This window comes from Lotus japonicus, chromosome 6, assembly GCF_012489685.1.
Source record: "Lotus japonicus ecotype B-129 chromosome 6, LjGifu_v1.2".
Taxonomy (NCBI): Eukaryota; Viridiplantae; Streptophyta; class Magnoliopsida; order Fabales; family Fabaceae; genus Lotus; species Lotus japonicus.
In genome coordinates this window covers 59,377,956-59,438,903 of record NC_080046.1, presented here as the reverse complement: position 1 = coordinate 59,438,903, position 60,948 = coordinate 59,377,956, and the positions used below count along the sequence as shown (strand labels likewise).

Here is a 60,948-nt window from a genome sequence, read left to right as displayed (position 1 = left end):
CCAGGCCCTCAGCAAGCTTTTGAAGCCCTCAAGCAAGCTCTCACTGAATTACCCACCCTAGCTGTTCCTGATTTTTCAAAGGTTTTTGTATTAGAAACAGATGCTTCTGGTACAGGGTTGGGAGCAGTGTTGTCTCAGGAAGGAAAGCCCTTGGCATTTTGGAGTGCTACACTCTCAGATAGGAGCCAAGCTAAGTCAGTATATGAGAGAGAATTAATGGCATTGGTTAGAGCCGTCCAAAGATGGAGACATTACCTTATGGGGAGGCACTTCATCATTAGGACAGATCAGAAAAGTTTGAAATTTTTGACTGAGCAGAAGGTCTTGGGAGCAGAACAGTTCAAGTGGATTTCTAAGCTCTCAGGTTATGATTTTGAAATACAATACAAACCTGGAAAGGACAACTCTGCAGCTGATGCCATGTCTAGGAGAAGTTCTTACTGTGCACTCTCAGTCCTCAAGGTTAATGACTATGAGGAATGGCAAACTGAAATGTTACAGGATCCTAAATTGCAAGCAATAGTGCAGGATCTGATTCTGGATCCAGAAGCTCACAAAGGCTACTCTCTAAGAGACCACAAGCTGTTCTACAAAGGGAAGCTGGTGCTGTCCAAGCAATCCTCTAGGATTCCCATTTTGTGTAAGGAATTCCATGCTACCTTGTTGGGGGGGCATTCTGGTTTTTTCAGAACTTATAGGCGGTTGGCTGCAGTGGTCTATTGGGAGGGCATGAAGAAAGACATTAAGGACTATGTAGCTGGCTGTGACACTTGCCAGAGGAATAAATTTGACAATTTATCCCCAGCAGGTCTCCTTCAGCCATTGCCAATTCCTACACAAGTATGGACCGATGTGTCTATGGATTTTATTGGTGGTCTACCTAAATCCAAGGGCAAGGATACAATCCTAGTGGTGGTGGACAGGTTGACTAAATATGCCCATTTTATTCCATTAAGCCATCCCTTCACAGCTCCTGAGGTAGCAGCTTTGTTTTTGCAAGAAATTGTGAGACTACATGGGTTCCCTGCAACAATAGTCTCAGATAGGGATTCTCTGTTTCTCAGCAGCTTTTGGAAAGAATTATTTCGAGTTTCTGGTACCCAGTTGAGGTTCAGTACTGCCTACCATCCTCAAACTGATGGTCAGACTGAAGTGGTAAATAGATGCTTAGAGGTCTACTTGAGGTGTCTTACTGGTTCCAGACCAAAGAAATGGGTCACTTGTCTACCTTGGGCTGAGTTATGGTTCAACAGCAATTATAATAGGTCTACTAAGATGTCTCCTTTTCAAGCCCTTTATGGTAGGGAACCACCACTGCTACTACAGGGCACTACAATTCCCTCCAACATTGCTGCAGTGAATGAATTGCAGGAGGGTAGGGATGAGTTGATAGCTGATCTCAGGGCTAACCTTCTGAAGTCCCAAGATCTGATGAGAACCTATGCTAATAAGCATCGAAGGGATGTGGAATACCAGATTGGGGACTTGGTTTACCTTAAGTTGCAGCCTTATAGAAGAAGGTCTTTGGCTAGGAAACTGAATGAAAAGCTGAGTCCTAGATATTATGGTCCTTATCCTATTGCAGCTAAAATTGGAGCAGTAGCTTACAAATTGGACTTACCAGCCCATAGTAGGGTGCACCCTGTCTTTCATGTCTCTCTCTTAAAGAAGGCCATAGGGACTGATTTTCAAGCTCAACCTTTACCTGAGGTTTTGAATGAGGACCATGAGCTGCTCGCTGAACCTGAAGCTGTAGTGGCTGTTCGGGAGGATACTATGGGGCACATTGAGGTGTTGATTCAGTGGACTTCTCTACCTGCTTGTGAGAATAGTTGGGAATCTGCTGCTCAGCTCCATGAAGCTTTTCCCACTTTTCCCCTTGAGGACAAGGTGAAGCTTTTAGGGGGGGTATTGATGAGTATAGGCCTCCAATCAAGAAGGTGTATGAGAGAAAGAACAAGGGGAAAGCCACAGCTTAATGTGTTTGTTATAGTTAGTTAGTATCCAGCTGGCAAGTTAGTTGTTTCTGTTAGTGGCCAGCTGGCAATTTCTGTTAGAGATGCATTCTGTTAGCATCTGGGAGATAGTATAAATAAAGGGAAGGGGGTAGTTAACGAGTAGTTATTCAGTTAGTAGGTAATTGTGGAGAGACTGGTCTCTCGAACAACCAGAGGAAGAACTAGGGTTCATTCCACCATTTCTGTACCTTGAGCTTGGTTCTCATTGAGAATCTGAGTCTCTATTTTCATTCAAATTCAATCTAGTTTCAGTTCAGAGTTCTACAGTGTTCATCATTGAGTTATATCAGGCGCAAACCTTCATGTTCCACCAAGGTTTTTCGAACAAGACAATCGTGTTTATTTCTCGCTTTATCAACTCATGAAACCTGATATTGGGGTCTTCTTTTTAAAGGAAAAGACAATTCAACCATTAGAGATTGATCGTTCCTCAGAAACCCCTGGTCAGCATTGGTGGTTCACTCCATGTCCTTGGTAGAATACCTGGTTATCAAAAAATAATGTGGTTTATGAAGAGGTTCTTAACATTCCCAGTTGAATATCTATTTAAGAAAAGATTTATTGACAAATTATGTATATTTTATTTCAAATACTGCTTTCTAGCTCCATTATCTTTTTATCTATTGTTGTTTTTACATGGACATCATATGGACTGACACTAATTGAGATTGATTGACATGTTTGCAAGTGAACTTTCCTGATCGAACTGCTGTTATCACTACTAAAAAAAGTACTTTTCACATCGGTTATTTTTGAGTTTTCACATCGGTTTTCGTCCGATGTGAACAAAGGTGATGTGATAAGTCCTCACTTTTCACATCGGTTATACAACCGATGTGAAAAGTACTTTTTCACATCGGACGTCTAATATAACTGATGTGGAATCTATCACTTAAAACTGAACGTACATGATTTCACATCGGTTATTTTGCCAACCGATGTGAAATGTATATATTTCACATCGGTTATTTTGCCAACCGATGTGAAATATATACATTTCACATCGGTTATGTTGCCAACTGATGTGTAATATATACATTTCACATCGGTTATTTTGTCAACCGATGTGAAATCTTTTTTTCTTTTTTTTCTTATTTACATATTTTTGCGCTTTTTTCACACTAATTTGAGCCGAATATTTTGACATCACCAATCTTACCTTAGTTTTTTTTGAAAGGAGAAATAGATATATTGATAAAAAAACCTTGGGAACAAACTCTCCCAAGTAAGGATAAAAATCATAGCATCTCTTAAAAGAAAAGAGCAGCATAAAAAAGAAACAAATAAAACAAGAAGCTACAACTTATAACTAACTGATAACAAAAAACAACAAACTGCAGCTGCATAACAACAACATAACACATATCAACATATATTTTTGTTGTCTAAGATCAGATATAGGCACCCCTCAAAAAGCCGTAAAGCACCTTTGCCTTCTGCCATACAATCAAACGCACATCAACAAGGATCCAGGTAGATATCACTGGAGTAAATCGCAGCACCCTTTTAGAGTCCTAGCAGCAAGTAACCACCCCTCAAAGGCCATAAAAGACTAAAATTTCTGCATTAACCATCATCTCACAGTACAATAGTTGAAATCACGACAGCAGCTTGCTTGTACACCAAATTCTGAAAACACCGGCATGGACCACAATGGACTAGGAAGCACAACACACCAAGCAATCATATATCAGCAGCAGCAAGCATCAGACATCTTCCACTCACTCACACAATGAAAGCAAAGGTATATCAGTAGCAAAAGCGAACCAGATCAGATGCATCAATTCAGTGCAGAAACAGAAAACCTCCGGTAGCAGAATTGATAAATAAACCTCTGCAGTCCAACCACCTTTAGCACGTCTTATAGGGCCAGTGGTCCTCCGGTACATAAAATTATTCACATGAGAAAAATCAATATATGAACATCACACTGAAGATTTGTCAAAATAGATAAATTTTCCACTAGTATAATGGGAGTTAGCTACTATTGAAGAATGGGAAATTAAGCCAATGCCAGATAGGCATAAAACATGCAGTCGAGCAAGCTTCCCTCAAGGTTCAATAGGATGATCACATTTCTAAGTTGAGGCTCCATAGCACTGATGCAAATTCACATCACTCCACAAAATTGACCTGAGAGAAGCTTGATTTGCAGGAGCTCATATATATAGAAAAGAATCACAGATAGATTAGTTTTAAAGATATTACCATGTTTTCCATCCTATGCACCTTAAAATCCTTAAGCTTGATTTCCAAATCCAGCAAGTGACTGCTAAAAAATAGAATACTCCTTCCTCTCCAAATCCCTTCTTAATCCTTGCTGCCACATTTTAGAGTGAACTTTGTTATTAAAATAGTGAAACATATAATCTTTCAAAAACTAAGTTTGATTAATAATAAAATTCATTGAACAAACAGCACCCCTTACCTCAAGTTCTAAATTAGAATCTACTTCCCTCGTGTAAGTTATAGGCATCATAATTGGTTGTAATAATTTCAGAACCATTTTCCTCCATGATAACATCAGAATTGTTACCGCCACAGCCAAAAAGGTCAGGTGATTTCCTGATATGTTTGTTCCTTCTTATAGATGCATTCTAGATTGCATAAGATGATGTGTTGCCACCATTACTTGCACCATCGTTACAAGTACAACAAAGTTTTTGGACCCGTTCTGCAGAGCAATAAAGGCCAGAATTTGGATCACAATAATAGCCCAAACTGCTGCTGTAATAGTACCTGGACCATTATATTGATGTCAGATCAAGTTTTCAACAAAGCTTTTTGATAAAAAGATTCATTTAAAGAAAGAAGAATCGAGTACTAAACTAATTTTTTATGGCACTGCAATATAGGTGACCTAATGTCACATTTGTCAGATTATTTCCAAAAAAGAAGAGGGAAGAGAAGAGTCATACCCAGAAGATTCATCATATACATAATCATTTTGCAATGCTTCACCTGGAAAGAAAAGTAGAACCATGTCAAATAAAAAACTTGTCAGATAAAAATCAGCAACAAAATTTCCAATTCAGATGTCAATTTGTTGTGGTAATATATTTACCCTCTTTACCAGAATTTATGGCATCTGATGATGGTTGACTAATAGTACTATTTTCATCAGTAGATGGCTTAGTGATAGCAGGCTCATCATTGTCAGCAAACATATCAACGTGGATTTGAAGTCCCTATGGCAGTAGTCAATATAGAGGCCACACCAGAATCCCGACCATCAGAAAGGAATTTTTCCTCCCCATTCAGATAAAAATTCCCTTCACCTAAGTGCAGAGATGTGCCTTTTCCTTTTGCCCGGGCAACCTTCTCATATCCTTCTGAAAAAGGAAGATTATAAAAGGCATAGGCTTTGAGCAATTAGTTACCCTTCTTTTCTGCTCATAAACATATGTCAGTATCATCATCGAAGGAAAGAGAAGAGACAAAGAAAATGTTGAAATTAAATCCAGTTGAGGACCAACTTCCCAAAATCCAAAGCTTAAGATGGAGGCTCGAAAAATGGTTTCTCTGATACTTAGAATTGACAAACACTATGATATAGAGAAGCTAATTTCATCTCATATCATGACCATATTTGTAGCAATCTCTTTTAATAACTAACATGACAAACTAAAATTTCAGATTTCAAATGAGAAATACTATCAAACCAAACCAAATTTCAGAATAATGACTTTCAGCGAGATAAAATACCAAATAACTTGTATATTATCAAACCTATCCAAAATTACATTTAAGCATAATCAAATGAACCAAAACCAGAGGTAATGAGGACAAACATGTTCTTGGTGAACTCTTGAATTTGCCTTCCAATTCTCTGCCAACTTAAATGAAGCTAAACCAAAACTTTCATTGATGTACAATGTCACCAACTTATCATCATCCATTTAGAAGAAAAATAATCAATAACTTCAGAATCAAACTAATATGCATTTGGTATGCAAGCGAGGGAAACTCTCAGCTGGTAGGATCTTCACTTCAAACACATCTCCTAAACCCACAAGAATTTTCACAAAAGACCCAAAAGCTATGTCCACAATGTTAAAAGTGTCTCCTCCAAAGAATTTCACAAAACTGAACAAGAGCAGTCTGGAACACAAATTGATTACCTTGATAGTGTCGAAGCAGGAGCGGCGGCGAGTCACAGAGCAAGAGCGGCGGCGAGTCACAGCAGGAGCGGCGTCGATTCAAAGCAGGAACGGAAACTGAACAAGAGCAGTCTGGAACACAAATCGATTCGAAGCAGGAACACAAAACCAACGGCGCCACCACCAACGGAAGAGTCGAAGGGGGTTTAAGATTAGGGTTTTGATTCACATCTCAAGAATAGAATCCCAGGAACGGAAACTGAATTACAGTAACAGAATCGAATTGAGAAGAAGCAAATATACGTCGATAAAAAAAGAAGCAAAAACACCATTGTACCTGAGCGAGCTTCTCGAAGCCAAACGCACAGCAATCGGTAGGAGGGCGTAGAGCGTAACTGAGGGAAGGCGCAGCGGATTCGGAGGGCGAGTGGTGGGGCTGGGAGTCGGAGGAGAGGAATGAGAGGTCGAGGTGATTGACGTGGCGGAAGGAGGTCGGGAAACGGTGGAGGAAGCTCCGGCGTTAGAATCTCACGAGAGGTGATGGTTGTGACTTGTGAGCGAGTTCTCGAAGAAGAAGAGAGGGACTTAGGTTTTTTCGTGAATGGATGAAGTACTTTTCACATCGGTTATATTAGTTATAATATAACCGATGTGAAAACTAAAGAAAAGATTGGCTTTTTACATCGCTTATATTATAACCGATGTAAAAAGTACTTCATTAAAATTTCAAAAATGCCACCGCATTTAGCTTTCACATCGCTTATTCTAACAACCGTTGTAAAAAGAGTTTCCTAATTACTTTTCACATCAGACATATTCCTAACTGATGTGAAAACTATCATAAAAGTTCACCATAATTTCAATATTGTCACCGCGTCATCTTTTACATCAGGTAATTGCTTAACCGATGTGAAAACCCTGATGTGAAAAGTCTTTTTTCTAGTAGTGTATTTTCAGCCTCATTGGTCTCAAACATACAACTGCATGCCGATATTAGACAAGTCTAAAGCCTTATCTAGTTTTTGTCTCATATTCCTTCTAAATGATAATAGACAGCAAACAACTTATAAACACAACAACAAATTTCAAATGATACCCAAGCTGTTTGTTCTAGTAGGTATATATGCTCAAAAAAAGAAACCAAACAAAATTGAACTCACATTTGGAGAGGACTTCCTCATTGGCACTTTCAGGTTGCTCTTTTCTCTTACTTGGGCTTTTACCAGCGCTTCTCGTATTAGCAGCAGTTATAAGTTTATATTCAGAAGAGTGCATTTCGGTCATCTTCCCAAACATCCTTTCGTAGAAGTCCCATATTTCAGACCTGATCAAAGTTAGAATTGAGTGAGCTAGGAAACTCACATTCATTGATGAGATTTTGTATAAAATCTCAAGACAGTTCTTGAGAACATAAAGGTAGTTTGTAGATTTGGCTACATAGTTACGTACCAGTAGGCCAGGAACTGACAGGGCTCATACTTTCCATAAATTTCTTCCACATCTCTCTCAATTGTTCTAGAGGTCGAATTTCTTGAATGAACCTGCATTAACTCATCTCATGCGTATCAAATATGTTTATAAATAAAGGGACGACAAAATTAGACAGGAAAATCAAGAACACAGCCCCTGTTTTAAATGTCTAATAGTTTCAGAATCAGTTGGAGTGAATGGTAATATCCCATGCACATAAGTACATTGGCACGAGTATAAGGGCCAAGTCCCTTAATTAATTTGCTTCAGCTGATCATCAAGCTGTTTATAAATTAATAAGCTTGCAACCTTTGGAAACTTCTTTAAGTTGTCTTAATTGAATTTTTCCTTCCACAATGGCATCAAGATAAGAAATTTTCGGGTTCAATTATTATTTCAGCTGTAGTTAATACTTTTTAAATATAAAAAAAACACCATGCTTAGGCATTATGTCAAACACAAAGTGAACATGACTCACTGGCAGTTGCAGAGGAGAATGCACTTCACCATATTTTCAAACAATATGCTTCCTTGCAGGTGCAATTTAAACGAACATTCATTCTCATTCATAAGAAGAGTTTTATTTACTTTTTGAGTCGAAGTGAGAAGTGAGTGGCGACATCTATTTATACTCGTGACAACAAGTATCCAAACATAGGCCTAGATTTTTTCTAGTAAATCGATAAGAGTGAAATTCCCAATCAAGCAAAATCTTAGCTAGAACTAATAAGAAAAAGACTAAGTAAACTAGGAATAAAGTAATAAGAGCTAAAGCTCAATGTGGGTCGTCACATGAATTTACCTAAAAAAGTTGACCTTATAGATTAAAAAGACTATTGCTTTTAACAATGGGCTAATTTGCTTTTGATTATAGAATGTAATTAAACTTGAAACTATATGCTGAATGCAACTTAGAGGTTTCGTGTTTATTCATTCGTTGTTTGCGGTCGTTGTTTACAGTCATTATTTATTTGCGATCATTGTTTACGGTTGTTGTTTGTGTCATTGTAATTATTCCATTATCGAGAGGATTTTGTATCTCGACTTTTTATTCAATAAAAGATTTTGCTTTTAAAAAAAAGCAATAACATAATAACAATGCAGAAAATTCAGAATAAATTGACCTTATAGATTAAATTGAACTTCTACCATAAACAAGGGTAATGAACTTTTCTCTAAAATTATAGAAAGATCATGATGAATATAACAACAAATTTGTTTTGACACTCTCTAGAAAACTCTAGAAATTCAGAATCACTTCTTTACAAGAGAAAACAAAGTGAGGAAGAGAAAAACTGAGAGAAACAAAATGAAGAGAAAAGGATTGAGAATGAAAAGGAGCAAGATAAGAGAAAAGATGAGGAATTGAAAGAAAATAAAAGCAAGAAAAACAAAAATAAAGAAAAAAACGACAGTGCCAGCTGCAGAGTTTCCTGGGACCAGCAACAAGTATTCATTATTGGACTCGAATCCTGAGTTGTCATGGGACAGGGTGAGGAGCATACTGTTGTTGAGATTCTGAAAGTCTTGGTTGGAGCTATCAACAGCAGCACAAAGGACAATGTAAGAGCTCACAAGCAGAAGAATAAGAAGTAACAAGCTTGAAGAGGCCATGTTGTGTATGAACTAAGAAATTAATGGTGTTGTGTTAACAAGCTAATTTTTTTTCCCAATGTAAGCTGAGAAAGAAGTGGTAATGAGTGTGATGTGAAGTCATGTTATTAATAGAATGATAAATAAACGAAATGTTGTTCATAACTTTATTTTAAGATGATAAAAATCTTTTTAAATATGAGATAAGATTTTGAGAAAGAAGATATATTTATCTTTTTTTTTATTAGATATGGGATCCCACAACCGGTAGCTATCAGACTAATATTATTTCATCCTACAATCAACGCATTAAGAGATAAGGGTGACCATTAATGATTTTTTTGGATATATTTATCTTTATTTGAATTTAAAATTTTGGTATTAAATAATAAAAATTAAAATACAAAACACTTTTCAAAAAAACGATTGTTTCTCTTAATTTTAATTTTAAAAATTATCTACCAATAAGTGTGATTATGTGTGAGTGTAACCATTTATTATAGTCTATTTTTTAGTATATATTTTTTTTAAATAGCTTATACAATATCCGCTCAAAATATTTCTCTCTCGAATCCAAATATTCTCCTCTTGTCTCTATTCTGGTTTCTTATATAAATATCATTATCATCTCTTTTCAAAAAATAAATCTATTTAATTTGAATGAGAATAAATCTTAAATGTATCTATTCTCATTATCTATTACGGAGAAGTTATTAGTATGTAAATCTTTTAAAAATCTTCAAAGAACAATAAGAAAGGGTTTCTGTCCCTGTAAAAAAAAAAGGGTTTCTGTCTTCAAAAAAAAAAGATTTCCAATTAATCAGGAAAATACTATAAATAATTTTTCATGAAATCTAACTAAAAAACACGTCATTATCATAAAAAAATATTTTTAATAAAAATACAACAATGTTATTATATAATAAAATAAGATAAGACATACAAAATCTGTTTGAATCCGGGCGTAACTTTTTCTTAAAAAACATTGCATGATCTAAAAAAAGGAATTTGAAATCACTCCTTTTCAGATATAGATATAGATGTAAACTTTGTAAAGATATATATTTTTTTTTTGACGGGTTGTATAGATATATATATATATATATATATATATATATATATATATATATATTATGGTGATTTCAGCTGTGTTTTTATAACAATAACAATATTAACCTTAAAAAAAAAACAATATTAGTAAAAAAATTGTTAGTTTAGTGGTAATCAAGGTAGAACTGAAGGCAAGAACGGGGAAAGTCTAAGGAACTGATTCAGTATCTCATAAAGCATGGGGGGAAAACAAGAGACCAGCGGTTGGTCAGATATGCAAGCAGAATTGTTGGAATTGGTTCTACGGAGTTTAGACCGAAGGGACTACCTTAAGTGTCGACTAGTGTGTCGTGGATGGCGTAGTATAGTTAACGGTGCAATCAAGAACAAAGGTCCACCTACTCCTCGGTTCCCAGCCCGGCTGTTGCTTCCACCCACTCTTCTTTGCAATACTGGAGATCCCACTACCCTTTTCGACGACATCACACGGGACAACCGTCTGCTTAGGGTCCCAACTCATGTCGGGAAAGGTCACTTTGCATCTCTTAGGTCAGAAGAAGAGGGGTGGTTGATGTTCCAAAGCATTTGTAATAATTTGTTATGGATTTTCAATCCAGTTTCTAGTGAAAGTTATAAACTCCCACAATTACCACCAGGGCATACGATTCCTTATAATCTTAGAGTTGCCTTCTCTTCTCAAAGCTATTTGGTGGTGATATCTTTATATTCTGCTGATGATAAAGATGGATCGATCCCACAGCTCTGTTTTTGCAGGGTCGACAATGACAAGTCATGGTCTCGCATTGAAACAATTGAGTCACGTTTTGAAGTCAAGGATATAATGCTTCTTGGATGGAAATTATATGCTATGAATGAAGATTTTGTGACTATTTTCAATCTTGAAGATCTCAATGCCATTACGGCTGAAAGGTTGGTTATGCAGTTACCAAAGCTTGATAGTGATGGAGAAAGAGTAAATATGCATAGGCTGGCAAGAGACCCTACGTGTGGGGAAGTGTTGTTAGTTCTTTTCAGATGCAAGTACATGAGCCATGACTATGAGATAGAAGACTTTCTCATCTTTAAGTTGGACATGAGTGGCCCAAGATGGATAGAGGTCCATAGTTTGAGTGGTCGTGTCTTATTTGTGGATCGCGCTGGGGTTCGAGTTATCTCCACCGCAAACCTTAATGCCCCACCAAAGTTCATCGGAGTAGACAATTGTGTTTTTTTCTCGCTTCATCACCTCATTAACCCTTGTCTCGGGGTCTTCTATTTAAAGGAAAAGACAATTCAACCATTAAATAGCAATCTTTCCTTAGAAAAACAGTTATGGCGAAGTTTGTGGTTCACTCCCAGTCCCAGTCCTTGGTAGAATACTTGGTTCTGAAAAAAATGTGGTTTATGATGAGTTTCATAAGATTCCCAGTAGAATATCTATTTAAGGAAAGATTTATTGACAAATCATGTATTTTTTTTTATTGATACAAATCATGTATATTTGATTTCAAATACTGCTTTCTCGATTATCTTTTGATCACTGTTATAGAAAATAACAGTGATCTTCGGTGCACTTTTGTCAAGTCCGCTGACAACAGTTTGCTGCTATCACCGTAGCCCAGAAATTGAAATGAGATATCGAATCCCTTTCAATTGTTTAACAAGTTTGCAAGTGAGCTTTCCTGATCAAACTGCTGTTACTTTCAGCCTCATTGGTCTCAAACGAACAAATTTCTTCTAAATGATTCCCAAGCAGCTTGTTCTAGTAGGTATATAATCTCAAAAAGAAAAATTGAACTCACATGTGGAGAGGACTGCATCATTGGCACTTTCAGGTTGCTCTCTTTCTCTTACTTGGGCTTTTACCCGCGCTTCTCATATTAGCAGCGGTTATAAGTTTATATTCAGAAGAATGCATTTCGTTCATCTTCCCAAACCTTCTTTCGTAGAAGTCCCATATTTCAGACCTGATCATATTCATAGGTAGAACTGAGTGAGGAAACTCGCATTGATTGATGAGATCCTTTATAAAATCCCAAAGACACTATAACATTAGAGCATAAAGACAGTTCTTGAGAACATAAAGCCATAAAGGTAGTTTGTAGATTTGGCTACATAGTTACTTACCAGTAGGCCAGGAACTGATAGGGCTCATACTTTCCATAAATTTCTTCTACATCTCTCTCAATTGTTCTAGAGGTCGAGTTTCTTGAATGAACCTGCATTAACTCATCTCATGCATATCAAATATGTTTATAAATAAAGGGAAGACAAAATTAGACAGGAAAATCAAGAACACAGCACCTGTTTCAAATGTCTAATAGTTTCAGAATCAGTTGGAATGACATGGTAATACCCCATACACATAAGAACATTGGCACGAGTAAAAGGGCCAAACCCCTTAATTTGCTTCAGCTGATCATCAAGTTGTGTATAAATTGATAAGCTTGCGCCTTCGGAGAGTTCTTCAAGTTGTCTTAATTGAATTTTGCCTTCTACAATGGCTCGGGCAAGTTTTATTATATAACTTGCTCTGTACCCAAGTTTGCATCGGTTTGCTAGAAAACTCTCATCAAGGTTCGCTAGCTCACTTGGGGATGGAAAATTTCCAGTGCGGTTAAAATACTCTCTTCCATCAGGGAAAGTATCATCTGAATCAAGCTCTTCTGTGGCTTGACAAGAGTTACAACCATGACCTGCATTGCCATTTATATCTGTTGGAAGCAAGGCCGCATTCGAACGAGATTCCAACACATGATCCATTTGCGAAATATCATCCCGTTCAAACTCCAATTTCTTCTTCACAAACATGCCTTTTCTCGAAACACCAGACGAATTAACACCCTTTCTCCCTGTCTCTCTAGCAGCTGGTGTCTTGGGGGAGAAATCACTGGTCTTAACTTTCAAATTGCCCGAGGCCGCAACAGCATCATGAGGTGACCCTTTTTGCAGTTCCAGCTGAAGCTCACAAAGCGCCTGAGCCATGCTCAAAGTCCTTGGCCACCTGAAAGTTTTCATAAGTTATCACTTGAAAATGAAAACAAATCACACAAAGAACAAAAGATACACCAGAATCAACAAAAGAACCGAAGTGTAAGCTTTTCTAAGCCATTAAGGTCCCGTTTGGAAAAACAGCTTAGGACATAAGCGCTTATTCATAAGCTATTTTAAAAATTTTATTGGAATAAATTGAAAATAAACTATAAATAAGCATAAGCTCTTTTTCATAGGCCTTAAGCTGTTTGCATAAGCTCTCCCAAACACTGACATAAACGCTTATGTTATTAGATAAGCTCAAATAAGCTCTACCAAACGGGTCCTAATACTATCAACAGAACAAGTTCAACATAGTAATTACAATAGTAATAATTACAATGATAAGGATATGATTATAAAGTTTTGGGTTCAATTATTATATCACCATGCTTAGGCATTATGTCAAACACATAGTGAGCATAACTCACTGGCAGTTGCAGAGGAGAATGCACTTCACCATATCCTCAAACAATGTGGGAGACCTAAACACCCTCCCACCAAAGCTTCTATTGTGATGATCAAGGGGCATGCTTCTGAACCCTCTCACAGCTTCCTCTTCCGCTTCGGAAAATCGCAGCATTCTCGACACCTGAGCCTAAAACGAAACAGAACAACAGAAATCAATTTTCCGATGAATACCCACGAATTCAAAGAGGCAGTTAAGGAGGTTGGTACCATCAAGGCGCGAACTTCGTGAGGGGAGAGCAAGTGGGTCCCATGATGAACCCTGACGGCGATGGATTCGGAGCGCTGAGAAACTGTAACGATGAACGACGGCGAAGAAGAAGAAGGGTCGGTGTCTTGGTCGTGAAGACGCAGTGGGCGAGTGAGGGTGTTGGAGAGTGGGTCCCAGCTGTTGGGTGCCATCATGAAGAGGCCATGGCTGCACACAGCTTGGTCCAGTCGAAATGGCTCTGTTTCTGAGGATGTAGTAGTTGGCAGTGGAAGTTCCATGTCGAACCATGTTGACGACGGAGAACTCTCTGGTTTGCTGCAATTTGGGTTACAAGGTGGTGGTTTTTCTAACTCCTCCATTCTGGTGTATGGCTCCAACCAGAAGATTGGCAATTACTTGGGAATTAGATTTCCCACCCCTGGGTTTAGAATTGCCACCCCATTTAAAAGTGGGGAAAAACCAATATTGCCCCTCCGTGTTTTAGTCCGAATGTATAACATTCGGACTCCTCCGAATTTTCAAATGTCGGACTCAGTTAATAATAGAACAAAACTATCAATTCAGATTCACATTTGTAACGGGACAGAACATCAACTCTCGGACTGGTTCAGGAGAAGCGACCCAGAGGCACCCAAATCGACCCACACATCACGACCAAAAGCAACCAAGAATCATCTGTGATTCAAAACCGACCACACTGAGGTAATTTGTTGGAATCCACGACCAAGAATCATGTGTATTTTGAATCATGTGTATTTTGATGAGTTAGTGTTGTAATTTCAAATTTAGGGTTTCAAATTTAGGTATTTCAGATTAGGTTAGGTTTCGAATCCCTTTTTATGAGTTGATTTGGTGAAATTTCATTCCTATTGTGATTTCTGGGGTATATGGGGTTCTGAGGTGCGAATTTGGGGATATTCGTACTCCGAATCTTGAAGATTCGGACTGGTTCAGGACTTCAAGATTCGGACTGGTCCAGGACTTCAAGATTCGGACTTGAGAGATTCAGTACTGTCTCTCCTATTGCTTCTGTTATTGTTTTTCATGATAAGATGAATGGGGTGAAGATAATTTCCATGCTTTTGGCTATCTTAGGGTAGTGGTTAAGGACATAACCAACTTGAGATTTCACATTTGAATTTCATAACATTATTTGAATTGTATTGAAATTTCATAACATTAGTTTACTGTGTATACTTGTGGATTGCTTCAACTAGTTAGTTACTCATTACATAGCTATTAATCTGTTTTCCTTATTTTTTCTGATAGATTATGGCGAGGACAAAGCAAACTAAGAGGGTATCGTCTGAAGAGTTGGCCGATCGTCGTGCCTATCTCCACGCTTCTCATAGGCGAGGTGATCATGATACAGATGTGTCGACTTCTCGGAAGCGGGCTAGGAAGGGGGCTCCGAAGGCGACCACTGAGGTTCCTGCCCCTGCTACTGAGGTTCCTGCTACTCAGGTTCCTGATACTGAGGTTCCTGCCCCTGCTACTGAGGTTCCTGCTACTCAGGTTCCTGCTACTGAGGTTCCTGCTCTCTCGACGCCTGAGGTTACTGCTACTGAGGTTTCTCCTCAGTCGACGCCTGAGGTTACCGCCCACGATACTGTTGAGCCTTCCACCTCTTCACTTGATATTGATGCAGTTGAGGAGTCGGAGTCGGAGTCGGAGTCGGGGTCGGAGTCTGAGATTGAGGGTGAGGATGTAGAGGTAGAGGATCCGAATATGCCGCCGCTCCAGAGAGATCCACCGTTTCCTGGTGGGCCGGTTGAGTTGTCACTTCTGCAGCATTACCCGGATCACATAGCGCCGTGGACGTGGCATACCCTACTAGGCACCACTGACCCTCGTTATTCTGAGCGAGGTGATTTGAGGCTTGCCACTGCTGGTACGAAGCTCGGGCTGATGACGTGTGAGGGGGACAATTACAGGGAGGTCCGCTTGATTGTGGAGAGGAGCGGACTGTATCCACTGGTCAGGTGCAGCTATGTAGAGACGGATCCAGGGCTTATATCGGCCCTTGTGGAGAGGTGGCACGAGGAGACTAGTAGTTTCCACATGCCATTTGGGGAGATGACTGTCACCCTTGACGACGTCTCCGCTCTTCTTCACATCCCGGTTGGTGGGAGATTCTACACTCCAGGAGTGGCCTCGAGATATGATGTGGCAGAGACCTGCGCTTTGCTGTTAGGGGGGGATGCAGATTTGTACATGGCTGAGTTTGATAAGCTTAGGGGTCCGACTATGAGGTTCAGCTTCTTGCGAGACCTTTACCCGAAAGCTGTTGCAGGTTTGTTTCATTCATTATCTGAACTTTTTCCAACTATTATTTATATTTACTTAATCATAATTGGTATTACATTGTAATGTAGAGGGGCGGTACGAGCATGCAGCCAGGATGTACCTGATGCATCTTGTTGGCGCGACATTGTTCGCCGACAAGAGTGGGGGGCACTCATTCTCCGCCCGTTGGATAGGCATGCTACAGGATCTTGAGCGGGTGTCGGAGTTCGCGTGGGGCGCCATGGCCCTTGCCACGTTGTACGACCAGCTTGGACAGTCTTCTCGCAGCGGGGTCAAACAGTTGGCCGGTTACACTTCCCTGTTGATGGCCTGGGTCTTTGAGCACTTTCCAGACAGGCTCGTTCGCCGGTATGCGAACCCGGCTTACACAGAGGACCAGCCCAGAGCTCGTAGGTGGACAGAGTCACGGTCGGGGCATGCTAGGCTTGACGAGAGGCGAGTACTACTTGATGAGTTGACGGCCGACGACGTCACTTGGACTCCATATGAGGCCCACAGGGAATGGCGACAGCGGGATGAGAGGGCTTTGTTCTCAGGCTACATTCGGTGTCCCTATCCCCCTGCTGTGCGACCTCATCTTCCGGAGCGGGTCATGCGACAGTTTGGGTATATACAGACGATCCCGCGCCACCCTAGTGAGATGGATAGATCTCCCGCAGCTGAGGCTGTTGATGCGGCATTCGCAGGTTATGTGCAGTACTTGTTCCCTGAGGGCGACCCTGCTATAGAGGAGGGACAGGCTGTGGGCGGTTACATGGATTGGTACGCTAGAGTGTCTCATTGTTTCATCATACCGGATGAGAGGAGGATTGATCTCAGTGCCGTGGTAAATTTTAAATTTTATTTCTATTTTCTTTATGCACTTGTGGTTTTCTGTATGTGATTTACTAACAGCGTTTTTTTTATTATTTACTTTCAGGCTGCTTTGCGTAGGGCTTTAGAAGTCCTTGAGTTGTCACTTGAGGTGGATGATGCTTTGCTGCCAGGCACACAGGCCCGCGCTTTAACGGAGAGAGCACTTCGCATCCTCCAGGACTTGGCTGGGACACAGGGCATTGCTTACGCTGCTGGGAGAGGAGGTCTGGGAGCAGGTGGCCGAGTAGGTGGCCGAGCCGGCGGCCGAGCAGGTGGCCGAGCAGGTGGCCGGGAGGGCGGCAGGGCAGGAGCCAGGGGAGGTCGTAGGGGTAGGGGAGGTCGTCGGGGTAGGGGACAGTAGGGGACATTAGTTGTATGAGCATTTTGTTGACATTACTATTATGATATTAGGGGACTATGTATTTTGCACTACTATTTCGGATTAGTATGAGTTTTATCTTCACTTTAACGTATATTTTTTTTTTATTTTTCACTTTTACCCTAAACCCTAATAATTTGTGAGCTTTATCTTCACTTTAACATTTTTTTTTTCTTTTTCACTTTTATAATCAACCCTAATAATTTTAAAAATCAATAACTTTTATAACCAACCCTAATAATCGACCCTTGTAATGGAAACCAAAACCTGGCACTCAACAACACAAACCCTTGTAATGAAGTTTAATCTTCAAGATATAATCCGAAACTTCAACCTTCAGATCAGTATGAAACTTCAACTTCCGGATTAGTATGAAACTTCAACTTCCGGACACCTCTGACAGATTCTACCACCTTTTTCAGCACCATTACTCCATAGCTTCACCTACCTCACCACCATTATGGCCTGCATAAACTCCTCAACCACCAAACCACCCCCCATTACATTTCACTTCTGATCACCCTCACTCCCTCACTTCCTCTTTTCTTACTACCCCTCAACCCCCCACCACCATCATTGCACCACCAACAACAACCTTCATGCACCACCAACAACAACCTTCATCAACCAGCACCACCTTGGTATGTATCATTGCATCCATTATAATTTGCCAATAATATACGTTTGTTTATATTTTCTACCATTTAAATTTCTCTTCATTTTTTGCCACCACCATCACTTCAACTTTTCTGCCCCGACATAAATCCGAATGTTCAAGTCTCGAATTAATACGAAAGTTATAGTCTCGGATTAGTACGAGAGTTATAGTCTCGGATTAGTACGAATGTTCATTATACGGACTGTTAACCAGTGGCAGATTGGTTTATGCAGGCAGTATGACGAGCACATTTTTCTATGATGATGAAATGCTGCTTCTAAAACAAGATAATGATGTCAGTGAAGGAATGTTGCTTCAACAACAAGATAATGTTCAGCCTATAAGTGTGGATACCACTCATTTATGGTCGACCGATCAGGTATTCATTGCGTATACCATAATGACATTATTGTTTAGTGATGCTTGAATTGATTACTAATTTTAAAATGATATGTTACCACTGTACAGATATTTGAAACTGTTGATGACCTTAAACAATGGGCTAAGAATGTTGGGAAGGACAATGGATATGCGATTGTGACTGGAAGGTCTGATTATTCCAGAAAATGTGGAAATATGTATATTGTTCTGCGGTGCTCGAAGCATGGTGTGTACATCCCGTAAAAGGACCCTAAGTCCTTCAAGTACAACTCCACCGGATCACAAAAATGTGATTGTCCTTTTAAACTTAAAGGACGACCTACGGAGGGTGATAAAAATTGGTGGCTGAAAGTGTTGGAAGGGGTACACAACCATGAACCAGCTGGATCTTTGGTTGGCCATTCCTATGCTGGTCGACTAACAGAAGAAGAGAAGGTTCAAGTCGACAGCATGAATAACAATTGGGTCCCACCGAGACACATGTTGGCCACTTTGAAGGAAAATAATCCGGGTAACTTGTCTACCATCACTCAAGTGTATAATCGCATCAAAAAAGTTAAAGAATTAGACCGCGGGCCACTTACAGAGATGCAATATTTGCTGAAGAAGTTGGCAGAAGCCAACTATGTTCACTTTGAAAGACATGAAGAAGATTCGGGTGTCATTATGGAACTTTTCTGGGCTCATCCTAATGCTATTAAACTCTTCAACACATTCCCTCACGTGGTAATCATGGATTGCACATACAAGACAAACAAATTTCAAATTCCATTGCTTGAAATGGTTGGCCTCACTTCTACTGGTCTGACTTACTCCATTGCATTTTGCTACATGACTCGTGAGCGCACACCTGACTATGTTTGGGCCTTGGAGTGCATGAAATCTCTACTTGCTGACCCTGCCCGATTACCTGGAGTGATTGTGACTGATAGGGAATTGGCTTTACTCAGTGCTGTTCGGAATATTTTTCCTGAGGCTACCCATTTACTATGCCTATTCCACATAAACAAGAATGTTGAGGCAAAGTGCAAATTGTGGGTTGACACAACGGATTTTAAAGCCTTAGTGATGCAAAAGTGGAATGAAGTGGTATATGCGGAAACAACTACACAATTTGAGGAGGAATGGAGCGACATGTGTGATATGTGTAAGGATCATCCAAGGTTCACATCGTACATTTATGACACTTGGTTGGTTCACAAGGAGAAATTTGTGAAGGCATGGACAAACAGAGTGAAGCATTTTGGAACGACAACAAGTAACAGGTACTACGCACATGCAATCTTGATAGACTTGCTTCATTTGATAGAATTGATTCATTTAATAGGCTTGTTTCATTTTTTGTATGCATTTGATAGACTTGTTTCATTTGATAGAATTGATTCATTTGATAGGCTTGTTTCATTTTTTGTATGCATTTGATAGGCTTGATAGACTAGCTTCATGTTTGTATGCAGGGCTGAAAGTGCACATGCAAGCTTGAAGAAGATGCTTAGGAATGGCAAGGGTAACCTGTGCGATTCATGGGAAGCAATTGATAGGTTGACCATTGTACGCCACAATGCAATACAAGCATCGTTTGAGCGCAGTATTAACATTGTAGAGCACCGTTTCAAGTCTCCAATGTATAAGAATATGAGAGGATTCGTTGCTAAACATGCACTTCACCTAATGTATGATGAACAAAACAGATTTTGGGGTCATGGTGAGAAATGCGGTTGCGTGATGAAAGTCACTCATGGACTACCTTGCGCTTGTGCACTTCAGAGTATTGCCTCAATTCCGTATGCAGCAGTTGATCCATTCTGGAAGATACTTTCTTGGGAACAAGTGCCTGTTGTGGAGAGTCAAACCTCAAACAGTGGATGCATGCCGCTAGAGATTGAGGCTTTGTGGGCTCATTTCAATACCTTGGATGATGCGGGCCAAAGTATGCTGAGAAGGAAGCTTAAAGAGCTTTATTGTCCTCAAATCAGTTCATTGTGTCCTCCTGAAGTGAAGATAAAGCACAATCAATCGTCCAAGGAGAGGAAAACCAAACCTCCCAGAGGTCAATCAATAGGATCCACCCAGCGTGACCTTTCACATTGGGAACATGTTGACAATCAGACCAAAGAACAAGAATCGAAAGCTAGCAAGAGGAAACCTAGGCTCACCAAAACTCCTAAAACAACTCCAACATCGCAAGCTCCTAAGTCAAAGAACAAGATGGCTATGACGGCCACCGGCTCCAAAATCTACTTACCGGAGTTGTCATCTTTTTTATGGCCATATATACATGAAGTGATAGATGTTGTCGGGGATGGTAATTGTGGATACAGAGCCGTCGCTGCATTGCTGGACCTTCAGAACGGTCAGGACGGTTGGCCTCGGGTTAGGGAAGAGCTGATTGTAGAACTCACACTCTATGAGAAACACTATACACGCATGTGGGGTTATGATGTGGTACAAGCCATGCACAATCGTCTCACTCTCCCTCCTGATGGTAGAGCCACTAAAGCCAGATGGATGCATCTACCGGAGATGGGGTACCTTATTGCTAACCGGTTTCGGGTGGTTTTCATCTCCATCTCGTTAAAATCTAGTTACACTTACCTTCCGATGAGAGGAGGCGCCCCACCGTTAGAACATCCTGTCATAGCTATTGGTCATGTGACCAATCACTTTGTACAGGTATATCCTCAATTAAATACATATCTTCTTTTTTATTAATACACTCTCTTGTCACGTTAAACAATTTATATTGAAATATATCTAATTTTACTACTATACTCTTAAATGTAGCTGAAGTTGGTGTCTGGACATCCTATGCCGCCAATTGCTCCCCAATGGGAATACAACGTTGAAGAACCCGAGTCCGAATGGTGTAAACCGTATAAAGAGCGTTTGGATAGATTTATGGCTGAACACACTGTTTGGATTGGTCCTTGTGTTATTACCAACTTTGATTTAACAGACATAACAGAAGATTGATAATATGATTCATGTTTGTAATGTTGTAACCATGTCTGTAACCATATTATTAGCAAGAATATTTTCCTACATATATTAAGACAATGCTCCAGTATTGTAACGAGGTATGTTTGTCCCATATTATTGTCACTGCATTTTCACGTTTCTGTCTGTGACAGTATCTGATTTTAGAGGTACGAATCTTGAAGTTTCATATTAATCCGGGTTTTCAACTCTCGGACGTCTTAAAAAGGGGGGTGGTAAATTTAATTATGAATCAGTCCGGAACTTATAGTCCTGGATTGATCCGAAACTTAAAGTCCTGGAGTGATCCGAAACTTATAGTCCTGGATCACCCTTATCAAGCAGCAGAATGCCTACACAACCAACTCTGACCACCATCAATTACAATCTCAACCACCATCACTGCCTACACAACCAACTCTGACCACCATTAATCTTCACCCCCCCATTACTCATTCCTCCTACACCATAAATCCCTTTACTTCCTATATTAGTCCCCTATGCACCAAAGGCATCCTCCACCATTACATTACTTCCCTTCTTCCCTTATTGCAGGAAATAACCAGAAGAAATGGAACAAGATCCACCATCAACCTTCATCCGCCCTTGCAAACGCCAAGACAACCTTGCCTCCAGCTCTCGTCCTCTCATTCCCGGCCCAGCTGGCGCCGTCCAGGCCGCCATGATTCACCGCAGATCCACCGACGACAAACCAAACATTTCAACCCAACAATTCGTTAGGCAAGTCCTCCAAGACGGCCACGACACCGATCCCGATTTCCAATCCAATGCTTGGCTTTCAGCCCTGCAATTAAACGGATCTGCCACTCCTCTGGGCGCAATCACTCACCATCATAAAAGAGTAGATCACGTCATCGGTGTTATCAAATCCTGCAATCCCAATGGGTTTGGAGATGCAACAGTTACACTCAAGGTATTTCCTTATTCCTCCTTATATTTCAGTGAAATGATTCATGTTTCTCTCATGACATCTGAGATTGAGATTCAGGACCCTACGGGCACTGTTGGCGCTAGTATCCATCACAAGGTCTTCACTGAAAGCGTATTTGCGAAAGACATAACTGTTGGATCTGTTCTGCTTCTCCAAAAGGTTAATCTATAGGCAACTTTAACATTTTAAGCTTCTTTGGACAACTTGGACATCACATCGTTTCTTCACTTTGCTTTCAGGTCGCTGTGTTCTCTCCTAGAAAGTCTAATTGTTATCTGAATATAACCTTGTCCAATGTAGTCAAGGTATGATAATCTTCTTCCACATCTAAAATAAAGCATTTGAATCTTTTCCACATCTACAACAAAGCATTTGAATCTGTTTTCATTATACAGGTATTTTCAAAGGACAGTGCACCTCCACCTGGAAGCTTCACAAACATAACAGAAGATTAATATTAGTTCTTTACTAATCTATATTAAGGACTATTTGTGTAACTTTTGAAATGCTGAACTTAGATTTCGTATTGTTATTTTGCTTTACTTTTCTAATGCTTAACTTGGATTATTGTATTGTAATTTTGTTTAAATTGGATTATGTAACTTTTCAATTTTAAAGTCATGTTATATTTGCTGCAATTGGACTAAAGTCATGTTATTTTAACTGTAATTAAAGAATCCGAAGGTTTAACTCTCGGACTAGTCCAGAACATCAACCTCTGGACTGGTATGGAGGTTTAAGTCCCGGAGGGTATTCCCGGCATTTTTTTAAAAAGACTAGGGTGGCAATTCTAAACCCAGGGGTGGGAAATCTAATTCCCCAATTACTTGCATGAATATGCTTTGAGAAACATGAAAATTATTAGAATGATTGAGTATTCAAAATAAGGTTAGAGATAGAAAAAATAATTATGGTTCATAGATACTATTATAAAAGTGATTTACATTTTGAAAACAAAAAAAAAACTCCTAAAAATGTAACTATAATAAAGGAATACATGGAAAGTAATCTCTCATATTGAGTTTCAGCTTGCCTTAATGTTAGAGGATTATGGAAAATCCTGCTAGCCTCGTCGAGGTGAAAGACGATGGCGATTAAACTGTGATTCCAACATTTAGCATCACGGTCGATAAGTTGTGAAACAATTAAAAGTGAAGGTGCAACATAAAAACCTGAATGCACTTTATGATCTATTGAGTTGGATTTTTATTTGTCATTCCATTTATGAACTTTGTCGCCTGAACCAATCCTCGACAAGCTTCCTTTTCAAATTACTTCCCTACCGGGACATTTATCCAAGTGTAGCTAGGTCTAGAGAGTTGTTGAAGTAACAAGTCTTTAAGACATTTGAGAGCAAAATGTCTCCATTCTTGAGAAGCCTTTATTACCACTTCTCAACAATATAGCTAGATTGAATGATTTAGGGTGTGTTTGTATTGTCTTGGATCCAACGTAAAAGTACTTTCAACTTAACCCAACTAGGAAGCTTCGTTCATTTTTATTTCTAGAAAATTGGGATGTGGGTGCGGATTCATGTTCAAACAGAAACCAACATGAAAACAAGCAAGAAGCCCAAAACATACCTCTTTAGTCTAGTTAATTTCTCTCACTTCACCCAATGTATCTTCTTTGATGTGACATCCCTTATTCCAAAAAACAATTGTTGATCATTTTTTCAACTTGGAGATACAAGAAATTGCTTTGTAGGAGGGAATGACGTAAGCCACATATTTTATAGCATCTCTCTACCAACCTTAGACAAAGCCTTCCGCTTTGATCCTAAGTATCTTTGAGACATGATTCCTAACAGAACTAAAAATCTATGATTTTAGATTTATCATAGTAGGCAATCCCAAGTACTCTTCAATGCCTTATCTTTACATTCAACAGCTGGATCAGCTCATCAAATCCAGTATTAGACACATTCCAGCTACATAAGAGCTCAAACTTGTCAAAATTGACCATCTGTCCAAAGGATTCTTCATAGGATTTGAGCACATCAGTAATTTGGTTAGCCTCATGCATATTTGCTCTAAAAAGATGCTATGCTATCATCTGAAAAAAAAAATTATGTGAGAAATAACAAGTGTCTTTTGGGTTATTTTATTAACATTCTAGCAACTAATTAAGAAAAACGATTAATCCTTTCATTTATTTTCAAATTATTGGATGCTTCGCTGTGGTCATGTTTGTAATAAAAGGACCGAAGAACCTTCATCTTCATCCATGTTAATGCTCTCTTTCCCCTGGCATGTTACTGGCTCCTTAATGGCGATTCGATGCTCAAAATGCATGTAAGACTCTAATTTAGTACTAGTATAGTATATCTACCTAATTTGAATGTGTATACAAAATATGTAAAACAAAAAGAGTGTAGGTAGAAAAAATATCCAGCTGCTCTTTATCTTAATCATTTGAATGTTCTTGGATATTCGAGTTCTGTCAGTAATGTGTTTGCACGTTCAATCCACTATTTTTGTTTTTCCAAAAATTAAATATAGAATATTCTTCATGGTTTGTTGCAAGTACCAACCATCACAAAGAGGGAAAGACCCAATCAAAATTCGTAAATGTAGTTACATGGTACCTATCTCCAGCACGGCAGCACACTAGCCAAAGTTTAAGTCAATATAATATAAAACCATCCAGATATGTTTAACCTGTTGTTTAATATTATATTCTAACGCGTCTCCTTACGCAAGAGTTCATTTCGCTTAATATTTTAGGCAACTATGGTGCAACTTTCGTCGCCACCCAATTGGCTCTGGCTTGGACAATGCATCGATGACCGAACTCCAAATTGTTTGATCATAGAGGTTTTAAAATCCCAAAAGTTTGAACTTTTGGGTGAAGACATATGACTGGTTTTGTAGTATATTTCTAACATTTATTAAGTAGCCCTTTTGTAAGATAACATTATTGTTGCCCAATTTTCTACTAAGATAACAGTACACTTAAGAAAAGGTCAACTGAAGACTATGAGGCAAGTTGACTTCTTTGGAGCTAGTGGTGGCCAGACAATGACATACAAGGTTGTTTGCAGGTTTAAGATAGCTGGTTCTTTTATTTTTGTCAAATTTGCATAACTTTTATATGTGCATGTAGTTATTGACTTCTGTATTTTGTTAATCTTGTTGATCATTTTATAATACTTCTGTTCAAATGATGTAGGAATATACACTATTATGGTTAGCTAGTAGGGTAATTCTTATTAGGATTACCAAATCAAAGTTAGTCAACTTGTTTATCCATTTAGTTTTTTACTGATTGAAACAGACACCAGATAAAAGAAAGAACTTGTAGTTTGTTGACACTTTCTACATTGACTCACTGGATATGCTCCGAATGCTATCAAAAGATGATCTTTTTATTTAGTATTAGTTATAACTTATAAGTAGTAGAGTTTTTTCCTCCTCCTTTATGTTGATCATGGGGGAAAGAATGCTAATACTCCTATCACTCATTTTCAGTTATTTGTTGACTGTGGACGCAAGAACAGCACAAAGTGATTGTAAGTTTAGCATATGTGCTGTGTTCAATATTTTTCTTATCATCCAAAATGGCATTATCAGTATGCACATAGTTCCATTAAAAGTTCATAGACTACAGAACTCAGCATTTAACATCTTGAAATCAGAAATATTAAACCTGTTTTTAGTTGCAAACAAAATCTGGATACTTGGTGAGCATCAAATTTTGGAAAGAGGCCTTCAGTATTCACTATTGTCTTCTCTAGCAGTTTTTGTTTTAAGATTAGTGATTATAATATTTCGTTGATTCGCCTTTTAATTTCTTATGCAGACACTGCTCTGCTGGCTCTGAAGTTAGGGTGGGAGAACACGCCACCAGATTGGGTGGGCTCTGATCCTTGTGGTGATGATTGGGAGGGCATTGAGTGCTCCAAGTCACGCATTACCAGCATGTAATTTATTTTAAAGTTCTTATGTTTAGTTCTACCTCTTTTGAATTGTCTTCTGTGATATTAACTTGGTTTCTTGCTAGTATATCAGATCATTAGCAAGCATGGATTTGTCTGGCCAGCTTTCTTCAGACATTAGATTACTGTCTGAATTGCGGGTTTTGTACGTGTTCTCCTTTAGTATTTTATTGATATCTTGTATTCAAGTCCCAGATGAATGGATTTGAAAAAATGACCAGCTTCAACCCTATCACTTAATGACAATGATCAAATATCTTATGATTAATTAACTTGTCTGCTAAATCAGTGGAGTTAACATAAAAGTCATGTTGAGGAGTTGTCTTTGAACTGTGCATTATTGAAAGTAATTATGTTTGGCTACTATTCTATATAATGACAAGACTTTATTTCCTTTTTATTTTTTCTTGTGTGCTCATCTTGTCTTTTTTTCTTGATTTTACTATGCAGGGATCTGTCCTACAATAATAAGTTAACAGGATCACTTCCCAGAGAAATTGCAAATTTGAAGAAGTTAACACACTTGTAAGGCTGTATTGAATGTTTTAAAGATTAAAACCCTAAACTAATTAAGTTTGATCAAACATCTCTAACAAAGCTCTTTCTTATTTTATCTTTCAGACTTCTTATTAGCTGTGGTTTCACTGGTCCTCTCCCTGATACGATAGGAAATCTAGAACGGCTTGTCTTCCTGTAAGTTTGCTCACTTTATTCTAAAAGATATATATTAAAGGCCTCTTCATTTGGCTTAACAAATAGTTCATTGAATGAGGATTTCATTTGTAGTCTTTTGTACTTCATATATGGACCTTTATGTTCTGAGTACCATATTTCTATTTCTTGTGTATGTAGTCACTATATATTTTTCCTACCGATAACTTGTGTACTGACCAAGTTAAATTCAATGACAGATCTTTAAATTCTAATAGCTTCAGTGGGCGAATCCCACCTGCTATTGGTAATCTCTCAAATGTTTATTGGCTAGACTTAGCTGAAAACCAGCTTGATGGGCCCATCCCAATATCTAATGGAACTACTCCTGGTCTTGATATGATGCACCATACAAAGCACTTGTATGTGAAATCCCTTCTGTAAAAGTTGACATTATCAATTTCTCTACAATAATTGACTTTATATCTATCAAAACTATTCTCATGTATTTCCATTATCTACAGTCATTTTGGGAAGAATAAACTTTCAGGCAATATTCCTTCTCAACTTTTTAGCTCTGAAATGACTCTGATACATGCGTAAGATCCTTCCCGATATATATTCATCTGGAAATTATTTAATTTTGGAAGGAAGGGTGGAAGAGATTATGAAAATCATGAATTGAAGTTGATTTATAATAATATATTTTGGCAGACTTTTTGAAGGCAACCAACTTACTGGCAGGATTCCATCTACACTGGGACTTGTCCAGTCTCTGGAGGTGGTGTGAGTGTCTATATCTCATACTTTAAATTAGTAATTAGAATTCTTGTTTCTTTTTGTGTTGACATATATTTTTGGCTGCAGGCGCTTTGATGATAATTTTCTAAGTGGACCTTTGCCATTGAACCTCAACAATCTTACAAATGTCCAGAGTTTGTAAGTAGAGAAAACTCATATCCTAAAAAATATTTATCATTCCTTTTGGAATAATGTTGGTACTAGTCATGATAATTTTCAGCTAATGGAGGTTTTGATTTTATGTTTGTCAGGTTATTGTCCAACAACCGCCTATCCGGTCCCCTGCCAAACCTTACTGGAATGAAAGCGCTCAACTACCTGTAATTAGTAAAAGATGATTTAATATTTCTTATATAACCTTTGTCATTCAAAGTGAATACTTATTTTGTGACTATTGCTTGGAAGGGATATGAGCAATAATAGTTTTGATCCATCTGACTTTCCACCGTGGTTATCAACTCTAGAGTCTCTTACAACATTGTATGCCATTCTTTCTCAACTCTTTCAGCTATCTGCTTTCACTATCTTTCTCAGGTTTCAACACCTTATATGCTCATGGTTCTCTTTTGTAAGGCAGAATGATGGAGAATACACAACTTCAAGGACAAATTCCTGCATCTTTGTTCAGCCTGGCACAGTTACAGACAGTGTGAGTACTGAGTACCAAACCACTTTTTCTTTAGACATTTCAATATTATGATGAGAGTTGATGCCAAAAATCTTACATGGTTCTCAGTTTAGATATAGTTTAAAGTGATTGTTCCCTTTCATCTTTGTTATATTGATATCTAAGCTTCTTATTTTTTTTCTTTTTTTTTCTTTTTTATGGTGTCATAGGGTGCTGAAGAACAATCAGCTGAATGGCACTTTAGATATTGGCGCAACCATCAGCAACAAACTGGAACTCCTTGATTTGCAGACTAATTTTGTTGAAGAATTTGATCTTGATCCACAAATTGATGTCTCCAAAGTGGAGATAATGTAAGCTACAATTGTAGTGATTCGTTTATTACAATTAGCTTTTTCATGATCATCCCTTCTAAAGAAGAAGAATATTTCTTATATAGGTTTCAATATTTCCATATTGTCTTTGTTTCCCCTCTTATAAGGTTGATTATTAAATTAATATTTATCTGCAGACTTGTGAATAACCCAGTTTGTCAAGAGACAGGAGTTGCAAGGACTTATTGCTCCATTTCAAAATCCAATGACTCATACACAACGCCACCAAATAATTGCGTGCATGTTGCCTGCAGCTCAGATCAGATATTAAGCCCCAACTGCAAATGTGCATATCCATATACAGGAACTTTAACTTTCAGAGCCACTTCCTTCTCAGAGACAGGAAATGAGACTATTTTTGCAAACCTGGAGTTTTCTCTGATGCAATCTTTTCAACTATATGATAAACCTGTGGATTCAGTTTCTTTAAGCAATCCAAGGAGGGGTTCAGTTCAGTATCTTGATTTGACTTTAAAAGTGTTTCCATCAGGCCAAGATCATTTCAATCGAACTGGGATTTCTAGTATAGCCTTTATGCTTAGCAACCAGACATATAAGCCTCCTAAAATGTTCGGGCCTTATTATTTTATTGGTGATACTTATGAACACTTTGTGGATGATTCAGGTAAATTAGATTCTACATATACAGTAATGAATTAATTATAGTAACTGCTTCATTTTAAGACTACTTTTTTCTTGTCATTTAGTATTAGAAGGTCCTGTTCCTTCCAGTAAATCTTCAAATGTTGGCATCATAGCTGGAGCTGCTGGTGGTGGTTCTGCCCTTCTGGTGTTGTTACTCCTTGCATGTGTTTATGTTTTCCGCCAAAAGAAAAATGCGAAAAAAGTTAGTGGGAAAAACAATCCTTTTGGTAAGAACAATAAATGTATGCTTAGTTCCTCCCTTATAACTTAGAGAAGTTCTTGCATCATGAGCAGAGTGCCTAATCGAAACAACCAATCAAAAACTCGAGATGCTTTAATGAACAATGATAAAACACATCAAAACTCATGCTCAAGTTATTTTGGTAGTATCTTGAGCTTTTAGTTGGTTGCATCCAATTGACATGTGCTCATACATGAATTATTCTATATAGATAACATTGTGGAGTTGATTTTATTTATTTATATATTTTATTCCATATAAAAAAAGGAGAGCAATGGGATCCAGATGAGAGCAACACTAGCATCCCACAGTTAAAAGGAGCAAGGCGCTTCACTTTCGAAGAGATGAAGAACTACACCAGAGACTTTTCGCAAGCCAATAATATAGGGTCAGGGGGTTATGGGAAGGTATTGAATGCCTTTTGTTTACTTTGTTTCTATATAGTAGTTAAGCAATAACAAAATGAAGTGTCCTGAAAAAAGGTAATGTTTACAGGTTTATCGGGGAACTCTTCCCAACGGCCAATTAATAGCGGTAAAACGAGCTCAAAAGGAATCTATCCAGGGAGGGATGGAGTTTAAAACTGAGATTGAACTTTTATCCAGGGTCCACCACAAAAATCTTGTTAGCCTTATGGGTTTCTGCTTTGCGGAAGGAGAACAAATGTTGGTTTATGAGTATGTTGCAAATGGTACTCTGAAGGATGCTGTTTCAGGTACATGTTCATTCAAGGTTTTACATTATCTGTTTGTACTCATAAACTGCTTCCAGAAATTTAAGGGGTACTTGTGTGCAGTGTGGACTATTAAGAAAGAAAATCTAAGATATTTGGTTTGCAATAGTCTTTGCATCATTATTTAAACTAAAAAACCAAATTAAGACTCATAAAATTATTATGTGCAGGGAAGTCAGGAATTAGATTGGACTGGATTAGAAGATTAAAAATAGCCCTTGGTGCTGCAAGGGGGCTGGATTATCTCCATGAACATGCCAACCCTCCTATCATACACAGGGACATCAAATCCACTAACATTTTACTTGACGAGCGCTTGACTGCTAAAGTAGCTGATTTTGGTCTCTCCAAACCTTATGGTGAAAAAGGATATATCACCACTCAAGTCAAAGGAACAATGGTTGGTATACTATCTTCCAAAACTTTACACACTATAAAGGACTACAGGAACATAAATATTGATTAATTGTTTAAAAATGCACCTTAAACTTTCAAACTTCAACTATTTAATGGAGTGAGGATGGATCCTTTTGTACCATTAAGCAGTGATTTACAGTCTCTACAATGCAATTTGTATGAAGAGAGAAAGAAATATATTGTCTGCAGTAACATTTAATATTCCAAGAATTTGGATCTTATCAAAATTGAGTGATGAATATGGATTATGTTTTTTATGCAGGGCTACTTGGACCCAGAGTATTATATGACTCAACAGTTGACTGAGAAAAGTGATGTTTATAGCTTTGGAGTGCTAATGTTGGAGCTGATAACTGCAAGAAAGCCAATAGAAAGAGGGAAGTATATTGTGAAAGTGGTTAAGAATGCTATTGACAAGACAAAAGACTTCTGTGGTCTTAAGGAAATGCTTGATCCAACCATTGACTTGGCGACACCGCTGCACGGTTTTGAGAAGTTTGTGGATCTTGCAATACAAAGTGTTGAAGATTCAAGTTCTAACAGACCTTCAATGAATTATGTGGTTAAAGAGATTGAAAACATGTTGCATTTGGCTGGTGCAAACCCCAATGCTGAATCAGCATCCACTTCATCCAGCTATGAAGTAAGTAAGGGGAGCTCCCTTCATCCTTATGAGTACTTTGATACAAGTGTGGTACTTCCACGTGCATAAAGTGAGCCTATAACGCTTCAGCTCAAAAGTAACTTGTTAAGTAAGATTTTGTAAATTTTGTAAATCATTATGCTGTTTGCTTTTGCTGATCATGATTGAAGATGAAGTTTGATGAGAAATCCTTCTGTTGGTTTCTTGTTTATTTTCAGATTTCTGTTGGCTGTGATTTTGCATCATATATTATACAAATGTGGCATTTGTTCCTGATGGTTAGTATAGTATTAGTATTGGTAGGATTATGTAATATATTACTTTTCAACATATTTCAGCATTTTCCCCTCATGGTCTCTTTTATCTGTAAGTGATAACCATAACATTTGAATGTTAGACACTCAAATTTATAAGGTGTAAATTAAATGAAACTTAACATTATTAGAAACAACCCTATAACAGTTGGTCAATGTTTATGTCCCAATGTAGTTTATTATAGCTGTTAGCTACTTAGCTTAAGCGTGTAACTATATAATGAACTAGTGATTATACCCGTGCGATGCACGGGATCTAAATCATTGATTTCGTTGAAAAAATTACGATTAATTTAATTCAACCATGATTCTTTATTTTATTATTACTCAGATCCCATCATACCATATTTTTATATTATTTATTTTTGAAAATTAAAACAATGCTCCAACTAAAAAATATTTAATTAATATTTATAATAATATAATTTAAAATTATATTTAATTAATATTTAAATACAGGCAAAGAGGTTCGAAGGAGGCGCAAAACCAGCTCTAGCTGTTAAAACTGAGTACACGAACCGGAAATAAATTCAAGTGATCAAGGAATCATGTCTTGAAAATGAACATTATTTCTCTATTCCACTTGAAATGGTTTCAATAGAATTCAAAGTTCAAGTGATAAAGGACCTCATGTGTGGCAAATGGGCCTTACAACTAAAATAACATATGGGAAAAAAGGATAAACTGTTTATATTCTTCACAAAAATATACATCAGTCCAAATATATATGTGGCTCACATTTCTTCTAAGGGAGTTAGAATTGGTACCTCATTCTTAGAATTGCTACTCCCCTTTAAAGTGGGAAATCTCCAAGATACCCATGTTAAAAATAATTCCAGAGCTTTGGGACCCTCGGGAACATCCCGAATCTTAAGTCTCGGGATATATTATAATTTTCCTAATGAATTTCTCGAGCTTTGGTACCTCGGGAACACCCCGAGCTTTAAGTCTCGGGAACACCCCAAGCTTTAAGTCTCGGGATCTATTATAATTTTTCTGATGAATTTCCCGAGCTTTGGTACTCGGGAACATCCCGAGCTTTAAGTCTCAGAATATATTATAATTTTCCTGATGAATTTTTCGAGCTTTGGTACCTCGGGAACATCCCAATTGTCTAATTCCGGGAATTCTTCTATGCCTCGGTAATTTATAAACGTGGATTTCCCGAGATTTGTCAAGCTCGGAATGTGAAAAATGTGTTCCCGAGGTTGCCAAACCTCGAAAACCTTCCTTGAAGAAATTGGAACAATTCCCGAGTCTTAGACCTCGGTAAGGAAAACGTAAGGAACCATTAAGCAATCCATTAACCTGACTATTATATATATTTATTTATTTGGTAAAAAGCTTGATACTCAACATTTTAAATGAGAATTTGCTAGATATCAACTTTCTACATGTTACCCTCTTCTTTGAGTTATCTATAAGATGCTGAAATAATCGAAAAATATAAATAACCAGAGATAATAGTGGACCCGTGCAATGCACGCGTGTTTTCCTTTTTAAAAAATGTTTAAATTAGTATATAGAGATTAAATATTTCAGCTTACAAAATGTAATTAACACTAACTTTACAAATTCTATGGATTTCATTAAATGATGAGTTCCAATTTGTGGGAGTCACACTAATTAACACCAACTTTAGCGTGATTACATTTCAAATTTTGAACCTTTAATTTGTTCTCATTAAAATAATTAGATCAAATTGTGTTTAAAAGTTATTTCACATATACAATGAATAAATAATAAAAGTATTACTACTTGATTTTGAAAAGATTGGCCTACTTGTAATATAGATAGTAGAGAATATATAAATCACCATTTCCTGATTTACTTGGACAATCCAGCAATGCTTTTATTTTGTTATAAATTTTGAAATAATTCATTTTGGGCAAAAGAATAGAAAGGAATAACTGTTTTATTTAGTTTCCTCTTGTAAAAAAAAAACAGAAAAAAACTGGTTTGGTAGAAAACTTGAGACTAAATATTGCTTAAGCCATTTACCATATTCTTGCAATCCTTGAGAACTATAAGAATCAATCGTCAAAAAGTAAACATTAATGTGTATTTATTAGACGGTAAAAAAGCTGACAAATAAAAAGAAATTGCAAGTAAATTTTCACAAATGGAAAAAGAACATAACTTAAAAGAAACGATCATTTTGGATATTTAGAAAAGGAAAAAACTGCCAATTCTATCATGTAAAGTTCCCATTGTATTAAAAGATTAACATCAAAGTCTTGCCCCAAATTATCCCTCAACTCCATATCCAATCCATTTGACCTCACTTGATAAAATTCATCATCCTTGTAATCTTACTTACTATTAAAAAAACCAGGTGAATATCTTAATCAAACACAGTTTCATGAAGCTAAAAACAAAAGGAAAATGTATGGTAGAAACAACCAACATCAATTTACAATATAGAAAGAGTAAACATATAAAGCATTGTTGTGCTTGAACAATAGCATTTAGAATTCAACCTGCTTCTTTGTGCTCAAACCCTTTCTTCCCTTAGAATGAACACACCAACCTTCATCTTTGTGCTAGAGCCCTTTCTTCCCTACGCATTTTGATAGGTTGATCAATCCAACAACTAAAACACATATTAAGGCAACCTATTCATCTAACTATTTCAAGATATCAAAGATATTCATTATCATGAAGACAACATGCAACAAATAGATAATTGGCAGAATTAGATAAATTTAATTAAGACAAATGATAGAAAGTGTCTATTGAGCAAACCAGTTTCAATAGAATTAAGCCATTGCCAAATAAATATGTATGTTAAAACAGATTTTGTAGGATATTGTTTTGATGGGTAGAGATATGTTTAATGGGTAGGATACAATTAAAATAGATCTAAACTAAACTATATTAAAACAGAGATGACAAAAAAAAAATACATTAACTCACAAAGTACCAATCAACCAACTAAACTAAGCCTAAGGAAGGGTAAAACAGAAGAAAGTCAAAACTAATTAAAAATATAAGGCAGAGATGTAATTCCATATAAAGAGGTGAATGGATCACTAACCTAGTAATGCAATAGCTCACAAGGTATTCCTCATTAGAAAGTAAGCAGAAACACAACCATTTTAGAATTAATAGTCCTAGTTAAGAGAGTGAGGCTGGAGTCAACAACAGAAGTAGTACAGAACATTTAGAGGATTATTAGCACAAATTGTCGGAAATGTCATTGCATTCAAAACAGAAATAAATAAGAATATGTCTACCTTTAAGAACATTGTTAGAAAAATGCAAATAGGTTAAGAAACATGCATCAGAATCTTTTTCCTCTACATAACCTGTCTCTTCCTTGTTGCTTTGAATTTCAACAGTTGGTTAGCAGCAAGAGCTTCTGATGCTTTTTAATTCTCCTTCAGTTCCTCTTGCTCTTTCATCACTTGTTCTAATTCTGCATTAAGGGAGGAAGCAAGGTTTCTCAGGGTGGTTAATGAAAAGAAAAGCACAACATATTAAAGAAGGATGCAAAACACAGCACATAAGCCAGATGTGTACCATAGATTTTCTTCTCCTTTTTCTTAATTTCAGTTTCTGTGATGTTTCTTAGTTTACTTTAAATCAGAGAAAATTCACGGCTATGATAGGCATAGTGCCAAAATACATTCGCTCAAATGGAGTATATATTTAAGGATTATGTCTCTTTTAACACTAAAATGAAATATATCAAGGATAGACTTGTATCTGAATCAGCCTTGGAAAGATCAAGTATATAGTTGAAGAACCAAATATCCTAAAGATAGCATGAGATCTAAGACATGTCTTCATTCTAGATCAAGTTATGCGGTAGAAAGAATTACAACAATGTTAACAACCCCAGATAGTGGAATTCTTATCTCATGAGACATGTTTGTCAACATTTGTTTGTTTCCCCTATTAAAAGATTTCTTGCTGCAAACCACAGATTTATAAAATTTAAAAGAAAACATAGGTACTACGTTAATGTATCGAGTATAAAGTTAAAGTAAATATAACTGATTAGTATAAGGATGCAACTATGAGCGCAGCTAACAACTATGAGAAAGAGAATATCTTGCTATGAAATGCATAAAACTCAGTTTGCTACACAAAGCAAATCACCAACAAAAGCTTACTTATTTTATCAACTGCATCTGCTAACTTCTGTAGTTCATCAGGGCAGATATTTAGGCAGTAAATCCAAAATACATCACTGTCCACTTCCCCAAGAAGTCATTTTCAGTAAGGTGCTTCCCATGATGGTTGGTAAGGTGAAATGGACCCCCAATTGCAGTTTTTCCCACATAAGGTCCATGCTTCACTGCCTTCGAAGCATTATGAATGTCTACAGCAATAAAACTCTAATCAGTAAATGAAAAAAATATCCATGATACTTCAGAATCAGAATCAAATGCAACAGGAAATGGAGCTATTTGATGATTGATCTGATTTGTTTTCATACTACTCCTAAGAAACAAACATGTGGCATGATATATCCTGCATCCTAACTTCATCCTGCCAAGGTTTTATAAAATCAAATATGTTAGAATCCCTTCAAAATAAACATATCATAATATAAGCAAACCATGCATGACCTAGAATCCAAAAAAAAAAACAACCATGACATGACTCCAGGTAACCTCCACATGCATAATCACAAAATTCTCAACTCACCATAGTAATCTACCTTCAATATGTCGTTTGGGTTAGCAACACATCACAGTGAACCAATACAGCTCAAGTCTAAGTACATTCATGGTAACTTCGGGATTTTGTATCAAGGCATTTGTACTCAACTCAGCTTCAGAAAATTTGGGTTTGAATTATTTTATAATTCTTTGTTGGGTGAAATTAAATTAAGCAGAATAGATATAAAAATCAAGCAGTGTTAAAAAAATTGAACTACAACTTCACAATATTATAGTAATATTGATACATGAGAACGAAAACAAATAATTACCTTTAAAACTTGCAATGCAGCTAGTGCTTGCCCCTGAACCTGATCAACAGCTGCAGGAACCAAAACTTTTCCAGGAAGCACATGTAAAGTTGTGGAAACTACGGATGGAGCAGGAATGCCGGGAGCAGAGAAAAGGGATCCAGAAATTGGAGATTCAGATTTAACTTTATTTATATAACTTCTAACCTCATCTTCCAATGAATTGGTTGATGATGAGTCTAATGTTGAATGGCAAAATAATGTCAAGAGCTATATACATGTGAAGTGATCTGATGGCAGCCTCCAGGTCCCCAACAGCCACATATCCAGCGATCATACTGTTCCAATTCTAAACACCCCTCTCAGGAATTTCATCGAGTTTCACCATTCTTGAACGTGTTAGTGAATGAAAATCGAACTAATTTTTATAGCAACCTTCATCACATGTTTTACTTACATTGTTCATTTTCTCTATAATGAAGAATGAATTGTTCTCTAACTGTTTTTGGTCTGCTATCTGGGGATACGACATTGCATCATGCTTCAAACCCGACCCATAACCCGACCTTGACCCGGCTCTGGCGGGTATTTTCTTATGAACAGTACTCCAAACCCTCTAGCTTAGCTTTAGTAAGTAGTAGAGTAGATAACAGTTTTGATATGGAACATGTACGATACATCATTTTTCACTCTATATTATCACCATTAACCGTATGATCTTGTGAAAAGTATCAAAACCTTTATCGTCATAAACTCACTTTAATTATCTTTGCTGCTCTTAATTTGGTTATAAGATTGAAAACCCCACAACCATAAGCATCACCACCAGTAAATGAAATCACCAAATCATGAGGAGTGAAGTTCTGTGTTTCTTAATAGAAGAGTCCCATGCTTAGAAGAAAGACTATGATACACATATTGGTCTCTTTCACACTTTTTACTTGAAGTTTTTTTCAATAAAAAAAAAGCAACTTTGTTCATTAATTTAGCACTTGCATGCATAAATCACATGCCTACCTCAAATCATTGGTTTCTCCATCAGTGCTGAAATGTACCACACATTCTTGTGAACCCCAGGATCAAGTTTCGATCCAACATGCCATCTCAATTTATTGAATCCAACTCGATCCAACATTGGCACATAAGTCTGGTTGAGTTGTGAATCAAAGCAGAAGAAATGGTCAAGCCAGAATATCCCCCCTGGCCTCAAAACCCTGTATATATCATACAACAAAAACTCAAGCGTGGTGTCTGGTATCCAATTCCCAATGATATTCATGGAGTGCACAATATCCAGTGTGTTTTCAAAGAATGGAAGCCTCTGAGAGAGGGTAACGTGCATTGGTATCAAACCCCTTGATGCAACCATGTTGTTGAATGGCCCATCCAAATTCAGAGTGCTTGTAATGATTGTCACATTCCATTCCTTCATTCTGGCAGCAAATGTTCCGGTTCCGCCGCCAATGTCGAGTCCGATACGGATTGTTCCTGCAGCTTTTGTCGCGAGAACTTGGTCTATTCCAAAATCAAGTCCACCATCATCAAAGATCCACCTACCCTTCTCTTTTCCCTGCAAATCAAAGCAATCCTTGCAGTCATTGGACCCTCCTAGCTCATTCTTTCTATCAACAAGGCACTGGTAGCTTTTACAAGAATATGGATCCCAGATAATGCTGGTGTCTGGAGGGATTTTCCAGAGGCTATCTGGCAAAGGTGTTGGCTCTACATAACTTGCAGGAGACTTGGGGTGGCATCGCCGACGTGGGAGCGGTTCACACCCTTTGAGCATGAGGCTTTCTGCAAGAATATCATCTACAGGACATTCCCCTCCAATCTCATATGTCATGTACTGGTTTAACTCATCATGGAGCCTCAAACAGGCTTCACCAATATTCATGTGAATCTCATCTGATCCTATCCTTGGTGAGTGCCCAAATGGGAGCTTGTGAGGGCCAAGTGCAATGTTGAGCTCATCAGATGTTGTGGAATCATCATTTTCCTGCTTCAAAGTGATGGGGTTCTGATCTGCTCTGTTTGATTGCTTGTATTGTTCGCGAGTAAGATCAATAAGCAAAGCCTGATGATGAAATTATAAGGTTAAGGTATTGAAAGGAAAGGGAATGATGAGAATAATAAAATCACATAATTGTGGTTATTTACGAAGAATAAATCATCAGTACATGTATCTAAAATAAGCAAACATGTCAATATAGCTATGGAGTATGGAATATATGGAAACTAATCTAAGTTGCCATATACACCTAATTTGATAATGTACTGTTGATTAGAGTATTCTAATTAAATATAACACATATTTCCTAATTTGGGTATAGAGATAATTTGTGATAGAGATATATTGCATGTTTAGAAACTCATTTGAAAAACATGGTGAAACTAAAATCATGGTGGACAAAAACAATTTCTCTTAGTTTTTGCTTCGGTACCATGATTTTGCCTTGACTGTGATTTTCAACGAGTTTCAAAACATGCACATAATTTCTCCTGCATCCAAATTCTCCTTTACTTTGGCAACTAAGTTAGTAGAGTTGAGTCTAGATTCTCGTTTACCTGGATAAGTAAATTGGTAGAGTTGAGCCTATGGTGCAGCTCAGACAAGAGTGAGTGACTGGCAGCAAGTTGAGCTTTGGTGGAGTTGAGTTCCTGCAGTATAGAGTTTGAGTCACTGGGCCTCAGAGAGGAGTGGTACAAAAAGCTAAATGGACCTGTGAAAATGTAAATGGTGACAAGGTTGGTGAAAATGATTAGCATAACGGATTTCAGCTTGTGCTTTTGGTTGTGACTAAGTGGCAGCTTTTTTGAGTGTTGTTGGTCATGAGCTTCAATACCCATGTCTCTCTTTCCTTACAAGATCGAGAAAGAAACAGCAGAATGGTGGAAATGTTTAATTTGAGGTTGCTAATTAATACTATAACATATGGGAATTGGTTATGATCTGATATACAGATCCAAGGAAAGAAAATTCTAATTCTACATGCACCACGTTATGTGCATGTTCCTTTGATCAAATATGAGCTTGGGTCATTGTGAAGCGCCGATGTGAACGTTCAAGGAATGTATTGCCTCGTGGCTTGCTCCTCAGTATATGATATAGTAGGTAGCACTTGCATGTTGCAAATAATGTCAAACAAAGGACACTCGAATGGTATGCAAAAGTTCGTTAGGCTTAAAGCGTGGACAATGCACAAATTTATCTATTTTAAGCTGAAACATTAATACTTTTATTAGAATAATTAAAGGTAAGATTGATCGAATCGAAGTCTAAATCACTTTATCATAGACACTTTAATATGATATCATGTTATAAATTAATTATCTCAAAAAAGATTTTACTATTAGGAAATTGAGCCATGTTTGTGGATCTAACCCACTACCTTACCTTAGATATCATTTGTAAATTAGTATTCAATTATTCTTGGAACTTCATGTCAACCTCACATTGTTTTGACATATTCTTAGTGATAACTTGCTTCCACGTGAGATTTTATCGATACAGTTTTCTATTCTACTTTTTTCCCTTGATAGAGTTTTCAAATATGTAGCCTCGCTCCAGCAAATTTTCAACCGTTGATTTTTACACTAATGGCTAAGATTGATCAAACTAAAGAGGCAATTTTTTAATTTAAATATTAAATGAATCATTTTGTATTGGCCGGATGGTCCAGCACCTAAAGAGGATAAAATGGTAGCAAGCTAATTTATATGTTAGCAACTTGCTTTGATGGTTTAATGGTTAAGAGTTTGATCCATTGGTATTGTCAAGAGTATAAATTAAGGCTAGAAATTAAAGTCCCTCAAGCATAATGGATTATTGACCTTATTATTAAAAAATGAATGTTAATAAGAAGAGGGGAGAGTTGACCGTGGCAAAAGCACGTTAACATTTATAACTACGAGTTACATATAACATGAATTAAATGCAAATGAGCATTGACTCCATTAGTTCCTATATTAATTTTCTAGATACTAGATCGCACTTATAAATAAAATAAAAATAAAAAATAACCAAAATTGTGGCTGCTGGGATTCGAGCCCAGGTCTCCACGGCCACAACGTGGAATTCTTACCACTAAACTACAGCCACTTAGTTGCTAAACTTAATACAATTAACTTATTAATTCTTATTTCTTCCACCTTATATTAAAGAAATAACTATAAGGCAAAGATTATTTTTGCCTAATTCCATTATTATTGTCATTTTTTCCTATACAAAATTATGAAAACATAAAATAAAGCGAAAACAAGGTAGCATTTTTTATAGTTAAAACTGATAACAGAAACTAGAAATGGAAACTAAACATACCCTAAATGAAATCTAACATCTATTTCTGTGTGGGTGGTAGCTCCAGGAACCCTTTAGCTATGAGGCTCTCAACTGCATCTCTCACAGCATCTTGAATTGGTGTGAAGACGAGGCCCAAGTCTATTAGCCTCTTTGCTGCATCTTTACATGGAGTAAGGCCAGGTTGAGTTTCCTCTGGGAACCTGCATGTAGTTCTTGTTCAGAGTCAGAAAACTTGCAAACTATGTAAGATAATTTAGCAGACCGAGAGTAGAAAAACAGAGTTTAAATATGTTTTCAATTAGCTTAATTAATATGAATCTTGATAAAATCATAAAAAGGATGTATTATTTCTACATAACATGCATAGCCAACAGAATTGAATTTCCTAAAAGGTGGAAGGTCTATGATAAAGTATGCCATAGGATTTTGAACACAATTTCCTAATAAAAGTTGCTAACAAGATACGTCTTATAATTTCTTTCATTTGGCAGCTAGTGGGAAACAATATAATTGGGATCATTTTTTCTGATCCAAACCATGCTTTCAAATCAAATTTTGTAGCACAATTTTCAATAACTACAAGAACGGGAAAAACTCATATTCCATGAATAATGACTGAATGATGTCATTCAGCCCAAGGGAAAAAAATGAAAAAGCTATAAAGAGACGTCTAGGATACAATATATGCTCCAAAAAGCAATGGCAACTGATGCCCGTTTCCAAAGTGGTTACAGTAACCACATTTTGCTCACATAGACTATAAAGGTAAGCATATAAATGTGTGATATCACTTGGTTCCTCACTACTCCATCTTGCAAATTTAAATTGCCACAAGTTGTTATGTTGGTGAGTTTCATTATGAGTTTTGATTTTTTCACTCCTCTTTTTACACACATTTCACCCCTCTATCTCTCTTCCCTTTGCATCACATGTCTAGTGAGTAATGGCATCTCTCAGATAAGGTGTAACCCAAATTCTTATACTTTTGATATTTGAGTTACCAAAAACATTCCTTTTCTAGTAAAAGACTACCTTTACTTTACCTAAGTTTTACTTAAGGTATTCCACAAAGAACTATTGACTAACAGTCTAGCACCAAGATGGGGATGGAAGAGGAGAATCGGCAGTCTGTGAATAACAGACAGATTATGTTTTTCAAACTCCACCATAAAGAAATGTATCTCAACTCTTTCCCCCTCTTTTTCTTCAAGATGTTTAGAGGGTGTTTGGAAACCAATAGCCACCCATGGTAAGTCCCAAAACCAAATCAAGCTCCCGTGTGTAGCTTTGGAGTGAAGTGTATTGCCATTAGTGCAAACTGCAAAAAGCTATACCAAACACTATTAGGGAAGCACAAGAGGATGGATGGTCTTCACCCTATCCAACCTTAGCTTCTCTTAATATATTCAGCAACCTACTACAAGTTGAATCTAAATTTGTGATACTAGTATACTATCAGCATATTCACATGCTATCTTCTTGTTGTATACCTGTAGCTAAATCACTTTCCTTAAACCCATACATCTATATTTCTCCACATGCTATATGATACATAAGAAGCTTATAGTTCACGGAACATAGCACCAACAGAGCAGCACTATAGAATTGCAAAAACTTTGAATAAGCACAATGAGGGGCTTAAAACAATAAAACTAGAGCTGTATCAAAAGGAAAAGCAGCTGGGGGATGACAAAATCAATGAGCGAAATCATTGTGAAAGAAACAGAAAGGAATTGCACAGTTCTGAAGGTAGAAGAATGAAAAACACAGACTAGACAGGATTTAAAACTCTCCTTACATGAGAAAGGTAAACAAGACACAAGACCCATTCTCCAGGACACTCTTCTCAATACACACTTCCCCACTAAGCAAAATCCATGCAAGTCCCTCCAACAAAGAGGAAATGAGTCTAACAAGTCACAACCCGCATTATTCAAAAGAGCCACATGAATTTCACATATCTATGTTGGAAAAATCATAAAGCATCTTGCTAGTGATACTTCTTATCTATACAAGTTATCATGTCACATTTGAAGGAATCATAAAAGAATAACCAATCATCCACCCTCAAACTCAACATTTGCTCAACCAAAAGAATAAGAAAACAAGAGATTAACCAACCTGTGAACAGGGAAATCAGGGTACAATTCAGACACAATGCTGGCAAAACTAGAAAACTGGTAGATACCATTGGTGCATAGATATCTACCCGCAGCAGTGGGGGTCTCAAAAAGCAAGACCTGAGCTCTAGCAACATCCTTAACATGCACCGCACCCAACCAGTAATGCTCCTGCGTGTCCCTATACCCCGTCATCAGCCGCTGCAGCACGGCGGAGCTAGCATTCAACTCCGGCTGCAGCAGCGGGCCCAAACACGTGGCAGGATGAATCGCCACCACCTCAGCACCACCCTGCTTCTCCTTAAACTCCCACGCCGCCCTCTCCGCCGCGGTCTTCGACACCGGGTACCACTTCCGCCTCGACTCGCAGAACTCCACATCCGTCCACGACGACTCATCAACGGCCCTTCCCTCCGGCCAGTTGGGATTCGGGACCAATGCCGAAATCGAGGAGGTGAGCACCACGCGCCTCACGCCGGCGCGCTTGGCAGCTTCGAGGACGTTGAGTGTTCCCTGTACAGCGGGCTGGATCAGGTCCTTGTGAGGATCTTCCGGGTCGTCGAGCGTGCAGGGGGAGGCCACGTGGAAGACGCCGGAGCAGTTGTGGATGGCGCGGGAGACGGCGGCGGAGTCGAGGATGTCGGCGGGGAAGATGGTGATGCGGGAATGGGCTTCCGGGTGGACGGTGAAGAGGTGGGTGGGGTCGGAGGAGGGGAAGGTGGTGGCATGGATGGTGTAGCGTGGGTTGTGTTTCTCCAGCAGGGTTCGGACCAGCCATGAGCCGATGAACCCGTTGGCTCCGGTGACGCATACAACCTCCTCTGTTTTCGGGTTAGACATGCTTCTCTCTCACACACACACAATCTCTTGTCGGAAATGGAAAATCTCTACTTACATTTAAGGCTTAATACATCAAAGGCTCCCTGAAATTATAAAGCGAATCAGTTCCAGGACCTGTAAAATTTTTGCATTAAATTGGGTTCCTAAGAAATTTTTTTTAATTAAATTAAGGACAAATGATGTCATACTTCAATTTTGTCCTAGTCAGCAATTCCACATGGCTTTTTTATTTATTTTTTAATTAAAAAAATTATTAAAAATTAATTTTTTATTCCAACTCATTTATTTAATCAGAAAAAAAAATAAAAAAAAAATCCTAATCTAATATTAATAAAATCTTAATACAAAACCTAAACTAATCCCTAATCTTATAGGTTAACTTTTTTATAGGTAATTACTAGTACTTTTTACCCGTGCAACGCACGGGGGTATACTTTTTTATTTTGTATTGTGTTTTTTTATGACTTTCTTAAATTATTTATTCGTATGAAAAAGAAAGAAAAAAACTGTGATAGTTAAGTGTATTTTGTCGAAGTGTTAATTTATGTTTTTGATTGTATTTGTTTCTTTTTTGTACGTTTTTTTATGAGTGTATTTGTTTTTTTTTTTTTGTGTTGTTTGTCCTTGTTTATCTAATTGATGCTTTAGATTTATTCTTTTAATATAACAATTTTATTGTACTTTACAGATAGAGGTAGTATTTTTTGTAAGATCTTATTTAGTATTAAGTTTGTCTTTTTGAGGTTCATAACTCATATGAAATAAATAATAATAATTTTTTGTAAAACAATTTGAAGTTAATAGTATAAGTCCATAGAATGACGTTGATGAAGGAAGATCAAGAGGAAGAGTTAGAGGAGTTTTTTTATTGAATGACCTCTAAATTTTAAGGTTTTTATTAATATAATTATTAGTTGATTAATATTTAACAAACATAAACTAATAATATGTGTCTTATGAAATTTCCTATATATGTGTTTTTAGTGAGATCATATTTATATTAATTTTATCTCATGACATTCCATAACTCAAATAAATTAAATAATAAATCCATTTAAATTATTTTGAGGTTAATAGTAGAAAGTTATAAGACATTGATGAAGAATGTAAAGGGATAACGATAGTTTTTTATTTTGCATCACATGTCTGTAATATTTATTTTGGTAGTTATGAATTTTTTTAGTGATATCATATTAAATATTAAATTTGCCCTATGGTATTCCATAAATCATATAAACTAAATAATAATAAATAAGTTGAAAGTTGTAAACTAACATTGATGGAGGACGTTCACGGAGAGAGATAGAAATAATTTTTTCTTTTGCATCACATGTTTGTGATATTATTTTGGTATTTATGTATAATTGTTTTGAGTGATACATATTTAATATTAGGTGTACTCTTTGATCTTTCATAAATCATATGGAAAAAATAATAATAAATGGAGGAAGTCCAAGGGAGATTTTTTTTTTTTTGCATCACATGTTTGTGGTATTTACTATGTATTTTTTTTTGTGATATCATATTTAATATCAAGTTTACTCTATGACATTCCATAACTCATATGAATTAAATAATAATAAATTATTTTAAAATAATTATGAGGTTAATAGTAGAAAAGTATAGACTAATTAACATTAATTGAGGAATTTCAAAGGTAAATGGATAGGGGATGGTTGGTTTATTGAATGGATTTTAACTTTTAAATTTTATTGTTAATATAAATTATTACTTGATTGATTATTCAAAAAATTTAAACTAATAATGTGTGTCTTATTGAATTCTCTAAGTTTTAATGTAATTTTTTTTCTATAAATTTCATAACTCATATGAGTTCAATAATAGATGTGCTTAAATATAAAATTTGTACTTTGTTAATATTAGATTTTGCTATTCGTTATCATAAAATTAAAATTAAGTATTGATAAAAATTATAATTATATTAATGTTGGTAAATAAACTTGAAAGTAATAAATATGTTAAAAAAATAATTCATAGTTTTTTTATTTGGTTACAAATAATTCATAGTTTGTTCATATTAAACTCAATATAAAGTAGGATGAAATCAAGTTAAACCCGTCTAAACAAAATTTCGCAATCTTAGAAAACTTGGACCTTCTCATTTTTTTAGGAAAAAAATAAGAGATGTAGTAAGTTACAAATACTTATTTGTGAACATGGACATCTGAAAGTTATATCAGAAAAAAGTTTTGTATATATGCAATATGCATATTGGGGATTGTGAGTTTCAGTGGCTAATGAGGAGAACGATGCAATGCAGAGTAAAGCAATGAAGAATGAAAAAAAAAAGTTAGAAACAACATAATATTAGGGTCATCCATTTAAGGAAGCAATGTTAGAGGTTAATCCATATGGATTATTGTTGTTAATTAAAAGATGAAATTAGTTGCCATGCGGTATTGTATGTGCTTTCTTTTATAAAATAAATTAGCACTATAAACCTTGGTTTCTTCAGAGATAATCGATTACATGAAAATGATGTCAATTATATTAAATGGTACCAAAATCATATTTTGTTGTAGTAGTAGTGTCACTTGTAGCCTCTTCAGTTTTTTAAATGCTCATTCAAGTAATCATGCATTTATGCTTTGTAACTCTATATTTTCTAGCAGATGCTTGAACCATGATATTCGGAATCGCATAAACTTCTCATACACATAGTGTGTCACTAAACTGTGGCATTTGAAAAACTACAATTTTAAAAATTCACTTTGTTATGGTAACAATAAATAGTTTGAATTAGGTACCATGAAAGTGGGGAAAACATAGAAATTGAATACCTTTTCAACGATTAAGAGCAGTTCAATACTATTAACAATTTGAGGTTTTTTGAAATCCCTTGTTTCCCACATATGGCACACACAAACTGTTTGCGTCATCCTACATAACAAAAAGTTAGCAAATCAAAGAGAAAATAATTTTTTAGGTGTTCCAATTTTACATGATGAAATCAAGTTGAAGATCATCATAAAATAAAATGCATGTTAGAACATATGTAAACATTCTAGGCTAGTACATCAATAGCTAGTCGTTGGATATAAGTACTGAAAAAATGTCTTGAAGCTTGAGTCATTGAAAAAATAAAAGCAAATACCTCAATAAAACTTATGTGAAGTGCAAATATTGAATGATTATTGACACTTATTAATTTATATAGTTGTAGAGAAAAGGGTTAGTGATTGTCCTTTTTTCTTTTGGTAAGATCTTATTTAGTATTAAGCATACATTTTTGAATTTCATAACGCATATGAAATAAACAATAATAAATTTATTTCAAGTAATTTTCAATTAATAGTAGAAGTCTATATAATTACATTGATGAAAGAAGTTCAAGAGGAAGGGATAGGGAAGTTTTTTTTTTCGATACATCGGAAGACGGAAGTTTTTTTTATTGAGTGACTTTAACTTTTAAGGTTTATTATTAATATTAATTATTAGTTGATTAATACTTCAACAAATCTAAACTAATAATATGTGTCTTATGGAATTCATAACTAATATCATATTCAATGTTAATTTTGACCTATGACATTCCATAACTCATATAAATTAAATAATAATAAATTCATTTAAAATAATTTTGAGCTTAATAGTAGAAAGTTATATACTAACATTGATGGAGGAAGTTCAAGGGGAATATCGAACGACTAAGATTAAAAGTCTGCTAAATATCGAACGGTTCTCAAAAATCACATATGAAATAATATGTATCCTTCAATTTTTTAATTTTTTTTTAAATTTAAATAAAAATGAAATAAAACTCAACAAATAGAGTTGATAGATAAAAGGAATAAGAAGGTAGAATTAAACCGAAAACCGAAAACAATAATGTAAAATTAGTGACCACATTCATAGTGTAAATGACATAAATTGGATTAAACTTAATGAAGACGATGAAGATGACAAATTGAAACTAAATCAATGAAATGTAAAAGGAGGAAAAATGCTTCATTATACCGGATTAGAAGAAAAGATTATCATTTGGTAAACTAATTGATAAAAAATTAATCAAAATTTTAAAAAAGCAAGAAACTCACATTGGTTGAAGATTAAACTGTCAAAGAATGGAAGCAAACATCATAAAATTGTGCAAGAAAAATAATGAAACACAATTAGAGAAATAACCAAGGAGATGACTTTAAAGTTTATGAAGAAAAAGAATTTTTGATAATAATAGTTAATCAATAGCAAAGAACAAAACATGCATAAATTATAAAAGTAAAATAAAGTGAGTAACTTTCATATATTGAATAAGTGATAACAACATCCATATTGCAAATAAAGACTGAAACTTACAGGAGTGAGAGATGAAGAATGAGAAGAATGAATCGGAAAAAATAAAACCGTTTGAGAAGAACGTAGCATGAGAACAAAATCTGAAGAAGAAATGATGGAAAAATCAGAACAGATAAATTAAAAGATATAAATAAGGCGAAAAAAGAAGCGCTCTTACCAGATTGAAGACGATGATGGAGAAGAACATCAATGCCTGAAAATGAAAAATGATGAAAAAGAAGTAACCAATAGAGAAGAAAATATGCAAAAGAAAATTCTATAACCTGATAGAATATCTTCTTGTGATGGAATGATGCTGTTGGAGGATCTAAATTGGAGAGATTACTTGCACATGAATGGATATGCTAAAGATAAAAAATGAAAGAGATGAAAATAATTTGAAAGGGGAATGAAAAGATGCTTTTTATATGGGAGAAGAAGGAAGAGACTCTTGGTGATTTTGTAACCATAATCCATAATCAGGAGTTACAAATGCAACAAATAAAACTCCCAAGAATATGAGAAGGTTATACAAAGGGTTTCATAATAAAAAGACCAACGGTTAGGATTAGAACCAATGAATGGTCAAGATTGATTTCATATTGAATTACTAACAAATTTACGTATATGACCATGGAAAAATTTCCACCCATGTGTATTAAAATATTAAATTACAATTTTGCCCTCAAGTTTGCAAAAACTCGTATAGATTAAAACAATAATTTTAATAACATATCCATTAAAAAATTAAAACCCCCAAATTAACCCTCACTTCAACCTCGATTGCAGGTATTCACATCAACAACACCAACCTATAACGATTCAAATGGGACCTGCAGATTCAACCAATTGAAATGTGAAGTGTGGCATAATTCATTTCAATTTCATTCATTCAATAACTCAAATCATGTTTGAAGTGTCTCTCCTTTGCTGCTTCTTTGCTTTTAATAATAAAAGTTGCGAGCTTTTCAATCAGAAGCATACCACAAAAACGTAAGTTGCTCATACTCTATGCAACATAGAGGCAAATGGAAGATCTGGTCAGATTTGGTTGAGAGGAGGGAGCGTGGTGGAGAGGAGAGGCAGATGGAGGATGCATCGTTGATGGTGATGATGCGGTAGGGAAGGAGATCAACGGTGCGAATGATGAAGAGGCGACACGGATATGCACGGCGGCGCGCAAGGTCGCTGCTCCAGAGACAGATTTGGTCCGGTGGGGAGACGATTTGGTGTGGTGTTGATGGGATTGGGTTTTCAATGGTCTTTCTCCTTCATCTTCCTCTGTTCTAGGTTTGGGTTTGGTGGGGTTGATAGATTGTGTTTGGAATTTGTTATTATTTAGTTTAAGTAATTATTTAGTTAGTTTTGGAATTAGATTAGGGATTTTATTGAAATTAGGGATTTTATTAAGTTTTTTATTTATTTTTATTTATGCTTTAATATGAGTTGGAATTAAAAAATAAAGTTTTATCATTTTTTAATTAAAAAAATCATAAAAGCCACGTGTAATTGATGACTAGGACAAAATTGAAGTCTGACAGCATTTGACCTTAATTGAATTAAAAAAAAATTCTTAGGGACCCAATTTGATGCAAAAAATTTACAGGTCCTGGAACTGATTCCCTTTACAATTTCAGGGGTCTTCTGATGTATTAAGCCTACATTTAATTTCTCTTAGGTAGATATAAATTCGAGTTGTATTCAATGCTTATTGATCTTGTATATAACTACAAAATAAAAAATAAAGATACTTTAGATACTTTTTTTTTTAAAGAAAACAGTTTCGGTACATATTTTTAACTTGAACGTTGAGTTAAAAATGAATGGTGAAAAAACTATAGTGAAGCAAATAATGTAATAAGATTGATAGAAAAGAGTAAACCTTAAAAGTAGTGGCGGAGGAGGCACGCTTTTGAGGAGGGTGGTGCTAAGTCTAAAGAGGGTGGTGTTGTACTTGTATGATTTCGATTTTGATAAAGAAAAGTATAATTTTTTGTAAAGAAAACTATGATTTTGGGGGTGACTATGGCATGTCCAAGTCACCCCTTGGTTTCGCCATTGCAAAAGGCTCTACACGTGCATCTTAAGCAGGATAGATACAATCACCAAATGCCTCAACTACTACCTAGCCTTTTGAGTTTCAAATCGCTTTCAAGTTTCTAGGCATCTAACTTCCCTTTCTCGCCCTAGATATTTTATGGTCTCTCAATCGCTCCCTAATAATATCAACTTCATAGATCCAGGTAACTAAATGCCTAAATTCAAAGTTGATTTGTTTCAATCTCAATCAATATCACTCCATGTAATGCATGCCACAACTTATGTTGTGAAAAAATGAGGGAAACATACAAAGTGAAGCAAAATTCAATTATAAGAAGGCTGCAATAAGGGTAAAGAAGAATGAGACTATAGAAACGAGAACGAGGGTTGCATTTGAGGAGTTTTGGACACACATCCTTTAGTAATAATCCATGGTCTTCCTTGCAAAAGTATGAATTTTATCATCCTAAAAAGACGAATGAACAACGATCATAGTCATGAATCAATGTATCACTTATATGATATTTTACAAATTAAATTTGAAAACAAAGTACCCACCTTACTATCCATCAACACCAAATAAAAGGAAAATGACAGCTTCGACTGGTCCACGCTTGAGCCATACCAAAGTCGAACAACCCTAACAATGATGATCCGACGATCCTTAGTGGGATTGAGCTGAGATATGGTGTTAACGTGCGAATTCATGTTGCAAATTGAACTACACTAGTCGAAGAGAGTTTCAGCTGTAGCTTCTCATGCATAAGTATATTTAACGGGGGGAGGTGGAAGATGTGAGGTTTCTCAACATGCATTCAATGCTCGAATAATCAAAGACATCAATAAATGGATTCAATCCCTCTATGAAATTGAAGAGTTGAGGTAAGTATTGACACACTTCTTAATATCATAATCGAGAAGGGTGAAGCAAGAGTGAAAATTGTGAATGAGAAGGTAAAAAATTAAATCACTAATGAGAGATTATGAGAAATTTGAAAGAGTGAGTGCTAAGATTAATACAAAAGTGTAAAACGTAAGCATTTAATGAAATGAATAATTCATTAATAAGAGGTTATGGTAAATCGGAAAGAGTGGAAACCTCCATTAATGTGGAAGAGAGATAGACCAATGAAAGGTGAAACTGACTTATATATGTATTGGAGAGTGATGGTTGTTGATACCGAAACTCATTTAATGTGAAAGGCGAATGAGGGAGGAAGAGAGAAATTCATAAGGAGAATGCATGAGATTTGTATGAAAACATTTTTGTATAATAAAAATATATTTCCACATTATTAATGGAAATTTTATGAAATACTTGTTATATAAAGTTTAAATATATGTAACGGGGTAAATGGTCACATTGGTCCCGGGATGTTCGCACCGACTTCAGAATCGTCCCTGGATGAATTTTATTAGGCTCGCGGTCCCCAGATGTGGCAAAAAATAGTCATATTAGTCCCTGACGTTAAAATCCCCATAAAAGTCAACATTATCTTTCTAATTTTCTTTCACTTTGGTCCCTTTCTTCTTTCTTCCACCCTCTTCACCCCCTGCTTCCATCATTTTCACCAAAACCCACCCCCCATCATGCTTCAGAAACCCAGAATGTAAACCCACAATCTTCACCTCCTTCATCTTCATCGTGTTCATCTTCACTTTATTCATCTCCATCCCCTTCTTCCATCATCTGCAGTTTCCAACCCATTCTCCACCGTCAGATCTCGACGTCGACCTTATTCGTCTTCCTCATCGCCTTCAAGCACGCGCCCATTTCGGAGGGGATTTGGTAGAATTGGGGGTTTAGGGTTTTGAGGTGGAAGTTGATTTAGGATTTGGGGGTGCTGGAAGAAGGAGAGAGGAGGAGTGTGCCTTGAGAAGAGGAGTGGAGAAGGGGGTGGTGGTGGTGGCGATTCTTCTTGGTTGGTTCTGGGTTCGAAGCAGACGAATCGGGTTTGGGTTTCTTGAGACCCGACATGAAGACGCGAAGTTGGGTGGCAGATTTCAACAATGAAGCGGTGAACTAAGGTTTGTTGGCTGTGGATTCGGTGGAAGAAGGGTCCACCTCTACTATCTTCCGCTTGAAGAACAAGTGGGCATGACCAAAAAGGAATCAAGCTCTCTCCTTTGCAACATGAATGCATCGAAAGTGAGTTCCAAAAGGTGAGGAATTAGAACTACACATGCAACAATGAATACTTCATCATAGAAGTTGTGTAAGGTTCTAAATCAGTGGGAGAAGCTGAAATTGAAGCCCAATGGGTAGTTGAAGAAAAATCACAGTGAAGATCTGGGTTTGGCTTCAATTGCACATGTGAAAGAGAAAGAAGAAACACAAAGAGAGGAAGAAGAGGGAACGTAAGAGGAAACACAGAGTGGAAGAAGAAGAAACACAGCGATGACTCTAGTAGGGCATGGGGTGGATTAATGAATTTGATTTTTGATGATTTCTAGGTTCAAGACTGTGTTGCTATTGTGATTGAATTGGGAGTTGAGTTTAATTTGGGGGAGAAATTAATTTTATTAATTAAATTAGGGTTAGAATAAGGGGAGGAGTTTTTGGTGAAGATGATGGAAGAAGGGGATGAAGATGAATAAAGTGAAGATGAACAAGATGAAGATGAAGGAGGTGAAGATTGTGGGTTTACATTCTGGGTTTCTGAAGCATGATGGGGGGTGGGTTTTGGTGAAAATGATGGAAGCAGGGGGTGAAGAGGGTGGAAGAAAGAAGAAAGGGACCAAAGTGAAAGAAAATTAGAAAGATAATGTTGACTTTTATGGGGATTTTAACGTCAGGGACTAATATGACTATTTTTTGTCACATCTGGGGACCGCGAGCCTAATAAAATTCATCCAGGGACGATTCTGAAGTCGGTGCGAACATCCAGGGACCAATATGACCATTTACCCATATGCAACGTATTAAGTTAGAACAATGTTTATTATGAGAGATAAGTGCATCAAATGAAATTGTGATCATAAAGTCATTCTCATTTTCATGTCATCGAAACGTGAGTGTAGTGTTTTCCAGCCCTTTTCCCTTCCCTCCTCTATTTTTCACCTCATCCAAACACAAACACAGCGTTACAGTGATAGTCCCCATCCGACAAACCTTAACACAATTTCCACAAAATTGGATAACTCCTCTCTGCCACAGCAGGATTTTTCCTTACAACAAATTCAAGTGACCGATTTCTAACGCACTCGTCGCGCCGTTCCAGGTAATTTCGTTTGCTTTTCGCCTGTCAAATTTCGCTGGCTCTGGTTCTGGACAATGCAAGTGCCGATCACCTTATGGATTCTGTTAATGCTCCTGATCTATTGGAAATTTGGAATGACCCATTGATTTACAAATGGGGGATTTCTGTTTAATTGTCAAAATGCATATGTGGATTGTGCCTACTTTTGCTGATTTTTTTAGGAGTAGTCTATGTGTTATGCTTAGTTTTTCATTTCCTGCTATGTTTCACTATATGGTGTTCAAAGAGGAGTTGGAATTGAGATATATAGTGCAGGATTGGACAATTGTTGTTTTTGGGTTTGTTCTTGCAGTTACAGTTACAGGAATATGGTCTTCTCTAGTGGATATTAATTCTTGCCCCTAAGTCTTTATTAGATAATGAAAATATCTTCTTGTTACCAATTACTTCATGGGCTTGATGCTTTCTGGATGTAGCATAGGAGGTTTTGGGGTTAATTGTTGCTCAAAAAACTTGGTCATGCTTTGTGCATGTCCTTATCAATTACAATTGATGCAAGTCACTAATTATTTCACTGTATTGTACTGCATATTCCAGATCATTCGGCAGTCGCTACTTATTCTTCACGAAGGGGTGATTAAGTCAGATATTGAATTTTGGGAATGGACAAGGTTGTGGAGGAGGTGGAAAAGGTGAAGAGGGAATGGGATGAGGCTTGCGGCAAAACACAACTCCACATCAAGGCAATTGCAGACTACGGAAAATCAGGAAGACCCAAGGATGAGATCAACTCGCTTGCCAGGTTGAATGGGATGGCTCAAGATGGCTTGGCGCTCCTTTCTTCCTTGCATTTCACCCTAGATCTCCTCGCTCCACAATTGCCCACCGAAAAGGAGGTTGAATCTGCTCGTGTCCTGCTCGAATCCTGGAAAACCCTGACTCAACAGTACCTACCCTCTTTCTCTCTCTGATTGATATAAAATAGTTTATTTAGTAATGAATTATGAGTTGATAGTATGCATATGTGTTTTAAACAGTTTGCGGCTAAGTCTGAGGAATGCTAATCTGCAAGCCAAGGCTAACTTAAGGAAAGCTGCTCAGGAAGAGGTAATTTGCTTCTTCTTTTTTATCCTCAACTACTTTGCTATTCATATTGAATACTTTATAATCATTGACTGAGAACATGTTAATTATATCATGATCATGTATGTGTGTGATTTGTGCTTGTGCTTCATTACATTGATGGGTTGGATTGTGAATTTGTGACGTGACGTGTTTCATATTTCTATATGATGCAGAGAGAGCTACTTCTAGGTGGTGGAGAAGAGTCTACAGTTCGCAGACGCAATTTGCAGTATGTCCTTTGTGCCATATTATGATTTCCTTGTTTATTTTGCTTTTAGTGCCATTTGATGGGAAAATTCAGTTAGCATGATATGATTGATGCCAGGATGAATTATTCTAGTTCTCAAATTTGTGATTTTCTTCCAGGACAAAAGCGGGAATGACATCTGCTGCAGAGAGCATCACAGATAGCCTTCGTCGTACTCGTCAATTGATGGTTCAGGTTAGTAGTTAGATATCTTTCCTTTCTAAACTTGTTGTAATATTTTGTTTCATTATTGCTCCTTTGTACTCCTTCATAAAATATGACCCTTTCATGTTGGGCTGATTAGCATTCTCATTGTATATCTGTAGGAAGTCGAAAGAAACACAAGCACACTTATGACTCTTGGTAGGTACATTTTCTTTTCTCTCCTCTCTTTATATTGATGATGGTTCTTTCATCTTTCTGCTTCCTTCTTTAATTTATACTGTTATTACAATTTCTTTTTGGTGTATGTGAAATTTATATGAAGAACAAAGGAAAATGAACTATAAAAATAATAATAAGCCGTCTGATCGGATTAAGTATGCTGGCAGCTATTATATGTGTTGCTTCTGGCAGCTCAGTGTCCTAATTTTTTATGTCCTCTTTTTTATTTTATTTTGAAAGCTTATTATGAAATTAATGAGATTGATCATCCCTGTAAAAGTCTACCACCCTTTTTTTATCACTAGCAAAATGTAGCAGACTGAATAGAAAATATCTCTTAGTAAATTGAAAGAGTTGATTAAAACCCAATTGATCCTCAGGTTGGTGGAATGATATGTGCTTGGATTATGACCTTTATGGTAATGCTGAAGTTTAAGCCAGCCAGAAATGAAAATAACCTGTTTCAACTTTGACCCTGGCAATTTTTTTTTTAGTTTCAACAAGTTTTCAGAACTCTTTCCATCCAAATGACTGAATTTGACGTGGCTCATTGTTAGGTACCAGAAAAATAGTAGAGAAGGGAATGAGCTGAAATGCTATAGTATTGAGTTGTTCTGGAATTCTGAGATGAACCCAACTCAGATCTAGTTTAGGGAAATACAAGAAGAAAACTGATACAAGGCAAATTAGAGTAGAAAGTGCCTCTATCTCTCCCAATTCCCAGCCTAAACCAATCCTGCCCTCCCCTCTCCCCATTTCCCCCTCTTTCACAACCAACTCAGTTACCACAGGGACCCACTCCCTACTGCCTGCTCAGCATCAGTTAGGCTCCCTTCCATGTGTTTATTAAGTGCATCACACCTCCACTTCTTCGTACATTAAGCTAAGTGAACTTGGCCCTTGCAATTGGGTCCGCATCACTCATGCTCAATGAAGCATTAAGTAAAGATGCTTCTCTTTGTTGCTGTTTGTGCTAGAATGCTTGTTAGTACTCGAGCAAAATGATATTAGTTTTTTCTTGATGGATTGAATGACATTAGATTTGATGGATTGATATTTATTGATGTGATTACGAGGGAACAACTTTGTTCTGAATATTTGTTTTGCAAAATTGCTTGGATACACAGATGAATCAACTGGGGTGTTAAAAAAGGCTGAAAGTGAATATAAAGGGCACCGCTCATTGTTGATGAGAACACGAAATCTGCTCTCTACAATGCAACGTCAAGATGTCATAGACAGGTATGGAAATAAAAAAGTTAACGGATTTTGATGTCCACCCTCTTTGTTTGGTCTTCCTATTCCTATATCCTAGAAATTGACTCATAACTTGTCTTCAAACAGGGTGATAATCGGGCTTGGCTTCTTATTGTTCTCCCTTGCGGTTCTTTATGTTGTTTCAAAGCGGATCGGACTACTTACGTTGCAGAGAAAGGTTACTGAGGCCATAAAGGCTGGTGTGGTGGGGCAGGCAGATCTAAGACCCCAAGCTGTTGCAGATGATATGAATCTTCATCAAGTCAGAGATGATCATGTTCACAATACAGAGGCTCCTTTAGAACAAAGAATTCATGATGAACTTTGATGCATTTCTAAGGAATAGTATCATCTTTTATCTTACAACACAATTTTAGCATCCTAGATTGCTTAAGAATGAGAAAGTTAAAGTACATACTATCTTGAGAGTTCAACGTAACAGACATTTGATACCTTATATTTAGAGTAATTAGGAGGTCTATTGAATTGATTGATTAGGATGCTATAGAAAATTTCTGTGTAGTAATTTTATTTGAGCTGCCTTTCAGCATGTGCAGAAGAGGTTTCATACATCTTGACAGAGTGCAAATGTTTGGAGAAGTTTTTAGCAAGAACATCTTGTCTCTTGCTTGCTTTTTCGATGTTGGACATGTTTGTTTCTGACAGACCAGCTATCTTTAAGATCTGAATTATGAACTTTTATGAGTCATTATATATTTTTATGGGCGTGTAGTATGATTTCCATGACATACTTATCGAATATCCAAACTTGTGGTACAAGTGAAGTTCACATGCATTGAATGTGAAATCATTAGACTCAGTTACAAACATGATTACAAACAAGTTGAATGTAATGAGAGGATTATTTTTATTTAAGAGTTTGGAGAAGTAAATCATGATTATATGATCATACATGAACTATTAAGATTAAACAGTTTGATAGTTACTACATAAATTCATGTTTGAATATTAATCCTTCATGGTTACATTTAAATGTCAAATTCAGACCTCTGACCCCAATTAAAGACCACCATCTATATTTGATTACAAAAAGTACTCAAATGTTATTGAAAATAGTTTAAAATCCATATAGAGCTATTTCTTTCATTATTAGTTTTTAGTTCTTGTAAGGGATATATGGATAAAGTCAACTACTCAACCAACAAGGTGTAGCACAACTGGTAGATAGTTGGACTCCTTAACCATCTAGTCCAGGGTTCGATTCCTGGACGGTGCGTATGGAGAAACATTTGTTAGGAGAAGCCTACCTACTTAATGTGATTAGTCTCATAACTGTCGGTTGTGGGGATACCTTGGGTCAACTAATCAACTTAAATTCCTTTTTTGTTTGTCAAAATATCAAATACTTTTTTTTTATCAAATTATCAAATACTTTTATTATTGGGCCGTAAGCCCAAGCCCAAGCAGGAGGAAGAAAGTATGGAAGGATGGGTACCTTTGATGTAAAGAGATATATACAAGTTGCGTGAGGTGGCAGCGGCGATTGGGCCATTCAACACGCGCTGACTGCGACTATTAATAACTTGACGCTTCCACCACACCACACCATACCATACCATACCCTCTTTTCTCTCTCTGCGTCTCCGATCGAGACTCGAATCAATTCCTATATCTCCTCCACCGTCATCGCTTCCGCTGAAATCAATCTCCAACCAACCACCATGGTCAGTCTCTCTTCTCTTCTTACACATCTTCCTCCAATTTCGTTCTCGCTTTTCAACTATTTTTCCTAATTTCTAGTCTACTGGTAGCTTAATTTCGCCGCTATTTTCACCTCTTGATCTGATCCAACTCTGCATTTTTTTCGATTGAGTTGTTCTGTTCTCCAATTGATCGCATGCTTGCTTGCTTTGATCGTTTCAACAGCTTGTGATTTGATCTGTGAGGGTTTCCAGTTTCCTGATCTAACATGCTGCTTCAATTTCTTTGATGTTGTGGTTATTATTATTTTTATTTTTATTTTTATTATTGGGGCTGGGAATTTTTTGATTAAAATTATATTATTTTTATCAGATTTAATTTTTGGTAAAGTTTATTTTTAGGTTATGAGGAATTATAATATGATATTATTTTTAGCTTGAACATGACATGGTGTTTTATTCTGATGTTTACTTATTTTAGCTATTTGTTTATGTCCTGATTATTAAGATGATTCTATGCTTGTATAGGTAATATTTACTTTGTTAGTTGGAGACATGTTGTTATAACATTGCAAATTTAATATATTCAAAATGTGCAATTTTGATATGTTAGAGCTATATTATTAGGACATGTTTGGTTTACATTTCATTTTCTGTTTATTCAATTTTAATTGCAAACAGCTATGCTTTCATTTCCAAAGGTTGTTGTTTAGGGTGTGTTTGGATTCTCCCAATGCATAAGTTGAGTTTCATTCCCTTGTGCTAACAAATAGTCAAACACAGCTGATCTTTCATGTTCCTATAACATTGTATTACTCAACATGTACAATTTTTAACCTCTTCGAGCTTGGCTATTTGGGCATGTTTGGTTTCCATTTCTTTTGCCGTTTTCATTTTTATTACAAACAGCTACTTTGTTTTCATTCTATTTCTTATTTTCAAGGTTTTGTTTTGAATCTGTTTGGGTTCGGAATCCATTTCCGAACGGATATCCGAACATAATCTGGTCTTTCATGTAAGCTTTGAAAATAGGAAATTTATGTGGCAAATAGAACATGGAAGCCTAAAAGGGAAATAGAAACCAAACATGTCTTTAGTTCTCTCCCCACTTTCTCTTTTCTCTTACATGTGCCTGCCAAGTGCCAACCGCTCTACCATATTAACAATGCATTAGCTTATTTGTGCTCGATCACATGGGATCACTTGATGTGCTTTTTCATTGCATTGATGACTGTGATGTGTCTGCAATTGCAATTCTTATAGGCCAATGCAGCATCAGGCATGGCAGTCCATGATGACTGCAAGCTAAGGTTTATGGAGCTCAAGACAAAAAGGACATATAGGTTCATAGTTTATAAGATTGAGGATAAGCAAGTCATTGTGGAGAAGCTTGGTGAGCCAGGACAAGGCTATGAAGATTTCACTGCTAACCTTCCTGCTGATGAGTGCCGCTATGCTGTTTATGATTTTGAGTATCTGACTGAAGGAAATGTCCCCAAAAGCAGGATTTTTTTCATTGCATGGTAATGTTTACTTTTTGGGATCTGCTGAATGCTTTTCATGCTATGTTTTTATATGCATTGATTTTGTTGTTTTTCTCTGCAGGTCGCCTGATACATCAAGGGTGAGGAGCAAGATGATTTATGCAAGCTCCAAAGACAGATTCAAGAGGGAGTTGGATGGAATTCAAATTGAGTTGCAAGCAACTGATCCTACTGAGATGGGTCTTGATGTCTTTAAAAGCCGTGCCAACTAAATTGTTATAAATAGTAGGCTTTCTGGTGGGGAGCTCCCCTTGAGCCTTAGTTCTCTCATATGGAAATATCCATAGTTTGTGGGATATGGTCAACTTGGCTAGTTATGTCTTAAAACTCTCAATTTTCCAAGTTGTGGCATAAAGTTTACTGCACATTTGACAAGCTTAGCTTGATCCAGCTTATTTTATTATGACTTGTGATTTATACAATCCTTGTGTTTGAGTGGCATTTTTGGCCTCCTATCCTTGTTGAATTTGGAATCGTTTTTGTGAGCAGTTACTTGCCTGTTTTTGGTTTGTTGGAATGAGATCATATGATGTAGGTTGGTTGTTCTTGCTCAAATCCAGATTACTCTTGTATCACTCGTTACAGCAGATTGGATCATTTTCTCTTTTGTCACAATCAATCCTGAGATTGAGAAGCTACTCACACATGGTTCTCTCCATAATTGATTCTGCCTACAATTGAATTTTAGAAGGTTTCTAAACATGAATTTTACAGTTTATGTAGCTCGTGTTTTGTGATACTGCCATACTGGCATGATCATGCAGAACGCTTTTAGCTATTGTGCCATCACTTCATTTTCTTGTAAGACCTCTAACTTGTTGAGAGACCTAGGCGGTTATTTATGTTATAGAAACTCTCGTAATACAAGTGAAAACTTGACAAAATGGTGGTGGCGTAGTTCTGGGAAACCAATACATGAGATGACACAAATCAAAGGATTGATAGTAAGATTTCTTTCTTCCATTTCTAGCCGGTGTAGCTTTAATCAAATAATCTGATGTTCTCTATTAAAGAGATAGGAATGAATGATAAAATGAGTGAGTGATGTGACAAGAAAAAAGAGAATAATAAGGAAGTTAAATGAAGTAGAAATAAGATGGAAGAGAAAATGGGATGTGAATAAATAAAAACTCTTCATTTAGCTTTTCTAATTGTTTTCTAATTGTTTGTGAATA

The 60,948-nt window shown here is 36.7% G+C and overlaps 9 protein-coding genes and 1 non-coding gene across 16 annotated transcripts; 6 read left to right on the top strand and 4 right to left on the bottom strand.

Annotated features, from left to right (window-relative positions):
• Window positions 1–8,859: 8,859 nt before the first annotated feature.
• Window positions 8,860–14,390, bottom strand: LOC130723414 (uncharacterized). Of its 4 annotated transcripts, XR_009014271.1 has the most exons (7): window positions 13,943–14,390; window positions 13,696–13,862; window positions 12,536–13,235; window positions 12,359–12,450; window positions 12,034–12,198; window positions 10,560–11,617; window positions 8,860–9,125 (listed from the first exon to the last, which is right to left on the bottom strand). XR_009014271.1 is itself a non-coding variant. In XM_057574460.1 (6 exons), the coding sequence occupies exons 1-5, from the start codon at window positions 14,300–14,302 to the stop codon at window positions 12,063–12,065; spliced, it is 1,455 nt and encodes a 484-aa protein (XP_057430443.1). In that variant the 5' UTR covers window positions 14,303–14,390; the 3' UTR covers window positions 8,868–9,125; window positions 12,034–12,062. The 4 variants fall into 4 exon arrangements, 3 of the variants coding, with proteins under 3 accessions (XP_057430443.1, XP_057430441.1, XP_057430440.1); XM_057574460.1 differs by lacking the exon at window positions 10,560–11,617 and having other exon boundaries at window positions 8,868–9,125; XM_057574458.1 differs by lacking the exon at window positions 8,860–9,125 and having other exon boundaries at window positions 10,406–11,617.
• On the top strand, window positions 10,470–11,606 carry LOC130725668 (uncharacterized). Its single transcript, XM_057576875.1, has one exon. The coding sequence runs from the start codon at window positions 10,470–10,472 to the stop codon at window positions 11,604–11,606; it is 1,137 nt and encodes a 378-aa protein (XP_057432858.1).
• Window positions 14,391–14,396: 6 nt separating the features above from the next.
• Window positions 14,397–21,587, top strand: LOC130725666 (uncharacterized). Its single transcript, XM_057576874.1, has 9 exons — window positions 14,397–14,645; window positions 15,213–16,236; window positions 16,319–17,076; window positions 17,170–17,434; window positions 18,376–18,521; window positions 18,611–18,679; window positions 18,770–19,788; window positions 19,981–21,196; window positions 21,308–21,587. Exons 2-9 carry the CDS (start codon window positions 15,216–15,218, stop codon window positions 21,494–21,496), a joined length of 4,683 nt encoding a protein of 1,560 aa, XP_057432857.1. The 5' UTR covers window positions 14,397–14,645; window positions 15,213–15,215; the 3' UTR covers window positions 21,497–21,587.
• A 468-nt stretch (window positions 21,588–22,055) lies between these two features.
• LOC130724301 (uncharacterized) lies at window positions 22,056–23,266 on the top strand. 2 transcript variants are annotated; one of them, XM_057575499.1, is made up of 4 exons: window positions 22,056–22,433; window positions 22,509–22,610; window positions 22,691–22,756; window positions 22,847–23,266. In XM_057575499.1, exons 1-4 carry the CDS (start codon window positions 22,071–22,073, stop codon window positions 22,904–22,906), a joined length of 591 nt encoding a protein of 196 aa, XP_057431482.1. In that variant the 5' UTR covers window positions 22,056–22,070; the 3' UTR covers window positions 22,907–23,266. The 2 variants fall into 2 exon arrangements, with proteins under 2 accessions (XP_057431482.1, XP_057431481.1); XM_057575498.1 differs by having other exon boundaries at window positions 22,056–22,610.
• Window positions 23,267–25,809: 2,543 nt separating this feature from the next.
• On the top strand, window positions 25,810–31,872 carry LOC130723429 (leucine-rich repeat receptor protein kinase HPCA1). 2 transcript variants are annotated; one of them, XM_057574475.1, is made up of 19 exons: window positions 25,810–25,962; window positions 26,253–26,373; window positions 26,462–26,533; window positions 26,839–26,913; window positions 27,010–27,081; window positions 27,300–27,461; window positions 27,564–27,638; window positions 27,754–27,825; window positions 27,907–27,978; window positions 28,092–28,160; window positions 28,246–28,320; window positions 28,418–28,489; window positions 28,678–28,821; window positions 28,980–29,467; window positions 29,550–29,714; window positions 29,996–30,135; window positions 30,224–30,443; window positions 30,632–30,861; window positions 31,141–31,872. In XM_057574475.1, exons 1-19 carry the CDS (start codon window positions 25,872–25,874, stop codon window positions 31,588–31,590), a joined length of 2,865 nt encoding a protein of 954 aa, XP_057430458.1. In that variant the 5' UTR covers window positions 25,810–25,871; the 3' UTR covers window positions 31,591–31,872. The 2 variants fall into 2 exon arrangements, with proteins under 2 accessions (XP_057430458.1, XP_057430459.1); XM_057574476.1 differs by lacking the exon at window positions 26,462–26,533.
• Window positions 31,873–37,594: 5,722 nt separating this feature from the next.
• Window positions 37,595–39,818, bottom strand: LOC130726171 (probable methyltransferase At1g29790). The gene is made up of 2 exons (XM_057577400.1): window positions 39,325–39,818; window positions 37,595–38,833 (listed from the first exon to the last, which is right to left on the bottom strand). The coding sequence occupies exons 1-2, from the start codon at window positions 39,604–39,606 to the stop codon at window positions 37,775–37,777; spliced, it is 1,341 nt and encodes a 446-aa protein (XP_057433383.1). The 5' UTR covers window positions 39,607–39,818; the 3' UTR covers window positions 37,595–37,774.
• Window positions 39,819–40,726: 908 nt separating this feature from the next.
• LOC130724413 (cinnamoyl-CoA reductase 1) lies at window positions 40,727–44,081 on the bottom strand. 2 transcript variants are annotated; one of them, XM_057575637.1, is made up of 2 exons: window positions 43,181–44,081; window positions 40,727–41,271 (listed from the first exon to the last, which is right to left on the bottom strand). In XM_057575637.1, the coding sequence occupies exons 1-2, from the start codon at window positions 44,017–44,019 to the stop codon at window positions 41,097–41,099; spliced, it is 1,014 nt and encodes a 337-aa protein (XP_057431620.1). In that variant the 5' UTR covers window positions 44,020–44,081; the 3' UTR covers window positions 40,727–41,096. The 2 variants fall into 2 exon arrangements, with proteins under 2 accessions (XP_057431620.1, XP_057431621.1); XM_057575638.1 differs by having other exon boundaries at window positions 40,744–41,259; window positions 43,181–44,075.
• Window positions 40,787–40,858, bottom strand: TRNAH-GUG (transfer RNA histidin (anticodon GUG)). The gene has a single exon. It is a non-coding gene; the product is annotated as a tRNA-His (tRNA).
• A 9,268-nt stretch (window positions 44,082–53,349) lies between the features above and the next one.
• LOC130726069 (uncharacterized) lies at window positions 53,350–57,284 on the top strand. Its single transcript, XM_057577290.1, has 8 exons — window positions 53,350–53,576; window positions 54,153–54,501; window positions 54,593–54,662; window positions 54,854–54,909; window positions 55,047–55,122; window positions 55,254–55,290; window positions 56,439–56,553; window positions 56,656–57,284. The coding sequence occupies exons 2-8, from the start codon at window positions 54,218–54,220 to the stop codon at window positions 56,894–56,896; spliced, it is 879 nt and encodes a 292-aa protein (XP_057433273.1). The 5' UTR covers window positions 53,350–53,576; window positions 54,153–54,217; the 3' UTR covers window positions 56,897–57,284.
• Window positions 57,285–58,075: 791 nt separating this feature from the next.
• On the top strand, window positions 58,076–60,261 carry LOC130722056 (actin-depolymerizing factor 2-like). Its single transcript, XM_057572649.1, has 3 exons — window positions 58,076–58,253; window positions 59,493–59,752; window positions 59,835–60,261. The coding sequence occupies exons 1-3, from the start codon at window positions 58,251–58,253 to the stop codon at window positions 59,983–59,985; spliced, it is 414 nt and encodes a 137-aa protein (XP_057428632.1). The 5' UTR covers window positions 58,076–58,250; the 3' UTR covers window positions 59,986–60,261.
• Window positions 60,262–60,948: the final 687 nt, after the last annotated feature.

Excerpts from the sequence above, each read along its gene's own strand:
- LOC130725668 (XM_057576875.1), top strand. The coding sequence starts at position 10,470 with ATGGGGGGAAAACAAGAGACCAGCGGTTGGTCAGATATGCAAGCAGAA.
- LOC130723414 (XM_057574460.1), bottom strand. The coding sequence starts at position 14,302 with ATGGAGGAGTTAGAAAAACCACCACCTTGTAACCCAAATTGCAGCAAA. Across the intron at positions 13,863-13,942 it reads ACGAAGTTCGCGCCTTGATG|GCTCAGGTGTCGAGAATGCT; the intron begins GTACCAACCTCC and ends GTTTCGTTTTAG. Across the intron at positions 13,236-13,695 it reads ATTCTCCTCTGCAACTGCCA|GTGGCCAAGGACTTTGAGCA; the intron begins GTGAGTTATGCT and ends GAAAACTTTCAG.
- LOC130725666 (XM_057576874.1), top strand. The coding sequence starts at position 15,216 with ATGGCGAGGACAAAGCAAACTAAGAGGGTATCGTCTGAAGAGTTGGCC. Across the intron at positions 16,237-16,318 it reads TTACCCGAAAGCTGTTGCAG|AGGGGCGGTACGAGCATGCA; the intron begins GTTTGTTTCATT and ends ATTGTAATGTAG. Across the intron at positions 17,077-17,169 it reads GGATTGATCTCAGTGCCGTG|GCTGCTTTGCGTAGGGCTTT; the intron begins GTAAATTTTAAA and ends ATTTACTTTCAG.
- LOC130724301 (XM_057575498.1), top strand. The coding sequence starts at position 22,071 with ATGGAACAAGATCCACCATCAACCTTCATCCGCCCTTGCAAACGCCAA. Across the intron at positions 22,611-22,690 it reads CTGTTCTGCTTCTCCAAAAG|GTCGCTGTGTTCTCTCCTAG; the intron begins GTTAATCTATAG and ends CTTTGCTTTCAG. Across the intron at positions 22,757-22,846 it reads CCTTGTCCAATGTAGTCAAG|GTATTTTCAAAGGACAGTGC; the intron begins GTATGATAATCT and ends TTCATTATACAG.
- LOC130723429 (XM_057574475.1), top strand. The coding sequence starts at position 25,872 with ATGTTGATCATGGGGGAAAGAATGCTAATACTCCTATCACTCATTTTC. Across the intron at positions 28,321-28,417 it reads CTAGAGTCTCTTACAACATT|AATGATGGAGAATACACAAC; the intron begins GTATGCCATTCT and ends TTTGTAAGGCAG. Across the intron at positions 29,468-29,549 it reads ACACTTTGTGGATGATTCAG|TATTAGAAGGTCCTGTTCCT; the intron begins GTAAATTAGATT and ends CTTGTCATTTAG.
- LOC130726171 (XM_057577400.1), bottom strand. The coding sequence starts at position 39,606 with ATGGGTATTGAAGCTCATGACCAACAACACTCAAAAAAGCTGCCACTT. Across the intron at positions 38,834-39,324 it reads CTACCAATTTACTTATCCAG|GCTTTGCTTATTGATCTTAC; the intron begins GTAAACGAGAAT and ends TTTCATCATCAG.
- LOC130724413 (XM_057575637.1), bottom strand. The coding sequence starts at position 44,019 with ATGTCTAACCCGAAAACAGAGGAGGTTGTATGCGTCACCGGAGCCAAC. Across the intron at positions 41,272-43,180 it reads CCTGATTTCCCTGTTCACAG|AACTACATGCAGGTTCCCAG; the intron begins GTTGGTTAATCT and ends ACTCTGAACAAG.
- LOC130726069 (XM_057577290.1), top strand. The coding sequence starts at position 54,218 with ATGGACAAGGTTGTGGAGGAGGTGGAAAAGGTGAAGAGGGAATGGGAT. Across the intron at positions 54,663-54,853 it reads GGAAAGCTGCTCAGGAAGAG|AGAGAGCTACTTCTAGGTGG; the intron begins GTAATTTGCTTC and ends TATATGATGCAG. Across the intron at positions 55,291-56,438 it reads AAGCACACTTATGACTCTTG|ATGAATCAACTGGGGTGTTA; the intron begins GTAGGTACATTT and ends TTGGATACACAG.
- LOC130722056 (XM_057572649.1), top strand. Across the intron at positions 59,753-59,834 it reads AGGATTTTTTTCATTGCATG|GTCGCCTGATACATCAAGGG; the intron begins GTAATGTTTACT and ends TTTTCTCTGCAG.